At 33.8% G+C, this 72089-nt stretch overlaps 1 long non-coding RNA gene, 1 other non-coding gene and 1 pseudogene across 2 annotated transcripts; all 3 read left to right on the top strand.

Annotated features, from left to right (window-relative positions):
- The first annotated feature begins 1262 nt into the window (after positions 1–1262).
- On the top strand, positions 1263–1369 carry LOC121208391 (small nucleolar RNA R71). The gene has a single exon (XR_005903410.1). It is a non-coding gene; the product is annotated as a small nucleolar RNA R71 (small nucleolar RNA).
- An 8575-nt stretch (positions 1370–9944) lies between these two features.
- Positions 9945–31280, top strand: LOC107930637 (uncharacterized). The gene is made up of 5 exons (XR_005925600.1): positions 9945–10241; positions 10690–10807; positions 10908–11043; positions 30280–30397; positions 30927–31280. It is a non-coding gene; the product is annotated as an uncharacterized lncRNA (long non-coding RNA).
- Positions 31281–51090: 19810 nt separating this feature from the next.
- LOC107937212 (endoribonuclease Dicer homolog 2-like) lies at positions 51091–62000 on the top strand (annotated as a pseudogene).
- The last annotated feature ends 10089 nt before the right edge of the window (positions 62001–72089 follow it).

Raw genomic sequence — 72089 nt, forward strand, 5'->3', positions numbered from 1 at the left:
CAGCTAATTGAATACTTATCCTAGTGGGTTTAGGTTCCCCAAGACCAAGTTGTTTAAACATTTTATATGGCATCAAACTAATGCTGGCGCCTAAATCAGCTAGTGCTTTATCAACATTCAAACTACCAATTAAGTAGGGAATAGAAAAATTTCCTGGATCTTTCAATTTGGTTGGCAGTTTATTCTGGAGAATGGCTGAGCACTCTTCATTAAGTTCCACCGTAGATAAGTCTTCAAACTTCCTTTTGTTTGTCAGAAGCTCTTTTCAAAATTTTGCATATGTAGGCATCTGTGATATAGCTTCAACAAAAGGTAAGTTAATATGCAGTTGTTTAAAAAGTTCAAGAAATTTACCAAATTGTTCATCCATGCGGTCTTTCTTCAACTTTACTGGGTATGGGATTAGTGGTCTATATTCTTTTGGCCTTAGATTGTCATTGTTTTCTAGTTCGACCTCCTTTCTGTCAGCTTCTTGTGGTGGCTTTTATTCAAATTCAGCTAACACTTTCTCACTCTTTAGTGTAACTACTTTTACGTGCTCTTTTGGGTTGTGTTCAGTGTTACTCGGCAGGCTACCTTGTGGTCGTTTAGATATCAATTTAGCGAGCTGACCTATCTAAGTTTCAAGCTCTTGGATCGATGCTTATTGGTTCTTGAGGGCTGCCTCGGTATTCTGGAAACGAGTTTCTAACACTGAGATGAATTTTGTTAACATCTCCTGAAGGTTCGGCTTTTTTTCCTACTGGTAAGGTGGTTGTTAAAAACCCGAAGGATGTTGTGGCCTTTGATTTCCTTGACCGCCCCACAAGAAATTGGGATGGTTCCTCCAACCTGCATTATAAGTGTTACTATACAGGTTATTTTGGGGTCTAGAGTTATTGTTACCCATATATTGGACTTGTTCCTCCTCGATGCTAGAGTTGAAGGGTTGATATTCTGTGCATGCTCCTCCTCCATTCAAATCGCACCTCATCACTGGATGTACCTGAGTAGAACCACACAAACCGTCAATCTTTTTATTTAAGAGTTCTACTTGGTTAAATAGCATATTAACCGCGTCGAGGTTGAAAACACCGGCTGCTTACGTCGGTTTTGTTCTCATAACTTGGCACTGATAGTTATTTGGTGACATCTTCTCAAAAAATTCGTAAGCCGCCTCAAGTGTTTTATTATTGATAGTTTCACCAGCAGCTGCATCAATCATCTTCCGAGTCGAAGGGTTCAGGTCATTGTGAAACGTTTGGACCTGTAGCCAGGGTGGTAACCCAGGGTGAGGGCATCTTCGTAAAAGGTCCTTGTATCTCTCCCATGCATCGTAGAGTGTTTCTAAATCCCTCTGCACAAAAGAGGAGATATCATTACGTAAGTTGGCTATTTTAGCTGGCGAAAAATATTTTAATAAAAAATTTTCGGTCATCTGTTCCCAAGTAGTGATTGATCCTCGTGGCAATGAGTTCAACCACTGTTTAGCCTTATTCCTCAACGAAAAGGGAAACAACAAAAGGCAAATGACGTCATCAGAAACTCCATTGATTTTAAAAGTGTCGTAAAACTCTAAGAAATTTGTCAAGTGAGCGTTGGGATCCTCGTCCTGCAAACCATCAAACTGAACAAACTGTTGTATCATTTGAATTGTGTTAGGTTTCAGTTCAAAATTATTTACAGCAATAGCAGGCCCAACAATACTTGACTCAGTTCCTGTTAAATTAGGTTTAGCATAATCATACATACTGCATGGAGCAGGATTCTGATTTACTGGATCAGCAGCAATCGCAAGAGGTAGCGGATTTTCTTGGTTTTTAGCCATCTCCTCGGTTGTGGTTGAAGTGTCGTCCTCTTGCTCGTCCTCTGTGTATCTTAAGCTTCGCCTTATTTCTCTTTGATTTTTGCGAACTGTGCAGTCAATCTCACCGTAAAAAAGTAGTGGTCCTGACGGGTTTCTTCTGGTTATAAACTAGAAAAACCTGTCAGAAGAAAATAAATGAAGAATTAGAAAATAAAATAAAAATTTAAATTGTAATAAAAGTAAAATGGCTAAAGTAATAAAAATCAAGTGTTCCTAATATCCTAGTTCCCCGGCAACGGCGTCAAAAACTTGATGCGTGATATTCGTAATAGGTTTTAAAAATTTATAATATCCTAGTTCCCCGGCAACGGCGTCAAAAACTTGATGCGTGATATTCGTAATAGGTTTTAAAAAATTATAAATGAATCATTCTTGAGACTAACTTAGTATCACGATTAAGGCAAATGTACCTATCGAATAGTAGTATAGTTTAGCAAGACCGGATTGTTGAACCCAAAGGAACTATGAGTACTAGTATTTACTTCATTTTTATTATCTAGCCTAAAAATTAAGAGATTTTGTTATCTAAACTAATTACTAACTAAGAATGCACAGAAAGAAAATTTGGGAAAATACTTTTGGGAAAATTCAATTGATTAAAACAATACCTAAGGAAAAATCTACCTAGACTTCACTTGTTATTTGACACTGAATCAAACGATTTATTCATTTGACTTGATCCGTAGAAATCCCTAAGTTATATTATTATCTCTCTCGAGACTAATAACGTTTAACCCTAGGTTGAATAATTGAAATCTCTTTCTAATTAACACCCTAGAATTGTATTAACTCGATCTATGGATTCCCTTATTAGGTTTCACCCTAATCCTGTAAAATCTTATCACCCTATCTCTAGGAGTGCAATCAACTCCGCTTAATTATGATAAATTTACTGTTAGACAGGGTCTATTCCTCCTCTGAATAAGAGCTTAACTTGAATCAATATCCTGGAATATCAAAACAAGAATTAAGAACACATAATTAAGAACAAGTCAAATATTTATCATACAATTCAGATAATAATAACAAGATCCGTCTTAGGTTTCATTCCCCTTAGGTATTTAGGGGGTTTAGTTCATACTTATGAAAGAAAACATCTCAAAAGCATAAAGATAACAAAACATAGGAAAACCTCAAAACTCTTGAAGGAGCTTGAAGGGAGATCTTCAGTCTTGATGATGAATCCGGCTTTTGAGATGGATCAATCGACTTTCCTTGAGTAATTCCTTGCTTCCTACTCTGTGCCCCTCTTAAGTGCCTTCTCAGGTATTTAAATAGGCTTTAGAATGCCTAAGAGCCCCCAAAATTAGCCTTTTCTGAATAGGGTTATACTTGGGCTCGACAGGGACACGCCCGTGTGTGATTACTCCAGCTTGTGGTCAAGGCTGTTGAACAGGCACGGGCGTGTAGTATACCCGTGTAAGTCGTGCTTCAATATTGCCAAAGGGACACGCCCGTGTGACACGCCCGTGTGAGAAAGTCCAGGCCATGTTGATTTCCCACGTGGGTCTATTTTCTCTGTTTTCGGCCCGTTTTTCGCTCTTTTTACTCTCCTATGCTCTCCTAAGTATTAAACATGAAATTAAAGGATTAGAAGCATTGAATTCACCAATCTAAGGAGAAATCATCCATAAATGTGCTAAGCATAGGATAAAAATATGTATAATTTACGGTTTATCAATACGCCAACAACACGTTGTCAGTTATAAGCCTACCCGGCACAAAAGCACTTTGAGAGTCATCAATACAGACATCCTGTACCTCTTGTAAACGGTTAGCAACTAACTTGGCAATAATCTTATGGATAATCGTACAGAGGCTAATAGGACGAAAATTTTTCAAATTGAGGGGATTTGCAATTTTTGGAATTAAAGCCAACTGAGTTCTGTTGATTTCTTCTAAAGATTTGCAATTATTCAAAATATATAAATAGAAAGCACTAGCATCTTTACCAACAATATGCCTTACCAACAATATGCCAATACTTTTGGTAAAATACTTCCGGAAAACCATCTGGACCTGAAACTTTTGTAGGCCCCATTCCTTTTAACGCCTCAATAATTTCCTCCTCTATGTAAGTAGCCATCAAACTTTGATTCATGCTGTCAGAAATGCAACATGGTACCCCTATAGAATATGATCCAAATTGCCAATTCCTCTAGAAGTGAAAAGGTTCAAGAAATATTCACAAGCAATATTTCCAGTTTCGATACAATCAATAGCTAAAGAACCATCATTCCTTTTTAATCCTCGAATGCGATTAGTACGCTGTCTCTGAGAGGCAAACTTGTGAAAAAAATGAAGTGTTCTTATCACCCATTTCAACCAATTCACTCTGGCTCGTTACTCCCAATATCTTTTTTCCTTATCCATCTTCATATTCAAGTGTAATTTAACATCAACAAGTTCAGCCAAAATTTCTTCCGATCGCTCAGAACAATTTAATTCCTCCAATCTCCTTGTTAATCTTTTAACATCTTGACCTCGTTTATGTTTAATATTAACCGCCCAACATTTCAAGCCATTAGCAAGAGTTAAAATACGATTTTGAAAAGAACCTGAACTTCCCTCCCATAGTTTTTTTATCTCTTCCTCACAAGACTTCTCCAAAACCCACCACACTTCAAAGCGAAACCTTCTAGTTCTTTTACCCCTTTCTTCAACCTCCGTCTTAATAAGTAATGGACAGTGATCCAAGAAAGAATGAGGAATATGCCTCAATGAATAAGTTAGAAAAAGTTGAATCCATGCGTCAGTAGCAACACCTCTATCAATTCTTTCTCTTATATTATTTTCCAATATTCGACCCCTCTCCCAAGTAAACCATGTCCCAGAATACCCAATGTCCTCCAAATGACAATCCTCAAAAGTTATACGAAAAGCTTCCATTCTAGCCTCATCCCTTAAAATCCCTCCCTATTTTTCATTCACAAAGAGAATATCATTGAAGTCCCCACCAACCAGTCATGATAGTGAATTATTTCTCCCCAATTGTCAAAGCAAATCCCACGTCACGATTCTATCCCTTAAATTCGGGGCCCCATATAAACCCGTAAATCTCCAGCGTGGTTACCTTCCTCTTCTTGAATTTCAACATCAATGTGATTTTTAGAGAAACTATTCAAAGTAACTAAATGACCTCTATTCCACCCAATACTTAAGCCCCCTGTGTCCCACCCACAGGGACATCAACACCATTAAAAAAACCACACTGTCTCCTAACATTCTCCATTCGATTAGCATTCAATTTTGTCTTCATAAATAAGACAATTTGGGGATGATAAATTTTTAGCATATACTGAAGTCTTCGTACTGCTCGTAGACTCCCCAATGTAAGGACATTTCAGCAAAAAAATTTCATTTCTTCTGGTCAGCATACCCGATGGTAGCCGCCGATAATTGCTTAAGATGGACTAAATGCCCACCACTGATCTCTAACGAATCCTGAACAATGGAAACATTAGAAATCAAAGAATCAAACCTTTGTCATTTTTTACCGTTCTCATTAGCGATTGGATCTTCTTCTAACTCATAATCCATTCTCGACAAATCTAGCCATTAGCAGGGCCCACATCAGCTGGAGCCTTCCTTATTTCCACCCCATTCAAACTAATCTCCATCTGTTGACTTTTACAAGGCTCCAAATCTTTTCCAAAAATGTGACATGATTCTTGCCTCTGTACTATAACATTTGGAAATTTAGAACCTTTCAAATTAATTCCAAGAATAGGGTTAAAATCTGCCCATGATCCTCTCCCATAACTGTGCCTTGAATTTTGGCCAAATTACTACTCATTACATTTTTTCGCCTAATGCTTCTTACAGTGGTAACTTTCCTCGGCGAAGCCTTCAGTGTCAAATCCCAACACATTTCCATTTTCTGCATCCCACATTGTAACCTCATGGAGCAGAAACTATCACCATGCCCAAGGTAGCCACATAAAAAACAAAACAAAGTTAATTTTTCATATTTGAATTTTGCATAAGTAAAATTTGACTCAGAGATCATGATTTTTTTCGTCTTTTCAGAGGCTTTCGAACATCCATCTGAACATGAATGCACAGAAAATTTTTGTAACCATTGGATAACTGTTTCATAGGATATTCCAAATATTTTCCAATGAAATTACCAAATTGCACCTCCATTGACTCTCTAATAAGCCCCGGAGGCAAGTTAGGAATTTGAACCCACCAATTTGAGTATACCAAAGGAATAGGCATTGGATCTTCATTCTTCTGGATCTTATGGAAAATTAATAGATGATTATTGAAAGTCCAATGAGCTCCTGTAATAACCCGGTGAATATCCACTTCTTTAAAAAATTTGAATAGAAAACATTTTTCCCCCAAATCATAAATTTGCACACCCTCTAAGGGGTGCTAGATATTCGCCATTGTATTTCTCATGGCTGGGAAATGGATCACACTAGCAGCTAATAAGCATCCCACCAAACAGAAAATATATGCTGAACTCTGTACTTCAGCCTCAACCGGAATAGAAAAAGCCTCATCTTCACCGTCCTCCAAACTCAGATCTGCCAGGCCTCTTTCCATCACTTTCCTCACAAAGCGAAATACCTTTCTACTCAACAGAATACCAATACCAATAGCAAGGAATCATAAGGAAATAAAAAAAAAACCAGATAAAGAATTCAAAAAAACGTGCCAGTCGGCAGACAGAGACGTGTCACAAGAACAACCTTTCCCATGACATAAATTAGGTATATTTATTATATACTAATTTTTCATTTTATATTAAAATTTGAGTAATATTTTTATTTTGTATTTATAGTGTTTTTAATTAAATTTGTACTTATTATTTTATATGCAATTCAATAAAAATACTTTGTATATTATTATTATTTTTATTAGGGAAAAAATGCTGTAAATAAAAATAAAAATAAAATTTGTTTTTAATAATGAAAACGTATAAATTTTCCTATAATAAAAATTTGAGAAATAAAATAAAAAATTATGTATTTATATGATTCAGAAGGTAATAAGTTTGATATATTTATATGGATTCATATAAGTTAAAAATAAATTTTTTTATTTATATGTATTTAAACTAGCTCAATTCATTTAAAATTTTTTTTAAGAATAAAGTTAAAAAATCATTGTTTTTATTTTTTATTTTTAGTTTTAGAAAATATGTTTAGCGAAAACAATGCAAACAATTCATTATTGATTCTAATTTTCACATATTTTAATTTTTTTAAATAATATTTTTTTTAATATTTTCATTATGATCTTATTTCTTTAAGCTAAACTAAACATAGTATGTCACTTTAAAATTGTGTTTAATAAGTTTAAGTCTCGCTTAAATTTTTGTAAAGAAAAATATATAAATTTAAATATATTTAATTATAAAATTATTAAAATTGATAGGAAATATTATAATAGTTTATTTATAATTTTTGGTCCAGATTTATAAACAAAAGAATCTCAAAATCATCCCATTTTAAAATCTTCTTTTAACATTTCCACTCTGTTGGTCCAAGTTTCAAATTAAGTCAGCCAAGGTGGATCCTCTTGGGCGGAGCAATGGATTGGCAGCAGTCTATCAGGGCCCGAATCTACGGAAATATTTTTAAATCTAAAGAAATTTGTATTTTTATAATTTTTAATAATCTTTTAGTAAATTCTTTATAATTTTATGTAAATTTAATATTTATAGATTTTTAAAATTTTGCATTTAATGGGTGCTAATTTGATATTTAAAAATATATAAGAAATGGTATATTTTTTTCTTGCACATAAAGAGAACATTTTTCTTAAAAAATTCTAATATTATTTAAATAAAGCCTTAAACATATTGAAGAAGGAAATTCCTGATTTTTTTTTATGAAATTGATATTTTTTTATGAATTAGCAGGAAATAAATTTTTAGATGTTAGATATTTTTTAAATAAAAATATGTTATATAAAAGCTTAAAAATATGACTAGAAGCTCCAATTTATCTTTCTTTCTAGATAAACTTTATTTTATACTTTTTGAATTATGTTTGTATTATTCTTTCCTAGTAACTGTGTCAATTCTTCCCCTATTCTAGTAAGTCTTCTCCCACTACTGTATCTCTGACTTGCTCTTTGCCACCGTCTTCCTCACTCCATCTAGAAGCCTTCCTAACAAAGCAATTATATTTCCTTAATTCTATATATCCCCGTTTTTAACCACTCTCTAGAAGCCCAAACCATACATGTATATAAACGAATTTTGTCTTGCCAAACCTTTTCAAAACCATACCATCATTCATTCAAATTTCTCTTCTTCTTTTTTCCCTGTATTTCATTCTATAAAAAAACCCATTTTTTTTAACCTCAAAACCCTACAAAAATATGGATATAAAGGATAGTTATAAGATCAACCAAGAAGAGCTTGATGAAACTCTTTCCTTGTGTGATCTTTCACTTGAAAATTACTAAGACCTTGATGATACTTCTCATCACTCACCAAACTCTCCTTCTTATGGTCATCAATTTTTTGAGTTTCCCATCATTCCAAGTACTCCTTTAAACAACAACAAAGCAAATGACATTGTTTTTTGTGGTAAACTCATCAAAGAGCAAGGGTTTGTTCATGGTGATAATGGTGATCAAAGTAGGTATCTTTTCCATTTGTCTTCGACCAAGAAATTCAACAACAACAAAAAAGATTTGGGTTCTCTTTATTTAGTGAATCCTAAGCCAAATTCTACCAGAAGTTTTAGATCTCAAAGTAGTTCTTTTAGAAAATACAAGGTTTTAATAGGGATATCAAAGATAGAACCAAAGATGGAGCTAAATGATATGAAAAAAAGGTAAAGTAGAAGAAACCACCCATTACCCATGTTTCCTCCAGTGGCCCCTGGTGATATGGCGGTGGTGGAAGCCGGTGACTGTTGTGATGCCGGTGGGAAAAGAGGCCATCGTTGGAGCTTGTTGAGGCCTTTGAAATTTAGCGTATTGTCCAAGGTCTCCTTTACATGTATTCCACGCGTGTGAAGCTATTTTTTCATTGATTTTATGAACTTACATTTTATATAAGTTTTTCATTATTATTAGGTATAGTGGCTGATATATAAATATTATTATTCTTTTCTTCTTTTTTCTTTTTTTTTTTACTATTCATTTAAACGTCAATCTTAGCAATTTGGCACTCTGAGTTTGAATTTTTTCCCTCCAATTAACTGGTCCAATCCATAGTGTAACTAAAATAATAATGATTTAGAATTTATTTTAAAAATGAATTTTATTTTATCCATATTTGATGTAAAATAATACTAGTACATAGATTTGATAAAAATTATAATATTCATATATTATTGATCACAAAATCAATCTGTGGATTTTAGTTTCATTGTAAGCATGTATATATAATTTAAAAGGTTTAATTAAATTAGTGTTACGAAATAATTAATTAATTTAATTAAAAATTATTAATTTTTTTATATATTTATTATAACGGTGTTTTAATTTTATTTTTTTATATAGAATTTTTTTAAAAATATTTTAAATCCAAAATAAACTCACAAATGTTGCACAAAAATCCTGAATGCCATAATTTTGACCTTTAAACCAAAATATCGTTTATTTTTACATATTTTTATAATTATTTTTAATAATTATTTGATACATTGACAGTGAAAAAAAATTAATTCCACAAGCGAAGTTAAGTATTATGTGCTCTTAAATTGTATTTAAAAAAAGCGAGCATTTAGCAAACAGACAATTTTTTTTATTCAACAAATAAGTCTTAAAAATTTATCATGTGTCTTTTTTAGTGAATTTTTTTTGAGTTAATCGAGTTGACGACTCCTATTTTATCATACTAACTTAATTTGAATTTTTTTCGAATCGAGTCGAGAGAAATAAAATTTGAGTCGAGTCGAATCGAATCAAATCAATTGAAATTGTGCGAGTTAGATTAAAAAATTAAGGCTCCGTTTGTTTGCCATGAAATCATTTTCCGAAAAAACTTTTCAGCCTTTTCCAATGTTTGTTTGGCTGAAAAGAATTTCCTAACGTAAAATGAATTACCAAACATGGGAAATGAGGCCTTTAATTTGGGAAAATGTCTTACCGTTTTTATTTCGGTAAGACATTTTCAGGAAAAGAAGCCAAGAACTCTCAACACTTGATCTCCCTTTCCCTTCCCCTTCCCCTTCCCCTTCCCCTTCCCCCATCCTTGACACCTTGATCTTCTGCTTGCCGTCAACCAACAATGATTCTCAATATCAGACACCGGCGTTCATCTTTGATTTTCCTCATCTTCGCCTTTCGTTGTCAAAATGGTTACTGCACCACCAGTCGGCATATATACTTGGAGTCACCCTCCCCATTTGCATCCATCTTTTCCGTTTCACTGAAAATTGAACCTTAGAATTTTTATTTGAATTGCTTCGAGACAACTAAGGTGATAATCTTAAACTCATTTTAATCTTCTTCTTCTTTTTTGTTCTTTTTAACTTGTTTAGATTTGTTTCACTTCGAAAGGCTCACTTAATCTGTTTTAATTCTTCTTTGATTCTTTTTGTTGTTTTAATTTGCTGTGAATTTGATTCGGAATTGAAGCTGCGTTCCTTTTTTTTTAGTGTTTGTGTGGTTGTTATTATAGATTAAAAATTTGAGAAAAACTTTTTTGTTGTGGTTAGTACTACCTGATACAAGTTTGGATGAAGAAATTTCAGTTTAGGTCTTTTACTAATTGCAGTGTTTTGAAATTAGAATTGCTAGTTGCTTAAGACTTTGCATTTCTGTGAGAAGCAATGTTCAATGCTTGACTATCTCGTGGATGTTGATAACGGAAATTTATGGTTCAATAATTTGGAAACTAAGAGGCTTCTGTTATTGTGTGTTTTAAGTGGGGCAGATTGATGGCCTTGAGCTTATAGCCTTTAAGAATTTTACATCCCGTGCTGTGATGGAGGCAGTCGGGTCATGCCTCACAAACAAGTATTTCGAAGGACTACTTCGTAAAAGGTATATACTATGCATAATTGACCAAAGTGAAAAGAGATTTAATTTTGTTTTTGGTTTTGATTTAATTGATTGCAGCCAATGATCTTTTTGTTTATTGCAGATACTATGGTGGCAATGAGTACATTGATGAACTTAAAATGCTTTGCCAGAAGAGGGCTTTGGCAGCATTTCATTTGGATGAAAAGAAGTGGGGCATTAATGTTCAATCGTTGCCTGGTTCTCTGGCAAACTTTGAGGTTTATATCGCTATTCTTAATCCACATGATCGAATAATACTAACACTGTGTTTGGTTCGCCGTATTACCCAATCCATTACGCCCCGATTACGTGCGTATTACATTACGCCCCTATTCCGGCGTTTGGTTCGCTGTAATAGGTATTACGCGCGTAATCGGTTACGCCCCTAATCCCCAAATTCCCGTGTTTTCCAATCCCTTCCCAAATCGCTGTATTAGCTATTACTTCCGGCCTCCCTCCCCATCTCTCTGTTTTACCCTCCCTCCCTACCCGACCCTCTCCTCTTCCGTCCTAATCATTTTCTCCTCCCATTTCCCACTGCTTCCGTTGATTATTCTGTCGTCATCGTTTCTTCTCGTCTCGGCGTCTAATTTCCCTTCCCCATTTCCTCCCAACCCTATCTGCGCCGCACACCAAAACTCTCTCTTTTTCTCTTCAATATATTCACAAAATTGGAAATTCCTGATAGCTTAATCCATTGAAAAAAGAGTGAAGCGTTTTTCGGGTCATCACGTAGCATCCAATATCAGGTGAGTTTTAATTCTGACCTAAAATAATCTGCCAATTGTAGTACATGTATCTCAATGTTTTTCCCAATTGTAGATAACCCCTCTGCATGCTTTTCTCTTTACTTTTTTAAGCTTAATCGTCACCTTAAGTGTTACCTGTTTTAGTTCCTACAAGTTAATTTCTGCTGAAATTGCTATTTTATTTTATTCATTGTTGCTTATTTCATCGAGATTATTGTGTATATGGATGCACTGCTTTTAAAGCTGCTTTCATTGGAATTATTGTATAATTGCGCTTGTGGCTTTTTACTCTTCAGTAGTTTAATGCTGATTTCATGGTTATGAATCTTTTATTCTTCAGTAGTTTTAGTTATCGAACGAGGTTATATTAGAAAAAGAACGAAGCATAAAACGAATATTAGACCAAAGAAAGAAAAAAGATGGCAACTGAACATTTGTAATCTGCAATTTTCTCTTTTACTTCCATTGTTGCCTCTGCATAATTTTCAACTTTACTTAAAAGGAAAGAAGAATATATTCCAATAGGGATTCAATTAAAAGGGTAGACCAAAAATGGAAAGGCAGAGATATTGGTCTGGGATTTTCATTTTGTAAAGCTAATTGATGATTGCTCAACTTGTCCACTATCAACCCCTATTTTCTGTCACCAATTAAAAGAAAAAAAAAGAGTCAATGATTTCATCAAAAGATGTGGCTTTTCATTTGATATCATAGATGTTTGATCCTATTTTTATTAATAAAATTCATCAAAAGAACATTTTCCTTGTGCAAGAATTCTCCATTCAAGACTACCAGAATATATTCCATTTATATGGACAGTGACATAGCCATTAACAATGTCAACTAGAGTTTGCTTTTAAAAATATATAAATACCAAGAATTGTGTTCACCATTGGTGTGCATAAAAACTGAGAAGGAGAGAGGTCTTACATGATGAAAAGAGTCGTGTTTGGTAGCCAATGATGACTTGCCTGCATCTTTCAAAGAGGTTCAAAATCTCTATATCAACTATGGAAAAGAACCAGAAGCTCTTTGTGAGGGTGCCAGGCAGTCACCTTGGCTAATCTAACAGGTTCTTGTCCCTCATGTTAGACTTTCTCTGCTTTGTCAATTATCTATCTGAAATTATTTATTTTTTATAAAAAAAAGGGGTCATAGTCTGATATATGAACAAACTGGGAAGATTCTCAGGTACTCAAAACTTTGGTATAATATGAAATGACATGTATTTCTGAGTATTTGCATAATCCAAAATAATAGTAATACATTGAAGTGATTTTGATTGAAATGAAGTTTTTGTGTGTTCACTGATCAAAAAGTTATGATAATGAGGCCTTGGCATTGGATCATGATAAAAAGGTAACACTTGTATCATACTAATAAATTCTGCAAATTTACATCTTGTAGATGCCATCAAGTATTGGATGACTTTTTAAATATACAGTGAAATTCTGCTCATTATAAATCACTTTTGAAGTTAGTTTGAATCTTTTTGCTCGGTTGATGATACATATGCCTGCATTGTGTTGTTTGCTAATGGGGATGAATGTGGGGGAATTAGAGGCCAGTGGTTTGTTATGTATTAACTGAGTGCAACTTACTACATGTAGGATGTTAGGCACTGAATTTACTTAATATGGTTGGTTTTATGGTTGTGCCATGACTGCTTCCAGCATTCTTGAAAAACAAAAGAAAAATTATTATCTAGTCTTCTCATATTGTAATGAAAAGAGGACACTTGCTGGTTCGGCCTTTTATTAGGAAGAAAAGGGAGGTGAGAACTAATTACAAATAATGAGGGAAATGAGGAGGCAGTTCAGTGTAGGTTATTGAACTTGGAATTGGGTTTAATGGTTTGTCGCCTGGTATCATACAGAACAAAGAAAATCCAGTGAATCCTTTGAAAGCTATGCAATTGGACTTAATAGTTTCATAGTTCCCTCTTTTTGTGTTCCTACTTATCAGTATCTGCTATAAGCCTATAACCAGTGGCTAAATGTTTTATTTTTCTTATGTTTTTGCAGTAAGAGAGAGGTTAATAAGAAAGTTCTCAAAGTTCCTGGAATAGAGCAGAAGGTAAGACTACTCTAGAAAGTTAACGGTCCATTTAAGTACTTAAAAGGTGATTGTTGCATAATTGTAAGTATTGATGATTGGTAGGCAAGGGGATTTAATAAACTATCTAGATACTGTTTTGATCGATATCATATTTAAAATATGGCTCATGGATGATGATTGGTGTATGGTTGTTCTGTGCTTTGATATACTATATTTAGCTATAGCATAAATATTTTCCCCAAAAAAAAAAGGTTGATCCGAGCACTTTTCTCATTACAGGTAACATTTTTCCAACACTTCCACATCGCAGTCGTCCCAGATTTGAGCATTACAGGTTAGTATTGATGTAGCAGGTTCTGTTGTTTCCCAAATGAATATGGTTTTGTTTGTATGTTTGTAATGCTCATTAAAGCTTTTGTTTGTATGGTTATGGTTATTGTTGCATGACCATTGTTCTTTTTGAATTTATCAGCCAAGTTATATGTTTTTACTATTAGGTAACATTTTTTTTAAAGAGCATTATGCCTACAAATCTTTTATGAGATAAATTTGTACATGTAAATGAGATAAAAGTTATATATTTTTTATGAAATTATATTACCATTTAAAATGTTATTATCTAGTTTTAAAACTTCAATTTCATTATTAAACTAAATCTTCATTCTTCATTTTATTTATTTTGAAATTAGAAAACCTTAACTAAACTAATCATCAATAAAAAAAATTTTCAATGATCAAACTTTGAACATGCTTTAAGTAACTAATCAATATATTTATACGATATCATTTTAGGTCAATTAATTTGGGTGATTTTAATTAACTAATCAATATATTTAAATGTCCAAATTATAATGAGTTTAGTTATAATCTAACAAATACCAACCTTCAAATTTTACCTCAATTAATTTTACCTCAATTATACATAATATATTAAAATTTAATATAAGTTTTTGAAGAAATTAAATGCTCATGGATTATAATTAACCTTTTATGCACGCAATACATGTTATTTAAAACAAATGTTAATTGATTCAAACATTATTTTTCCCCTATAATGGAAATAATGTTATCTTAATTATAAAAATGGATAAATGGACTGAAATTTATTATTGTCTAATTCTATCTTAGATTTTAAGTCAATTACATTATACATAAAATATTCCTCATTCATAATATGATTTCCCTATAATACATAAATTATAATTGTGAAAGTGTAAGGAAGTTTTTAAAATTAACGTATATATAATATGATAAATAAAATTATACAAATTTTACTTAAAAAGTCAAATTTGGCTGTTAAATTAATAAATTCTATAGAATTCTGAAATTTTAATAATAATAATTTTTTGATGAAAAAATGCTAAACATGTATTTTAAACTTGATACTAGACAGATAAGTAACAATTCTTGTAAAAAATAAGTCCTCTTCAAAGTTATATATATTTTTACAAAATGAAATTACCATTTAAAATGTTATAAAAGTTATAAAACTTCAATTTCATTATTAAACCAAATTCTCATTCTTCATTTTACTTATTTTGAAATAAGAAAACCTTAATTAAACTAATCATCAGTAATTAAATATACTCTTTCATTATTATTTGGGTGATTGATAAAGAAATGAAATTAAAGTTGCAACGATATCATTTAGTAGATAATTTTTTGCTTCGTGTGTTCTAAATTTGTGCTGTTTATTTTTATTTGATAATGTGTAATTGCAACTTCAATTCTTTGATAGTGTGTTCTAATTTTAAAATGTTGCAGTAATGGCTCGTCTGCCTTTAATTGCACAAAGTGTGAGGCGTAAAAGAATTAGTATTGATGTGACAATATGGTTGGAAATCTGTAGAATCGCGATTTGGTTCTTATTTAGAATGGGTGCCAGCCTTAGCCTACATAGACCAAGGATTAGGTCCTATACCGTAGATTTTTATGCAAAACGGGATTATGTGAATAGGCTTGTATATGCTAGTGACGAGACCTGTATTGAACAAGTTAGGATGAATAGACCTGCCTTTTTTAAATTATGTGAGATGTTAGAATCGATAGGGGGATTGAAGTCGACAAGGTTCATGCTTGTTGACGAGCAAGTAGCAATGTTTTTACATATCATCTCCCATCACCTGAAAAATCGAGTTATCAAGCATCACTTTAGAAGGTCCGGGGAAACTGTTAACAGAGCATTTCATAGTGTTTTAAATGCTGTCATACGCTTGCAAGATGTGTTATTTAAAAACCCGGAGCCAATTACAGCCGATTCTTCTGACACAAGGTGGAAATGGTTTAAGGTATAGGACTAAGTTTTATATATAGCGTCAACAACATTTACTTGATTTAGATTTAAATTAGTATTCTAACTCAAGGTTTTATATCATGTGATATAGAATTGCTTAGGTGCTCTTGATGGAACCCACATCAAGATTAGGGTTCCAACAGTTGATAAACCTAGATATCAGACGCGAAAAGGTGACATAGCAACAAATATGCTAGGTGTTTGTACACCTGAGATGCAATTTGTTTATGTTCTTCCTGGTTGGGAAGGTTCAGTTGCTGATGGACGGGTTCTTCGAGATGCCATTAGTAGAAGACATGGATTAAAAGTTCCTCATGGTAAAGTGTATAGTTAGAGGACTTTGATTTATTCATTAAGATCACACTTTGTGTGCTGAATTAATCATTTTTTAATATGAAACTTATTTTATAGGTTGTTATTATCTAGTTGATGCTGGATACACAAATTGTGAGGGATTTCTTGCACCATTTAGAGGACAACGATATCATTTGAACGAGTGGCGTCAGGGTTATCAGCCAAGTTCTCCGCAAGAGTTTTTTAATATGAAACATGCCTCAGCACGTAATGTCATTGAAAGATGCTTTGGCTTATTAAAACTTAGATGGGGAATACTTAGGAGTCCATCGTTCTATCCTGTAAGGGTGCACAATAGAATTATTATTGCATGTTGTCTAACACCCCGAACCCGAAACCGACACCGGAGTCGAACACGAGGTGTTAACTGACTTTAACCCCTTATAAAATTTATTTTCCAGACACTGCCCAATCTGTGTACTAGTCGTTTTAAAAATCATATCTTGAGTTTCGTAACTCGAAAATCAGTTTCGTAATTTTTCCCAGAAACTAGACTCATGTGCCCATCTATGTATTTTTTTCTAGAATTTTTGGTCGGGCAAATTAGTACAGTTTATTAGTCAAAGTCTCCCATGTTACAGGGGTCGACTACACTGACCTTTGCCCATTACGACTTGGATATCTCCCCACACGGGGCTTCAATACTGATGCCGTTTGTTTCTATGAAAACTAGACTCAGAGAGGAATCTGTACATATATGGTACGACCCCTAATTATCTCTGGTTAATTTATAATGAATTTCCAAAGTCGGAGCAGGGAATCCAGAAACCGTTCTGGCCCTGTCCCACAAAAATCTGATTATCTCTTAATATACTGCCCATATGATCTTTTCGTTACTTCCTCATGAAAACAGACTCATCGAGCTTCGATTACATAATTTATTCGTCAATTAATTCCACTCCTACTATTTTTAGTGATTTTTCAATCTCATGACACTGCTGCTGCCAGCATCTGTTACGAAAGTAACTAGGTCCATTTCATGCCTACCCTTGATCCAACTCAATCGAACATTCGTGCCATTTTCGCATGGCTTAAAGTTTACATGCCAAAGTTCAAACACAACGTAATAGCTTATACATGCCAAAATGTTCTTCTAAGCCAACTAAGAAGAAAGTACCAAAACTTGCTATCCGGTGTGATGACTTCGATGACGGCCTGACCCCGCAAAAATAGATGAGTCCAAGCAACCTATAATGGGTGACAAGGAAACACCGAGTGAGTTTATAACTCAGTAAGTCATAAGCAATGCACTACCATCCATCAATAACATTATCACAAGAGGAAACAAAATGAAACGAGACAATTTACTCCATCCATACCGAACCATACCATAGTTCCTCCAACCTATCGATTCAGTTTCATATCAATTCATGCATTCACATTCCTTATACTCATCAATAGGACATTGAAGCATTTTCATAAATCAATTTATTTTCGTTACAATCAAACGACTAAACGGCCTTTCACCCATCCTACGATAAATTTTATGTACGTGACTTCAAGTATATTTGTCACATAGGTTCAAACTTACCGAGCTCAACACCAAGTATAAGCATAGCACCTATTAGCCATGTACTCAAGACACTTACCCGATCCGCTGTCCGCGATCGACTCAATAGTGTCGCACACATAGTGTCCATAATGATTCACGAATGTATATTGAGTCCGCACACTCAGTGCTATATAATCAACTCGCACACTTAGTGCTACGTAATCAAATCGCACACTTAGTGCTACATAGTCAATCTCGCACACTTAGTGCCGCATGGTCAATTCGCACACTTAGTGCATCATATTCATTTCGCACACTTAGTGCAACATAGTCAAATCGCACACTTAGTGCTGTACAATTTAATCTCGCGCACTTAGCGCCAATCTCATGGTCATAAATGGTTATACCCGCACGTTTAGTGCCGAGATCAACAACTCAGTACATCTTACCTCTTTTCTTTTCATTCAACAATTTCATCATCACATACGTACATGCATATATATATGTATATTTATTCATTCCATTCAGCATCAATACATAAACATTATGACCATTTGAAATAATACCAACTACATGCTTAATGACTTACCTTGTGTTGGGTAAGACGGTTCCAACTCGGCTACTCAGTGATCTTTTCTTTGCCTTTGCTTGATTCTCCTCCTTTAGCTCCTTGAGCTTAATCAATAATTCACTAGTTTAACCATCTTGTTAAACATTCATAATTCAATTACACATGCTTATGTATGTTTGTATATTCGGCAACCATCCTCACTAATTACTCATGTTGATGGCCGAATGGATGTATGTGTGTACAATGTCAACTATAACATCATGTAATTCCACATATGACTACATTTCTTATGTTCCACATCTTAATGCCCATTATACATAATCAAATTTAACATCATCTATATATTTACTCATATGGCCGAATATACATACCCCCATATAATATCATTTTCATTCCATTTAACACTTAATTTCCACCACATAAACACTTGGCCGATTTTGCTAGCACACAAGCCTATGACCGAATGTCCTTAACCTCTAGTCACCTAGATTTTTATTCTTTAAGCCTCATCCAACTCATATTTTTCATTGACAACCTCCTTAACTTCAATTTATTCTCATCTTTAATCATGCTACATTCGACCATTATTTAACAATAATTCATGCATCCTTTTTATTAAACACTCAAAATCAACCATCTTCATACCTCATCACCAAAGACATCAAAATACCAACCAAGAATGTAACATTCATGGCCGAATATCATCTCCATCAATTAACAAAATTTGAACCATGGCTAGGTAGATTTTCACTTACAACTTAAAATATACATGAATCTCAAAGAATAATATCAAACATACCTTAGTCTAGCAAACCACCATAGCCGATTTTCTCAAGCTTTTCCCCTTCCTTTCTTTCCTCTATTCGGCCAAGGATGTTCAAGAATGAACACTTTTTTTTTCGTTTTCTTTCTTCAATTCACGGCAACAAGGGGGTATGGATGAGACCATGTTATTTTTTTTTTCCATCACCCTTCCTTTCATTATTTAATCACCATGCTCATTATTTTATTTTTCTTAACATACATCACTAGCATAACATGTTGGAGACATGTTTCCACCCATAGCATGGCCGGCCACTATGCTTTAGTTTGGCTAATTTGACATGCAAGGACAACATTTTCCCACTTTAATACTATTTGGTCCTTACTTATTTACCTATCATAATTTTCCAAGTCTTTCAACTAGATCCTTTCAAGCAAAATTCACATTCCCAATATAAAATTAAAACATCAAATTTTTGTACAAGTACTATCATACATATAAGATATGCAACTAAAATTTTAACTAAATTTTATGACTCGGTTTTGTGGTCCCGAAACCACATTCCGACTAGGGTCGAATTAGGGCTGTCACAACTCTCCCCCACTTAAGAAATTTTCGTCCCCGAAAATCTTACCGGTAAATAGGTTTGGGTATCGTTCTTTCATCGAGCTCTCAGTTTCCCAAGTAGCTTCCTCGATCCCATGTTTGAGCCATAACACATTTACTAACGGAACCCTTTTGTTTCGCAACTCCTTCACTTCACGAGCTAGGATACGTATCGGTTCTTCTTCATAACTCATATCGGCTTGAATTTCAACCTCTGATGGGCTAATTATATGCGATGGATCAGATCGATAGCGTCGAAGCATCGAAACATGAAAGACATCGTGAATCTTTTCAAGCTCAGGGGGCAAAATTAATCTATACGCAACTGGCCCCACTCGTTCGGAGATTTCATACGACCCAATGAATCTCGGGCTCAACTTGCCCTTACGGCCAAACCTAAGTACCTTTTTCCAAGGCGAAACTTTAAGGAACACTTTATCTCCCACCTGATATTCAATGTCCTTCCGTTTCAGATCCGCATACGATTTCTGACGATCTGTGGCTGCCTTCAGACTTTCACGGATTACCTTTACTTTCTGTTCGGCATCTTTAATCAAATCAACTCCGAAAATTTTACTTTCACCGAGCTCGGTCCAAAACAATGGTGTACGGCATTTACGACCGTACAAAGCCTCATAAGGTGCCATCTTAATACTTGATTGAAAACTATTGTTGTAAGCGAATTCAATCAAAGGTACATACCGTTCCCATGAACCACTAAACTCAAGGATGCAGCATCTCAGCATATCCTCGAGTATCTGAATTATCCGCTCGGATTGACCATCGGTTTGGGGATGAAAAGCGGTGCTAAAATGCAGCTTGGTACCCAAAGCTTCTTGCAATTTATTCCAAAATAGCGAGGTGAATCTCGGATCTCTATCCGACACGATAGAAATAGGTACTCCATGTAATCTCACAATCTGAGAAACATACAATTCGGCTAGGTTATCCAATGAAAAATCCGTACGCACGGGGATAAAGTGAGCCGACTTAGTCAGCCTATCAACAACAACCCAAATCGCATCCTTCTTACTTGCGGACAATGGCAGTCCGGACACAAAGTCCATTGTGACTCGGTCCCATTTCCACTCGGGTATCATGATCGGCTGAAGTAACCCTGAAGGCACTTGATGTTCCGCTTTCACTTGTTGACATATTAAACATCTCGAAACAAAGTCGGAGATGTCTCGTTTCATACCACGCCACCAAAACCGACGTTTCAAGTCGTTGTACATTTTCGTGCTCCCCGGGTGAATTGACATTCGGCTACGATGGGCTTCGTTCAGAATCATCGGAATGAGTTCCGAATTCCTTGGAACACACAAACGACTTCGAAACCTCAAACAACCATCATCATCAATCTGAAACTCCGATTCCTTGTTCGGAACACACTCAGCTCGTTTTGCAACCAATTCATCATCGACTTTCTGAGCTTCACGAATTTGATGAGTCAATAATGGTTTGGCTTTTAATTCAGCTACTAACACATTGTCAGGTAGAACAGACAAGTGTACATTCATCGCTCGCAAAGCAAACAGTGATTTCTGGCTTAAGGCGTCCGCAACCACATTAGCCTTTCCCGGGTGGTAATCAATGACAAGCTCGTAATCTTTCAACAACTCAAGCCAACGTCTTTGTCGCAGATTCAAGTCTCGTTGAGTCATCAAATATTTGAGACTTTTGTGATCCGAAAACACATGGCACTTCTCACCAAACAAATAATGTCGCCATATTTTCAATGCAAACACAATGGCGGCTAGTTCGAGATCATGGGTCGGATAATTTCTCTCGTGTGGCTTCAATTGTCTCGACGCATAGGCCACAACTCGACCTTCTTGCATCAATACGCAACCCAACCCAAGTAGGGATGCGTCACTATAAATGACAAACTCTTTACCCGATTCGGGTTGCACCAAAATTGGAGCTTCAGTCAAATGAGTTTTCAGTTGATCGAAGCTTTTCTGACATTTCTCCGTCCATTCGAACTTAACATCCTTTTGAAGTAGCTTCGTCATTGGTGTGGCTATCATCGAGAAACCTTTGACAAATCGTCGGTAATAACCGGCGAGCCCTAGAAAGCTCCGGACTTCAGTAACATTTCTCGGAGGCTTCCAGTTAAGTATGGTTGAAATTTTGCTCGGGTCAACTCGAATACCCGATGCGGATACCACATGACCCAAGAAGCTAACCTCTCTTAACCAGAACTCACACTTACTGAACTTAGCATATAACTGCTTATCCCGCAATATTTGCAACACTAGCCTCAGATGTTGAGCATGTTCGGTCTCATCTCTCGAATAGACCAAGATGTCATCAATAAACACAACTACGAACCGATCCAAATACGGCCTGAAGATCCGATTCATCAAATCCATAAACACCGCAGGGGCATTAGTGAGCCCAAACGGCATCACTAAGAACTCGTAGTGACCGTACCTCGTTCTGAAAGCAGTTTTGGGTACGTCTGAATCTCGAATCCGTAACTGATAATAACCCGACCTCAAATCTATCTGTGAAAACACCGATGCTCCCTTTAATTGATCGAACAGATCATCAATACGCGGTAACGGATACTTATTCTTTATCGTCACTTTATTCAGTTGACGATAGTCAATGCACAACCTCATGGTTCCGTCCTTCTTTTTCACGAACAATACTGGTGCACCCCAAGGTGAGAAACTCGGTCGAGCGAAACCTCTATCCGTCAATTCTTGCAACTGAGCTTTCAACTCTTTTAACTCGGTTAGTGCCATACGATACGGAGCGATCAAAATTGGCGTAGTTCCAGGTACAAGCTCAATACCAAACTCTACCTCCCGAACAGGTGGCAAACCCGGTAACTCTTCAGGAAAAACATCCGGGTATTCACAAACCACCGGCACCGATTCGGGTTTCTTTTCTAACTCCTTGTCATCAAGTACATACGCGAGGTATGCTTCGCACCCTTTCCTTACATATTTCTGGGCCAACATTGCTGATATTACAGCTGGCAACCCCCTTAAGTCCGCAGACTCAACTCGGATTATTTCGTTATTTGAGCACCTCAAATCGATAGTCTTGCTTTTGCAATTCACAACCGCATCATGCGCGGTTAACCAATCCAAACCGAGAATAACATCAAACTCGTCGAACGGCAAAAGCATCAAATCGGCCGGAAAACAGGATTCTCGGATTATTAGAGGGCATCTCTTACACACTTTATCAACAAGTACGCATTGACCCAAAGGGTTTGACACTCGAATTACTAGCTCAGTAGACTCAACAGGTAGAGTCTTACTGGATGCTAAGGTTTCGCATACATATGAATGAGTAGAGCCAGGGTCAATCAATGCAATCACATTAGTATCAAAGAGAGTGAAGGTACCAGTGATGACGTCGGGGGAGGATGCCTCCTCTCGTGCGCGAATGGCATATGCTCTAGCAGGAGTACGGTTCTCGGCGCGATCGGCCGTATCAGAGGCCCCCCTCTGACTACCACCCCTGCCTCCTAAAATTCTCGGTGGTCTACCTCTAGATGTCACTCCACTAGGTTTTGCACCTTGAATCTTATTCTTCTCATCCAGCTCCGTGCAATCTCTAATGAAGTGGTCCTTCGAACCGCATCCGTAACAGGCCCTGCTAGTAGACTTGCCCCAACATTCACCTAGGTGTCGTCTTCCACATTGGGGACATTCAGGTTTCTCGTGACGATTATTGCCCACACTAGCTACCGAAGTAGCTCGGGAGCCCATCGATGGTCTTGCCCTGATGGAAATTCCCGCAGTCGCCCTCGACTTATTAATGTCCTCCCTGAACTTCTTTACAGCTGAGAACGGAGCTTTACCCGTCGATCTTTTACGATAATCTCTAGCTTCAAATTCAGCCTTCCTCTTCTCCTTTCCAAGTTCTTCCGCCTTGCAGGCTCGTTCGACTAGTGTTACGAATTCTTTTATTTCCAAAATACCCATTAGTAGCTTTAAATCTTCATTCAATCCTTCCTCGAATCTTTTGCACATAGCAACCTCATCAGCTACACACTCCCGGGCATACCTACTGAGTCTTACGAATTCATGTTCGTATTCAGATACAGTCATACGGCCTTGCTTGAGTTCCAAGAACTCCTTACGCTTCTGATCAATGAACCGTTGGCTAATAAATTTCTTTCGGAATTCCATTTGAAAGAAGTCCCAAGTTACTCGCTCGTTCGGGACTATGGAAATCAAGGTCCTCCACCAATAGTAGGCTGAGTCTCGCAACAAAGATACAGCACATTTTAGACATTCGTCGGGTGTGCATGACAATTCATCGAACACCCGAATGGTGTTATCAAGCCAGAACTCGGCCCTTTCGGCATCATCAGTTACTATGGCCTTGAACTCCTCAGCCCCACGCTTCCTAATCAAGTCTACAGGTGGCTTACTCAGCCTCACAGGATCAGCGACTGATGGCATTACAGGCTCTTGGGGTGGATTATTCAAATTTGGGAATTGTTGGACAGCCGGATTGGTTCGGGCATATTGCGCGACCCACTCATTCATCATGGTAAAGAAGGCTTGTTTAGCCCCCTCACCTTGATTATTCGCAGATGACTGAGGTTCAGCAGGCGGCGTCCCTTGTGCAGGAGCAGCCGCTACGCTCTCAACGTCATCCGCTAGGGTTCTTTCTTCACCGGGGTCCATTTACTAATCAAAACAAAAACATTTCAACCGTCAGAAGTCATCACACATTTAAACATTAACATTCGGCATGTATAGCTAGACTCATACGCGCTATGGTAGTCCTAGAATCGACTAAACCATAGCTCTGATACCAATGAAATGTAACACCCCGAACCCGAAACCGACACCGGAGTCGAACACGAGGTGTTAACTGACTTTAACCCCTTATAAAATTTATTTTCCAGACACTGCCCAATCTGTGTACTAGTCGTTTTAAAAATCATATCTTGAGTTTCGTAACTCGAAAATCAGTTTCGTAATTTTTCCCAGAAACTAGACTCATGTGCCCATCTATGTATTTTTTTCTAGAATTTTTGGTCGGTCCAATTAGTACAGTTTATTAGTCAAAGTCTCCCATGTTACAGGGGTCGACTACACTGACCTTTGCCCATTACGACTTGGATATCTCCCCGCACGGGGCTTCAATACTGATGCCGTTTATTTCTATGAAAACTAGACTCAGAGAGGAATCTGTACATATATGGTACGACCCCTAATTATCTCTGGTTAATTTATAATGAATTTCCAAAGTCGGAGCAGGGAATCCAGAAACCGTTCTGGCCCTGTCCCACAAAAATCTGATTATCTCTTAATATACTGCCCATATGATCTTTTCGTTACTTTTTCATGAAAACAGACTCATCGAGCTTCGATTACATAATTTATTCGTCAATTAATTCCACTCCTACTATTTTTAGTGATTTTTCAATCTCATGACACTGCTGCTGCCAGCATCTGTTACGAAAGTAACTAGGTCCATTTCATGCCTACCCTTGATCCAACTCAATCGAACATTCGTGTCATTTTCGCATGGCTTAAAGTTTACATGCCAAAGTTCAAACACAACGTAATAGCTTATACATGCCAAAATGTTCTTCTAAGCCAACTAAGAAGAAAGTACCAAAACTTGCTATCCGGTGTGATGACTTCGATGACGGCCTGACCCCGCAAAAATAGATGAGTCCAAGCAACCTATAATGGGTGACAAGGAAACACCGAGTGAGTTTATAACTCAGTAAGTCATAAGCAATGCACTACCATCCATCAATAACATTATCACAAGAGGAAACAAAATGAAACGAGACAATTTACTCCATCCATACCGAACCATACCATAGTTCCTCCAACCTATCGATTCAGTTTCATATCAATTCATGCATTCACATTCCTTATACTCATCAATAGGACATTGAAGCATTTTCATAAATCAATTTATTTTCGTTACAATCAAACGACTAAACGGCCTTTCACCCATCCTACGATAAATTTTATGTACGTGACTTCAAGTATATTTGTCACATAGGTTCAAACTTACCGAGCTCAACACCAAGTATAAGCATAGCACCTATTAGCCATGTACTCAAGACACTTACCCGATCCGCTGTCCGCGATCGACTCAATAGTGTCGCACACATAGTGTCCATAATGATTCACGAATGTATATTGAGTCCACACACTCAGTGCTATATAATCAACTCGCACACTTAGTGCTACGTAATCAAATCGCACACTTAGTGCTACATAGTCAATCTCGCACACTTAGTGCCGCATGGTCAATTCGCACACTTAGTGCATCATATTCATTTCGCACACTTAGTGCAACATAGTCAAATCGCACACTTAGTGCTGTACAATTTAATCCCGCGCACTTAGCGCCAATCTCATGGTCATAAATGGTTATACCCGCACGTTTAGTGCCGAGATCAACAACTCAGTACATCTTACCTCTTTTCTTTTCATTCAACAATTTCATCATCACATACGTACATGCATATATATATGTATATTTATTCATTCCATTCAGCATCAATACATAAACATTATGACCATTTGAAATAATACCAACTACATGCTTAATGACTTACCTTGTGTTGGGTAAGACGGTTCCAACTCGGCTACTCAGTGATCTTTTCTTTGCCTTTGCTTGATTCTCCTCCTTTAGCTCCTTGAGCTTAATCAATAATTCACTAGTTTAACCATCTTGTTAAACATTCATAATTCAATTACACATGCTTATGTATGTTTGTATATTCGGCAACCATCCTCACTAATTACTCATGTTGATGGCCGAATGGATGTATGTGTGTACAATGTCAACTATAACATCATGTAATTCCACATATGACTACATTTCTTATGTTCCACATCTTAATGCCCATTATACATAATCAAATTTAACATCATCTATATATTTACTCATATGGCCGAATATACATACCCCCATATAATATCATTTTCATTCCATTTAACACTTAATTTCCACCACATAAACACTTGGCCGATTTTGCTAGCACACAAGCCTATGACCGAATGTCCTTAACCTCTAGTCACCTAGATTTTTATTCTTTAAGCCTCATCCAACTCATATTTTTCATTGACAACCTCCTTAACTTCAATTTATTCACATCTTTAATCATGCTACATTCGACCATTATTTAACAATAATTCATGCATCCTTTTTATTAAACACTCAAAATCAACCATCTTCATACCTCATCACCAAAGACATCAAAATACCAACCAAGAATGTAACATTCATGGCCGAATATCATCTCCATCAATTAACAAAATTTGAACCATGGCTAGGTAGATTTTCACTTACAACTTAAAATATACATGAATCTCAAAGAATAATATCAAACATACCTTAGTCTAGCAAACCACCATAGCCGATTTTCTCAAGCTTTTCCCCTTCCTTTCTTTCCTCTATTCGGCCAAGGATGTTCAAGAATGAACACTTTTTTTTTCGTTTTCTTTCTTCAATTCACGGCAACAAGGGGGTATGGATGAGACCATGTTATTTTTTTTTCCATCACCCTTCCTTTCATTATTTAATCACCATGCTCATTATTTTATTTTTCTTAACATACATCACTAGCATAACATGTTGGAGACATGTTTCCACCCATAGCATGGCCGGCCACTATGCTTTAGTTTGGCTAATTTGACATGCAAGGACAACACTTTCCCACTTTAATACTATTTGGTCCTTACTTATTTACCTATCATAATTTTCCAAGTCTTTCAACTAGATCCTTTCAAGCAAAATTCACATTCCCAATATAAAATTAAAACATCAAATTTTTGTACAAGTACTATCATACATATAAGATATGCAACTAAAATTTTAACTAAATTTTATGACTCGGTTTTGTGGTCCCGAAACCACATTCCAACTAGGGTCGAATTAGGGCTGTCACATGTTGTTTGCTCCATAATTTTATTCGAACCCATATGAGTAGTGATCCCATTGAAGCGGAGGTGGGAGAAGGATTACCTACAATTAATGTGGTGGATGACGATGAACCGAATATCACAAATATTCATCCATCGGATGCTTGGGCTACTTGGAGGATGGAACTAGCCAACCAAATGTTCGATGAATGGCAAGCATCTAGAAATTAGTTTGTGAAACTTTTGTGAAACTTTTGTATTGATTTTTGTATTGTACTAAACTATAGAAATTATAATATAATTTCTTCTAATTCAGCATGTGTTATAATTTTAAATTTTTTGTGCTATGGAACTTTTGATTCATGATATTCAACTTAATTACTTAGATTTTATAAAGTGTTGACCTTTTGAATCATGATATTAAAATAGTAATTAATATAATTTATTTTTTTTTTGTTCTTAAGATCATTATGTCAGGTGTTCCAGAATCAAATGCTCAAGCTTCTCGAGGAAGCAAAAGAAAATGGGTTCCCGAGGAAGATGCAGCATTAGTTTCCAGCATGGTGGACCTGCACAATGTTGGAACATTTAATGCTGATACCGGGTTCAAAGCCGGTTATTTGAACGAGTTGGAAAGAATGCTACAAACGGTTTTACCAAATGCAATGTTGAAGGCGAAACCTAATATTGAATCAAGGATTAGGTTACTTAAAAGGGAGTGGTCAATCGTCTACGACATGCTTAATAGCCAAAACAATAGCAGTTTTGGTTGGGACGAGCATAGGCAGCTCGTTGTTGCTGAAGATGCGGTTTGGGAGTCCTATTTAAAGGTAAGATTATTTCAAGTCTTTATTATATTATTTTTACCAAACTTACGACTAATATGATTTCCTCATTTTTTTAGAGTCACAAAGAAGCCGCCCAATTCAGATTTCGTACTTTCCCTTACTATGACCAGCTTACTACCATATACGCAAGAGATCGAGCAACTGGGAGAGATGCTCAAACAGCTGCTGATGTTCTTGAAGAAATACATGCTGATGATGAACGTACTACAGATATGAATGAAGAGAGAAACACATTCTATGACTGCGAACCTGACGTCTCTTTAGATGACATGGATGTTTCTGGTACGGATCCGCGAGGAGATCGAGACCAAGGGGGTTCCTCATCTTCAAACAAGAGAAAGAAGAAATCTGATGCTCGTGATAATGTGTTTTCTTCATTTAATGAGGCTGCCACTTTGTTCGGGGAGAAAATCCAGGCCGTTGGCGATCAAATCAGTAGGAGTTTTGCCTCCGAGGTGGTAGTTCAGCAGAAGTCAGAACAACATATGGAAGAGAGAGCTTCAAATTTATATTCAGCCTTATGGTCAATTGAAGGTTTAACCGACGATCAGCGACATGATGCATTGAGTAAAATTCCCGACCATCCAACTCAAATGATCGTTTTCTTTAGTTTACCTTCAGTTGCCCGATTGGAATGGGTTAGGAGATTTCTTTCTTACCATTAAATATCAATGTTCAAACTTTTTGATGTTGTAAAACTATATAACATATGGATTTTAATGTACAATTTCATTTTCATCTAACCTTTTCTTAATATAAGTTAATTATGTTTATGCATAATATAATTCTCAAGTTATATATTGATTTTAGTAAATTCATATAAGAACATTTTATTATTAAGAATTTTATGAAATTATATATCACTATATAATTATATTTAATATTAATTATTTTAAATTGTATAAATTCATATAAGAAAATTTTTATTATCAAGAATTTTATGAAATTATATATTATTATTAAATTATATGTAATAATTATTATTTTAAATTATACAAATTCATAAACTATAATCATATTAGTTATAATAATTTTAAATTTTATTAAATCATATATTTAATTAAATCATATTTAATATTAATTATTTGAAATTTTCTTTTATAGTATCATATATTATGATTTGAGTAAATTCATAGAAGAATTTTATTTATTAAGAATTTTATTAAATTATATATTTTAATTATAATATATTTAATAATAATTATGTTAATTTATATTTTACAGTATCATATATTATGATTTGAGTAAATTCATATTAAATTATATATTTTAATTATAATATATTTAATAATAATTATGTTTAAATATGATTAAATTATTTATTATTGATATTAATCTTATTAAAATTTAAATAACAATAACAATAATAATTTACCAAAACAAATTTATGCTAATTATTAAGAATTTTATTAAATTATATATTTTAATTAAAATATATTTAATAATAATTATGTTTAAATATGATTAAATTATTTATTATTGATAATAATAATCTTATTAAAATTTAAATAACAATAACAATAATCATTTACCAAAACAAATTTCTGCTAAGGGTATTCTAGTCATTTTAGTTTTTTCATTATGCTATTACACCTCTATTACACTCAACCAAACACAGGATTACTATTACGCCTCTATTCCATTACATTCAACCAAACAGTTGATTTGCTATTACACAGCTTTTCCATTACACCTCTATTCCATTACACCTCTAATCCAATACACCTCTAATCCAATACAGCGAACCAAACGTGCTGTAATATTCTTCTGCCTGTTTTAGCTACCGTAAATTAGTGTTTTTTTGCTAGATGGTACTCAAATCAATGATTTCTTAATATAACTGGTATAGGATCTGGACTTACCTCATGGAGGACATTTGTCACATGGATTTATGACACCTAAAAGATGAGTATCTGACACATCAATCTATTTCGAGTCAATGCCTTATCGACTTGATGAATCCACAGGTTATTCCTCATTGTTTGACTTACTGAGTTTTAGTGGTTGGTATGTTTGCTTGGTGGTTGATTCAATCTGATAGAAATATGGAACAAGCCTTGTTGATTATGAAAAAGAAAAAGAAAATCTATTTTTACTACAAAATATGTGATGAGTTACCGATGCTTTGGTGGTTAATTTCTTTCACAGTGATTTCAATATCATTTCAGTGTCTTATGGAGCACTTTTTCTAGTTTATAGGAAAATTTTTATTTGACGAATGGTTTTGTTTCACCTTCATCTTACGTATGATTGTTACTTCTTTTTTCTCTGGTATGACATTGATTAACAGCATAATTTTTGATGATGTCATTGATGGTAATCCCCATTTCCTTAAAAGAAATAATCGATGCTAATTGTGCTGTAAATGCTACTGAACACAAATATAGTGATTCTATTTAAATTATGATCTAACTGGACATTGATTAATGCATTACTTCTGAAGTCCAAAACTATTGATTTGGTTCTTACACACAAGTAATAAATTTGCTCTTTCAGATTGCATATTCCACTGCTGAGGTTGACATAGTAAAAATTTGTCAGTGAAGAATTATTGGATTCGATGAACCCTTGGTTAGTATGTTTGGATTAATTGAAGGTCTTCCAGAAGCTGTTGCCCTTAGATGCCTAGCACGAGCTTCCTTCTACCTATATCCTAAGTTGGAGCTTGTTTCCCGTTCATGGAGAGCTGCCATTCGTGGCTCTGAGCTGTTCAAAACTCGGCAGGAGGTTGGCTCAGTAGAGGAACTTCTTTGTGTGTGTGCATACAATCCTTGTTTCTAGTATAATTTGGATAATATTATTAATTTCTAGTATTAATTATGGTTTGGAAACTAATTTATAATTATTTAATCCTTTTTTTTATAACACAATTAGAAATAATTTATTTGACTTTGGTTGTTTTCAATTTATGACGTTAATATTCTAGCTTAATAATTGAGAATTATTATATATTTAATTTGATTTATTTATTTTTAAATAAATCATTGCAATATATGTAAAAACAATCTAAAATATAAATTTTATTAATATATATATATAATAAACTCAATTAAACAACGAAAAATAATAAATTGTTAAATATATATTTATTTAATTTAAAACAACTTTTATGAAATATTTTCAGGAAATTTGTCAAACAACAAAAAATATTTTACATAGATCCATCCAAATACCAGAAAAGTAAATCATTTTCCATAAATTATTTTCCGGAAAATATTTTACTGGCAAACAAACAGAGCCTAAATATGTCAAATTAAAATCTTGTTACAATATAATTAATTCTATATTAGAGCTCATAAATTTGAAACCATATATATTTGAAAAAAATTTCAAAGCAAAATAAAAAAAAATACTTTAGTATGATAAACTTATTTAGGTCCCTTAAATTATTATTATAGAAAAAAATTAAATTTTTAACTTTCTTTATATATTTTTTTAGAAATTTTTTAGAAATTTTTATAATTTTTTTAAAAATATAAATTTTGGAATTTTTATAAATATTTTAAATTTTTGAATTTTTTGTTAAGAGAGAGATTAATTTGTTCAATTTCAAACTTGACAAGGACCAAAAAGGGTATTTACATCAATCTATTATTCAAGTTATTTGAATTGTAAAATTCAATTTAATTCGAACTTGAAACTCGAATTACTTATTCGAGTTTACCTAAATAATTCAAATAAGTTGAATAACTCAATTCGATTAACTCGAAATTCGATTTTTTTCTATTTTTTTGAATCGAATCGAGTTTTGCTCACCCCTAATATTTTTTTTAATATTTATTTTTAATATTTTACTATTTTCATATAAGACACTTGTCAACCTTGACCCCGCTTGTGAAGTCTAAAAACTTTACTAGTAGTGTATCAGATATTTTCCCTTTACAAAAATTAATAAATAGGACATGTGGTAAACTCTTAACTTTTATCGTGGAATTAGAATTTTCTATTGCATGTGCCAAATAATTATCCTTTTTTTCAACCACATATTAACCAATAAATCATGCTATCAATTGATATAATTTTATATTTATTTATTACATATATATTAAATTATAATTAATGTGTATAATTATATTAAATTAAAGCACCTTACACATCAAGTTAAAATTTATATGTAATTTTGAGATTTATTCAAAAGTTAAATATATAAATCAAATTAAAATTATATATATTAAAGGGAAGAGATCCACTCATACCGACGTAAAATTACACAATTTTTTAAATGTTAGATCGAAATAACTTAAAAGTTAAGATTAAATTAAAGCTCTCTCTTTCTTTTAACATTAAAACATGCCTTCAACAACAACAACAACAACAACAACAACAAAACATTAACACATTTCCTTTCCTATACTGATTACTTAAAAAAATTTCATGGTCTCTTTCCTCTTCTCTTTTTCTCGATTTTGCTACCCATTGCCTAATCAATCAAAGTTTAAAATATTCTTCTCCTATTGTTTCATCATAGAAGAGATTGTTGAAATTGAAATTAGCCACCATGATCAAATTCATAATCAATTTTGTTTTGGTGAAAGCTTATAAGATGTGGAGAGTGGAAATAAGCATTTATGCAAATGGATGAGAACCATGAAAACATCCTATGAGCGGAGAGTATTCAACATTAGCAAATATATTAATAAGGTGCCTTACCGGTCTTTAATGATCAGTGGAGAGTGATTTTTCCAAATAATGTAACCCCTAAAAACTTGTAGATTATATTTATTTTCCCTAGTGACTAAGAATATGAGCGCTTAAAAGAGATAAATACATAGAAATAATGAATCTGTTGCAACAAAAGCATTTGCAGAATCAGTTCCATTATATATTTATCATTTCAAATAGTGCATCCTTTGACTTTTTTTATTCTTTAAAACTTTCATAGTATGAGTGCACCATCCAATTTCCTTGGAATCCTACCTAATCACCATTCCTTTCAAGTTAAATACAACATTAAAACTTTCGGTTGTTCATACAGTGATATAATAAAAAGGAGGAGATATGAAAGAGAGTGGTAACTGTTACAGAGGTTGATTCACCCAGTTAAGGCAGAGAGTCGGAGGTTGCAAAGAGTAAAGGAAAATGTCAAAGCTAAGTGCTGAAGGTAAGTTGGCAGAATGTAGGCTAGTTATCTTTGGAGAGTAGATCCTTTATTCATCGTTCCTAGAGGTATTTATAGGTTGGGGTTCCTTGTAAGGTGGTGTTAACGTGTTGAACTTCCCATCTAGCCATCATTACAGAACACATAGGGCAGATTTCTTCGATAAGATGATGATGTCTACGATTGGACAGATCTTGTCATTCATTCTGACTTAATGATATAGAGCAGTTGGACCCACATGGTATTTGGTGACCAATGACATCACATTTCTTATGAAAGCGAGGGTCTGTGATCGAATGGAGTCTGCTTGTCTAGGTGGTTATGCCAAAAAGGTGGGTTCTTTTGGTTTCTTTCGATTGGTTTGCTACTTCGATGGCCTCCAAGCTCGCCATATGTCTCCATACGGATGGGGACACTCCCATTCAAGTCAAGGCGGGGGGTTCTAAAGTGGCCTTCCTCAAGGTAGCTTGTCTGTTGTTCCCTTTCATTTAACGACTTTTCTACGGATAATGGTCTTGTTTGACAATGACAGGTTGTGACAAACAATTTTGAGATTCTGTCATATTTGAGGACTGTATTTTTGGGAAATCATGATAATGATGAACAATAACCTTTTTAAATAGGTGGTGAGTCATCATTAAGTGTCGCTTATTTTTCGAAACGATGCATTTTAGGAGATAGGTTTATATATTCTCTGGTTTTCCTTTTTCGAGGTTATTTTGCCTATTTCATTTTTTAATTTTTGTAATTATTTTCATCGATTTTCTGGCTTTAGTTGATTTCTAAACCAATTTTTGCTTTTCAAGAGTGCTTATACTTCGATTCATCCTATAACTATAACACCCTTAATCCAGTCCGTTAGCTAGACCCGAGTTACAGGATGCTACATCAACCAACGGAACTTAATCGCATGCATATACGGTTTCAAATAAGAGCAGCATCTACTAAAATTAACATTTAAAGAAAAGTTCATGGCTAATTTAAACATTTAAACGACAATAGAAATAGTTTTAACCGTAATTAAGGTTCATTTTTAATAAATCTCAAAAAAAATCATGTAGGTATCGATATCGAATGAGCAAGTATCTATATTTTTATCACGAGTATCGATATTAATATACGGGTATCGAACCAAAGTTGGATTTTGTCAAATTTTGAAAATGTCCTAACTTCGAGGTATCGATACTCGTATCCCGAGTATTGATACATTTACCCAAAATATAAAAAATTCGCGAGTTAAAATGTTATCCATGCTCAAAACAATGTTCTACTCAACACACAATTATAGGCTAATTTAACTGAACTTATTAACATCCTTTAAACATTTATCATGCCACATCTATACATTTAAATAAGAATATCTAACATGTATAATCAACCTTAATCTCAAATGTCAATTTAGTCGCAAACGAAGTCCAAAACAACATCCATATTCTATCAATCCAATACCAAGATAGAATTAATAAAATGATGTTAATGATCAAAACTAAAACTCTAACCCATATTGCTTTTATTCAGTGAGATTAAAAGAATCGCAAAAACCACCTACTTAAAAATATTGCCTTACTTAAATCACTTCCTTTTCCACTCCACTCACACTGAAAAGAAACTACTTATCTGCAAATATGTTAATGTGGAGTGTGTGAGCTTAAACAAATTTAGTGAATGCCAAAATAACCACAAACCATACACAGCATCAAAGGTTAAGAAAGAGCATACTAAACACATTCACAACAATATTCTAATCGAGTCAGAATTACATGTTCATGCTTCATTAATTCATAAAAATAACATATACTCTCAGATACAATTACACACAATATGTCTAATATATAAGTCATTTAATGATAATTTGAAACCTTGAGATAATGAAACATAAAAGTGGGCTCTATCACTACACATTGGATAAATGGATCTCCATCACACCAATGACTCAAAGAGTCTAACATATCTTGGTGAATGGAGCATAGCTCAAAATTCCTTTATTTCTCAAATCTGTCCCAACCGCAATACCCAAGTCACAACACAAAAGTGAGTACTCACAATCCTATGGCATGCCAACTATCCAACGGTTTCAAGAGATCACAATGCAAAAATACCTGCAAATACACACATTTAGTTACTATTTTAATGCATATAATCTCTGTTCATAATCATCAATTCATATCATAAATTTGTACATAATGCAGCCTACCGGATTCACATTTATTTGCACTTTTAGTTCCACAACTATACTCATTAAGACATCACATATCCGTTCACACATGAATGCATTAAAATCCGATTATCACATACCACATACCACATTCCAGTATTCACTTACTTTACCTGTCACATCAGCATCACATTCCACAATTCAACATACATTATGCATATTTTTATAACAAGACAAAAAGTATAAGAAAGGCTTACACTCGAAACTTAGGATAGGGTTTTAGACTATTCCTAATCTCCCAATTAATGCTATGAATCACACATACCAACAGGGGCTCTAGAGACTTACCAATTACACTTCCGCTTACAAGTCGAAAGCTCAAACAAGCTTTTCCTTACCTTTAGACTTGCTTGTAGTGGCTCCCATTGATCTGAAACTTAATACACATAATAAACACATTCCAAACTCATCAAAAACAACCTTGAACACAACCAAACAATAAGAAATGTACAATTAAAGCCTCTCATTTTTTACTACCGAAAACTAGCTAGTTTTTCCAAAATTGAAGTTTTGACACCCTAACCTCGTTTCTAATCCCCCATTTCAAGTTCAAAAATATTAAATAACATTTAATTTCATAACTAAACCATTAATTCCACCTAAATTTGTGGTCTAAAAATTTTCAAAAAATTATAGCTTTCAAGAATATGAAAAAGGGGAAAACTCTTGATTATTAAAAATTCGATTATGAATTATAAAATTGAAGTGAAATACCTTCTAATTAAGTTAAAAATGAATCAAAAATAACTTTGAAAACACAAGTTTACTCAAGATTTCGAAATCTACCATTATTGAATCCAAACATACATTAAAACATCAAACCCAAATATACCCATTTAAAACTTGATTTGAATTAACAACACTCTTTATTTAACCATAAAAAGTCATAATATTATATTGATTTGATGAAAAATACGATCTACAACTCTAATTTGGGATTTGAACTTAAGAAGAGCAATGATATATTTGGGGAAGAAAACACGTTTTTCGTTTAAAATTGAGGGTTGTTTTGGTGTTTGGAAGGTTAATAAATCCAAAAGAATGAAACAATTTCGAAGAAACTCTCTGATTTTAGGTTTTAGAAAACTTTTGAATGATTTGGGGTTTTTGAAAAGAAAGGGAAGAAAGTGGATTTCTCCTTGTAGGAGACTAATTTCAAAAGTTAGGTAATTTGCTCTTTAGGTCACTCCTTATTCTTTCCTTGTTCAAAAAGGTCCTTGGGAGTGATTACTATGTATACAATTCTCAGACTTGAAATCATCATTATCCCAAAATCGTGAGTCATATATTTTGATACAGTCAAACGTCCACTATAACTGGTTGTTCTATAAAGGCTGATGTTGGATATACCACAATCTATGTAGTAGGATATGGTTGATTAATATAGGATTTGTCCCTCCTACATAAAGGGAATAATATCTTAGGCCACTTGATTTAGTGAGGCTAGAAATGCATGGCCATGCTTGAATAAGTTGATATGAGATATCATACTTATTTGTTTATCATAGTCTACTCAGGATATCAAGAAACATTAGGTGGACTATGTAAGTGTGACTATTTCATGACTTTTGTCAATTCTAGATATAAAGGACAAAAGGATTTAATACATGAAGGGTTAATCACAGAGAGGTTATGTCGAATCATGACTTCTTGTAGCTTAAGTAGCAATGATGCATTGCTAGATTCCACTTATTATTTGTAATATTAGAATCATTCTAGTATTACCGCTAACGTTACCAGAACCTACAAGGTCACACTCTATGGTTGAAACGAACAAAATCCAAACATAGTTGGTATTATTTTTAGCTATCACATGGATTAAATTTATTATAGAATAAATTAATTGGGTAGTTAAATATCGAACGAATTATATGTACAAGTATGTTGTAAACATAATGAGAACATGGTTAAATTAATATATATGAATTTGATTCATATAAAATTTAACTAAACATAATTTACCAAAATCCTTGTTATAATTATTGTAATTATAATTTAATATAGAATATTATTATAATTATTGTAATTGTAATTTTTCGGTCAAACCCTATTATAATTATGGTAATTATAATTATTATATTAGGTTAATTATTATAATTTTTTTTATTCATATTAAAATATCAATTATTCCCAAATTAGGAAATATAGGGTTTTTAAGAAAAACCTAATATACCTGAAATAAAGAGAGTGAGCTCTAGTAGCCGCTATATAGTGAATTCTCTTTGAAAAGTTTAAGAGAGTTCTTACCATTCGTTATCACACTGGGTGGATTACGTAGAGGCCAAAACTTTTCGTAATGGCTTGGAATCGACATAAAATTGTGTATTTAGTTTCAAAATAGTTATCTTTAGTTTTCTAGATGATTAAAGGTAATCTTTCATACCCTTCTCACCTTAATTCTTTCCTTGTACATGGATCCCTGGATGTGATCGCCAGATTTAATTTTTTTGCTACGCTATAGGGTTTATCTGTGTTCTTACAAACTGTTGCAACATAACCCACCAAAAATAGATCTTCCATGAGAGAATCCTTTGTTCGAGGACCACTCGAAAAAAATCACCTCCAACAGTACCAATAACACAAATCACCAACCTTTTGGAAAATCAAGAGAATACATTGTGTGACTAATTAATGCCTACTTTGGATGCTATGTGAGGCAACACTGATAGACCGACTATAAAAGCTAACAATTTCAAGATAAAATCGACAATTAATTCAGATGATACAGAGTAATCTGTAGTTTTGAGGCTTTATGACTGAGGACATGAACCAACACTTAAAACGCTTCCTTCAATTATGCGATACTTTTAAATTTAATGGAGTCACCGATGATGTTATTCATCTTTTGTTGTTCCCTTTTTTCTTATTCTATAACGCGTCTACTTGGTTAGATTCGTATGCTTCAAATACGCAATGCATGATAGCATATGTCTATGGAAATGGAATATGTGAAAAAGAAGACGAGGTTTTGAACAATTAAGAAATATAATGCTCCACATACTTGTGTTGTTGCAAGAACGTCACAGGATCACCCGAAATTGAATTCTAACCTAATCGTTTACATTTTCTTACTTATTTTTAAATACTCATGTTGTGGCAAGTATGTCACAGAATTATCTCGAATTGGATTCTAACATGATCTCTGACATTATCTTACCAATGGTGAAAGCGAGTCCTAGGCTTTCGGTACCAGTTTTGATTACTAATATTCGTAGTCAATAAAATTACACTGTGTCGTACTACAAGACATGAGTTAAAAAATAGAAGGCTATAGAAAAGATGCATAATAGGTGGGATAAATCATATAATGATATGTGGTAATGGTGTTAGGTACTGAATTTGTATATCCTAGGTACTGTCATAGATACAAATAGAACCTGTGTATTATGACAATCGAACGGTCCTAGGGAAAAAAGTTTTCCATTGTTTTTTTTAGACATTCAAGCAATGCATTGTAGCATTCTGGTACTGTAAGCCATTAGTCCAAATTGACTGCACATTCATGTATAGGAGATATGAGCATCGGTTCCTGTTTGTTGCTGTACGGGATGGTAATAAAAAAAGCCTACCAATAGCTTTTGCAATAACAGAAGGAAAATCCTCTGATGCTTGAGATTTCTTCTTGACTAATTTGAGAAGGCATATTGTGCCACAACCTGATATATGCATTATTTCTGATAAGGGACCCAACATATAGGCTACAATTGATTGACATGGAAGCCTCTAGGACTCTGCATGTCATAGGTATTGTATACGTCATATAGGGTCTAATTACATGGGTCGATATCATAAGGATGCTGAGTGATAACATGTTATTAACATGGGTATGTAGCATTCATTATTTTCTATATTATCTTTAACATATACATTGTTTGCATTCATAGATATACTCTTTATTTTCTTCAATTGGGTACGAGCTCGTCTAACATCGTTTTCATGAAATGTGGGAGAACTTGCAGGCTATAAACAAAGAAGGTGTGGAATACCTCGATCGAATACCTAAGGAAAACTGGATTCAATCATACGATGGAGGTCTACGATACGAGCACATGAAAACGAACCTTGCAGAATGCATAAATTCCATATTGAAGGGGCGTGTCATTTGTTGATAACCTCGGTAGTCAAAGAAACATATATCCATTTATTAGGTTTGTTTCCAAAGGGAGCGAAAAATATGTTGGATAGATAAAGGGCGGTTACATTTGGTGTGAGGAGGTAATGGATTATATTGGAGAAAATGCAGAAAGAGCGAACTTTATTTCAAGAGTGTTTCACTTGTCCAAATCAAATATTTTGGGTTACAGAGTTCCATAAACACCACAAAGGTATTATCGGGGGATTGTATCGTGTATACCTAGGACGAAGGACCTTTTATTGTAAGAGATTTCAAGCACTTTGTTTTCCACTTGCATATTATTGCATGTGCCTTGACATGTTTGGATTGCATGAGCTATGTTGATTAACTTTACAAACTAAAACACATATACAAAGTATGGAAATCTGAATTCCCATCGGTCTCAAGTGAAAGTATGTGGTTGTCTATCTAGAGCGCTTCATTCAAGTTGGTACTGGATATTACGTTGCGTTGCAAGTCAAAAGGACGACCGAATTCTACTTGGATACATGACAATATGGATATTTAGGTGGGGATAGACCAATCAATGTTATGCAGTTATTGTAGAATCTCGGGGCATAGTAAGCCAACTTGCCCATACTTAGGAGCAACATTGAAGAGAAGACCTAATTAAAACATTTATTCATTTTTTTGATAAACATAAAAAAAAACAATTTGTTCATTTTTTTCATTGTTTTTTATTTTTTTTTGTGAATTGTAAATAAGGATATCTTACGTACCTAATATTAAATTTCAAATCCTTACATAAATATTATATAATTGAAAAAATTCAAAAACTATCCACGACTTCTGATCGTTGATCTAACAATAACTAGATATCTTCGAGCTCGTCTGGTATACCCACATGATTCCCGTCATTTTTCCACCTATTCAAATAATATGTTATTTCAACAATAAAATAATGAAAAATTTTTATGATAACTATATTATTAAATGAATTTTACCTTATTGCGAGTGGGAATCCATAAGGGGCATTTACTCGGGGACGTAAAAATGGTAGTTGTTATCATGCCCATGACTGCAGAAAAAGTATGTAACTACTGATTTTAATTTTTTGTGTTTCCATTGCCCGACACATCTCTCAGTACAACGCCGCCAACATAGTTGATTCCCAATTGAGTTGACCTTGTAACAGCTCGTTTTAGCAAAATTGGAATAGTGGTTTTAGGACCCCAATTTCGACGAGTAAATTATTATTTTATAATTAATTTAGTGTCTATGAGATTTTCATATGGTCATATAAAAATTTCATTAAGAAATTTTGACGTTTGCATGCTTAATTTAATGAAAATGACTAAATCGTAAAAAGTACAAAACTAGAGTTCTATTTGTTAAAGGTATCAATTAGCTATGAAAATCTAAAGTGGATGAACTTATTTGGCAATTTGACCATTCAAAATGTTAGTGGACATTTATGGACACAATTTAAGTGATTTTTAAGTTATAAGCCAAGGTTAAATTAGTAAATTAACAAATTAACTTAAAATTAAAGTAAAGAAAAGATGTATCATCTTCTTCGTGCTTTGTTCTCACTGAAATTTTGAAGGAAATGAAGCCATTTTAGGTTTTAAAGGAATCCATTTTAGGTTTTATGCATTCGTTTAACTTCCTCTCTTGCATGTAAGTGTTTTCGAGCCATTTTTTAATGATTTTTATGTTTTTTAAGTTATTTTGACTTAATCTAACTAGCCCGGGGGTCAATTTGTAAAACTTCAAAAAGTTGAGAATTATACCACGAATGATTTTTGAATTTTTTTGATGTTTAGTGATAGATTATGAGTCCTTGTTGATAAATAAAAAAGTTTTGTAAAGTGATTTTTGATGAAAATTGTATTTAGGGATTTATTTGTAAAAATGATAAAAGTTCATGGTAAATTTGTGAAATGATGATTTTTATGGATTTTTTAGGTCCCTAGAGAATTCAGCTAACATGAAAAGAGGATTGAAATGTTTAAATCTCAACTTATGAGCTTAAGGGCTAAAATGTGAAAAGTTAAAATGTTAGGCGCAAAATAATAATTTTGGAACAATATGAAATGTGGACTAAATTGAATGCTAGGGATATTAAATGGATTAAATTTGTCTATTTAGAGCAAAATAGACCATATACGGATCTAGATTAGGGAAAAGCTAAAGCCTCAGATTAGTCGATCTTATTTCTACGCCCTAGTCATCAGGGTAAGTTCGTATGTACAGATTACTATGTTCATGTTGTTCAATTGTATGATATTATGTATTTATAATGTTCTTAATCGATGTATATCCAAAGAAATGCCATGACGGTTATCGACTCTCGGTTGAACCTTAGGAATTCGTAGGATACAAATGACATGTTATTAGGGATTTCATGTTTCGGGTACTGGTCTTTAATGTCCTACCGATGGTTGAGGTCCTACATTTGTTGGGAATACTTCACAGCTCGTGTGAGTAGCATCGTGTAGCTTACATTCCGATCCATAGCTCATGTGAGTAGCATCGTGTAGCTTACATTCTGATCCACAGCTCGTGTGAGTAGACCCATTTCACAGCTCTTGTCAGGAACGATGTAAAGGAAAGGTTATGGTTATATGTTTAAGCACACTTCGTACCCAAGTATTACATGATATTCTAAATGGTTCAAAGAGCAATGAAAAGGATTGAAAAGGTAAGTTCCCAAATGGAATTATGCACATGTTCATGAAAAGATGAATGAATCAAATGATGTATATTCTCATGGAAATGAATTACCATATGATTAGTTCAAATGAATTATGTATGAGTGTACTAAATTGTGTATTGATGATGGTGCTTAGGCTTGTGCCAAGTTTGTGTTTGGATTACATGATGCTTATACTAAATGTTATAACATGAAATGGTAAATTATGTTTCATGTTTTACGAACTTACTAAGCATTATTTGCTTACATAGTTTTCTTTCCTATATTTTATAGATTATTGAAAGCTCGATTGGTTTGGAGGCTCGTCAAAGATTTATCACACTATCCAGCATAAATTTTGGTAGTTTTTGATGTTTTGGCTAAAGTTATAATGGCATGTATAGATGGACTTGTATTGGTATTTAGTTGAATGTTAGTTGATGATTTTGGCATGCACAAGTTGTTTGGTTTTGGTATCTTTTGTTGCTTACCAAAATATGTTATTTTGGGTACTTATGATGCATGAATGGTATGGCTCAAATGATATGTTTGTGATGAAGTTTTAATGCTCATATTTGTGGTATAATTAGTTAGAAGTTGAATTATGTTTGATGATGGAAATTGAACAAATATGCATGTGTAGGTAAACTTTGATGTTTGCTTATGAGGTGCTTTGAAATGACATATTGGTTGATTGATTTAAGGTTGTTGAATTGGTCATCATATGTATGTTTTATTAAGGTTTTGATGCCTTATTTAGGTGCACAAGAGGCTTATAGGTACATGCATGTTGTGGTGTTGGAAATGACTTGATTTTAGGCAAATTCATGTCCACACGGCCTGAGACACAGGTGTGTGACTCAGCCATGTGCCCCCTATAGATTTTATTGCATAAAAGTCAAATAGTTACATAGCCTAACACATGGTCTGACACACAGACGTGTGGGGCTATTTCGAGAGTTACACAGCCGTGTTACCCTACTCAGTGCGTTACACGGGTGAGGACACAGGCTGGGACACGACCGTGTGTCCTTAGTTCAATTGTTACACGGCCTAAGACACATGAGTGTGTCTCAGCCGTGTGAAGCATACGGCCGTGTGAGCCCTGTAGTCAAATTTTTTTCTAACTTTTTCTTAAACTTTTCAAATGTTTCCAGTTTGGTCCCGAATCGTTTCTAAGGTATTTTTTGGGCCTCGAGGACTCGATTTAGGGGCAATATGTATGTGAATTATTGTTGTATGACATGTTTATGATTATGTATGAGATGTATGTTTAAATGTTTTGGTTGTACAGTAATGCTCTGTAACCCTAATCTGGCGACGGATACGGGTTAGGGGTGTTACAAACCTGCTTCTTTTAAGTCGGCTAATTGTAGTAGCGACCTTAAATATACTAGATCTTGAGATTTATTTGGCATTAGAGGACCCCTGATTAACCCTAGGATGAATGCTCGCACATATTATTGTCTTTCAAAGACATTGGTTGAGTTGTCAATATAATTGAAATTGTCTGCTAACCATTTCATCTCTATCCGAATACCACTAAACTTGTTTGACACCTTGCCTAATAGTTGCTTTCAAATTGTGCTCTAATCGCCAATGCTTGCAAATTGCACTCCAATTGCCAATGCCCACAACCTTGTAACGATTGCCCCATCAACTAGTAACTGAGTTGTAAAGCTATGTCTTCGAATGTAATTGTACACTCACCACAATGAAGATAGAATGTGTATGTCTTAGGTCTCTATTTTTCTACCAAAGCGTTGATAAGTGTGGGATCCAATTTAGTCCCCTCAGGTATACAAGACACGTGCAAAAATCCTGCCTCTTGCAAGTGTTGTTTAATAACACATGGTGCCCTTGCACTTAAATTGTGTGTGTACGTCTCGAGTACTCGATCTTTGGTCTAATTATATAAACATAAAAAATTATAAAATTAATAATGTTAACAATTTAATAATTAAATTAATTGAATTTAATAATATTTTCTTACCATTTGCAATTTGGCGCCGGAAATGTAATTGCCATTTTAGAAAATGTGCCCATATTATAGTAAGCATGTTACTATTTTCTATTTATTTGAACGATGAATAAATAAATAAAGTTAATTTCACATTTCACTATTATGTCTTTTGTATTTCTGTCTTTCATATTTTGCATGAATAGTGAAATTGTGATAAGCAAATTGTAATGGTCTAAATTCAAGGTTATCGGAATAGTGGTTTCGTAACCACAAATCCGATTTAAAGAGAAATTTATTTTAATATTTTTGCATGAAAATTGATATGATAGGAAAATCGTATGAAAATATTGATAGAAAAATTTTACCGATTTAGTGGTTAGTTAAAAAAAGAAATTATTGAAGAAATTGGGTAAAATAAGGTATCGGGACCTCTATCTCGTAAAACCGAGTCGAAAATAATTTTATAAATATTTATGAAATGTTAGTAATGTGGTATTAAAATTTCGTTAGGAAATTTTAATGTTTGGATAGTTAATTAAATAAAAAGAACTAAATTGTAAAAAGTATAAAAGTGGATGGGATGATTAAATAGCTTAAGTGTCTAATGAGAGAGGATTTAAAAGGCAATTAGACCCAAAATTTATATGGGCTGGACGGCAAGGGTATGAAATCAGCAGGAAAATTGATAAATTAAGGGCAAAATTGGAATATTGCAAAATTAACTAAATAAAACTAGGACTAAATAGGAAATATCTAGATTTCTCTTCATTTCTCTTCAATTCCAGCAGCTAAAAACACCATAGGAGGGTTCTCTAAGCTGGTATTCCATAATTTTTTCACCAACTGAGTTAATCCTTGCCTTTTTCTTGTAATTTTTGTGTTTCTAAGACTTTTACAACTAGGTCCTACTATTAAATTCATTAGTTTTTGATTTCATGGATGAAATTGAAAGTCACCATGGTTGAGTGCTGTAAGTTTATGATGAAATAGAATGAAATTAAAGCTTTAATTTGTTTATGAGATGATTTTATTAGGTAATTTCAATAGAAATTGATTTTTAGGACCTAATTGTGAAAATGTTTGGAATTAAAGTCTATTGCTGAAATTTTGATTCCTAAAGGTTGTAAACTAGTTTAAGGTGATAGAATAGTTTAAGGTGATAGAATAAAGTGTTAATTGAGAAAAATCAGCTCAATTGAGAGGCTAAATGAATAGGGACGAAATTGTTATTTATTAAAAGCTTAGGGGAAAAATGGTAATAAACAGCTTGCACTAAAACAATATTGGACAGCAGCAGTAGACTAACTTTGAAAAATCACCATAAATTGTAGGAATCGAATTAGAAGATGAACAAAATATGAAATTAAAGCTTATTGAGTCTAGTTTCTCATAGAAGAAATAGTGTAAGCAATGGATCTGTAAATCATGATATATAATGAATTTTGTGAGACAAGGTCAGAATGAATTCGAGTTCCCCTGTTTTGATTTTGAAAAATAATAAAAAATTGAATAAAAATAATTAAGTGCTTAAATTTATATGCCTAGAATCCTGAATTCAAGAGAAACAAACAGTAACATTATCCGAATTTTGTATGAAGAGATAATTAATTTTTAGTGAAGAAGGGCTGGAACTATCAGACAGCAGACCAGGGGTGACTTTAAAGAATAAACTGTACTTATTGGCTAAATAAAAAATTCTTAAAATTTTATGGTAAGAAGATATATGAGTCTATTTTCAGTGAAAATTAACGAATCTTAATTTAGAGTTCCGTAGCTCGATTTATAAATAATTTAGTGACTATAACTCAAATAGACAACTTTGAATAAACTATAAATAATAATAATGAAATTATAGAAATTGTTGCATATGAACATGAAATGTATTAAATTGATAATTAAATTTATTTATTTAGATCCAGAAGATTCAAATACGAAGCTAGATCGAGGAAAGGAAAAAGTTCAGGATTAGTAGATTTTTGTACACGAACAAGTATGAAGGTAAGTTCATGTAACTTGAATTATATTCTTAAATGCTTGAAATGTATGTTATTGATGTGAATACGATTTGAAAGTTCATTGTATGAAAATTTATGAAACATTGATATATTTGATAAAAAGGGGAAGAAATCCCGGTTGAATGAAAGGAAATTTCGATGGATCTCTGAAAAGTAATTGACGGTAAAAAGGATCTAGCCCGGACGAGTGATCCTATCCTGATATAGCCCTCCCGAAGAATATGTGGAAAATGGATTTAGCCCGGACGGGTAATCCGAATTAGGGTCTGAATTTAGCCTGGACTAGTAATTCAGATCCAAGCTCATTAGAGTAATTGTCGTTGCAGGGGATTTAGCCTGGACTGGTAATCCCGACAATACTCTATGAGTTTATATTACAGGGGATTTAGCCTGGACTAGTAATCCCGCTGTAAGGATGAGGTTCGTGGGAGTGTGCTCTCTGAAATGGAAATGTGCGCACATGAATATGAATTGACGGACTCGGAAATATACACTAAAAGTGTACCTCTGAAAATCCATCAAAATTTCGAGAAATTCAACCGGATAAATATGAAAAAAATAACAAGGAAATGGAAATCATGGTTTTGATGAGCTCATCAATCATAGTATATATTATTGGTACATGAAAATTATTGTACTAACTTGAATGTTGAGTTTGTTCATGTTAGGGTAATAATGCATTGAATGGATATAGGAATGTTTATTGTATTGTATTGAAAATATTAGGTAAGTATAATTCTTGTTACATGAGCTTACTAAGCACAAAATGCTTACCCTGTTTCATTTCCCCTATTTTGTAGTGTTAAGAGCTCGGAGGTCGAATTTGGTCGGAGACACATCACACTATCAACCTCAAGATTTAGGTATATAAAGAAACTTTATTTTGGAAATCAATGGCATGTATAAGCTAATAAAGTAAATGTTAACGTGAAATGAATGTAAAGTTAGCCATTAGTATGGTTAACAAACCTGGTTTTGGGTATGTGATGACATTATCTTATAAATATGCATGAATTTATCTTGAAAATATGTTGAATTGGTTTGGTTGATGTGGATTGGTCTCGATTTAATATTGCAAGGAAGGTTAGATATTTATAAAGGATCTATATTGAATATAAAAAAATCGTAAACTCCGATAATACCTCGTACCCTATTCCGGCAATGAATACGGGTAGGGGGTATTACACAAATATTAGCTTATTGATTGTCTAAGTTCAAACTGATGATAAGTGGCACTGTAAGAACATTTACATTGCTAGAAAGACAACTTAATTCAGTAGATAATTTTAACGAGTCCATAATCTCGTAAAAGAATCAAAGTGAGCATTTGCTTCAAATGTTGAGAAGGATTATTATGTTATTTACAATTCCAATTGAGGAGATAACTAGCCTTAGGTATTGGAGCAGTTGACTCCACGGGTAGAGACATAGATGTATTCATTGATTGAATTAATTCACTTGTGATATTCATGCTGTGATTTACCTAAATTTTTTTTTTAAATTAGTTCACTTGTGACATTCATAGTGTGATTTACTTAAATCCTGAGTTAGTCACTGACCATGCGTATGTAACTCATGTGTTTTGATATAAGTGGAGGCTTATGCTCTAAAGATGATCGAGTCGATAACCGATATGTTGGGTACATGACTTGTGTATGGTATGACTTTACTAGCGACAGTGGAATTCATTGCTCAATTAAAGAGTTAACGATATCATTTCATTCACATTGTGTGGATCGATAAATATAGAATGTGACAATTGGTTGCTTGTTCTTGAACGAGTAATTTGTCACAGTCATTTTTTGGCAATGATCACATTAATCATTAAGAAGACAAAATGATGACAATGAGATAAAATAGGATTGTATTGAGTGAATAGATTTAACTCAAAGGAATCAAGGATATCATATGAGGGTAACACACAGATGATGATGTCATTGGACAAAACAGTTGGATGAATTACTTCCGTAAAGGGTATAAAATAAGGAGTTTTCAATTATGATACTTCTTGTGAACTGAGTCCATGATTAAGTAATTGTGAATTATCAGAACAATATTTCTGGACATAATTGCAATTACTAGAGCCTAATTGTATATGTCCCGATTGGTCCCTCTGCTAGCTCAACAAAAGCCCGATCGGATTGTATTTGAATCAGAAGGAAATTCTATGACTTTGGAAATAATTTAATTGAGTCGATTTATTCGATGTGGAATTAAATTGGATGGTCGTAAGAATTGTTCAACTAGAGAATTTGATTAAAGAATTTTCTTGACAAATTAATTTGGAAAATCTAAGTGATTTTTGGGAAAATTAATTTTGATCAAGTACAATTAAATTAATCAAATTAATTAAAATGAATATGATATTTTTGGAAATTAATTTTCAAGTTAGACAATTGGCCCAATGGGTAATTAAACTTGAAAATTTGACCTGAATGGAGCCTAAGATCTAGACCAAGATCCAAAAACTAGTTGAATCGACCTGTCATGTGAAACCGAGCCTACACCAATTGATGGCTGGACCGGACCGGTCGGGCTATTACTAGCCCTGACCGAATTGACAGCAACCGAACCAGCTCGAGGTGCCAACAACGACATTTCGGTGGCCGACAAATGATCGGAGGCGGTGGGTCTTTAGTTGTTGAGCAATGGAAGAATTACACTCCTATTTGGATTTTACTAGAGAATTTGATTTCAAATTAATTATTCTAAAAATAATATTATTTTAATAGATTTAGTATTAAATTAAATTTAATACTTATCTTAATAGTATTTTATTAATTTAATTTTAAAATCATTATCTTAATATTAAATTTAATCTAATATTTATCTTGATAAGTACTATATTAATTTAATATTAAAGTGATTAACATTAATCATAGTTGAAACTTTCTAAACTCTCTTATATAAACAGAGCATTGTGTCATTATTTGACAACACACTTAAATTCAAGAGAAAGTTGTAAAGAGAAAATTATCTAAAGAAATTATTTTAGAAAATTTCTAAATATATTTTTCTTATTTACAATTTAGCCCAAAAGTTTAGAGAAATTATGAAATTACCTTAATTGTAATTTTTGTGAATTTTTTTATTCGAAGCGAGCCCACACTCGACAGACGTGAGCTTGAGGATAGTGGAGAAGACTACTCGGTCGAAGAGTTTATATTAGACCAACAAAAAAATACAAATTTGACTAAGTGTTTATTACTTTAGATATGATAACCAAGTTCTTGTTTTAGAATTTTTTTTTATAACTTTGGTTTTTCCCTAAATTTATTTTCCGCAGCGTTTTTCAAACCTAATTTTTCGACATTTCATTCAAAAAAATAAGCAACATTCGCATTTTTAAAATTATAAAAATCAAATAAAAAATTACTAAATATAAAATTAAAAAAACAAGAATTTGAGAGAAATTGAAAGAAAAATTGAGAACAAAATAGTTGAGAACAAAATAGTTGAGAGAATAGATGAATAGAACTGAGAGAATTGAAAGATATGAGAGAGTATGATTTGAATGCGAAAGAAAGAAAATGAATTGGGTTTATATAGCAAATAAACTAGCTATTAGAAAAAAAAATTTAGCCATTTGAAAAAAACGGTTAAAAAATTAATAGTTAGATTACTTGATTGTTGGGAAAAGTTACCATAGGACAAAACGCGTTCAGCAATACGCGTTATTAGTTGAGGTGTCAGAAAGCACACCTTATGCTTTTGCAGCTAAGGTAGCAACAGGTACATTGAAAATGTGTCTTACATGGCTCACATTTTGCCACCTCAACTGAAAACGCACCTTGGTGAAAGTAAACTACTTCGATTTTAATCCTATGGTATAAATTTATATATGAGAGGTATACATTTATATTAGTATAAAATAAAATATTTTTACATTTTCTTATAATTATTACAATTAATATTTTAATAATTTAAATTTTCATTTATATAAATTATATATGTTGGAATTAATTTTTTAATTATTTGTTTTATACAAGAGAATTTTTAATTGTTAAATATATTAATATATACGATATTTTAAATTAATATGATACAAATATTGCCTAGTCAAAATTAGATAATTATATTTTTACCCTTTAAAATATATAAAATTAATAAATGAGTAATGATAAAATTATACTTTAATCCTAAAAATGTTAAAATTTTAATTTACTCTTTGAAAAAATTATAAAAATATTAGCTAATACAATGGTGAAATTACATTTTAATTCTTATCAATGTTTATAACTTCCTATTCCCACAAAAAATTTTATAGTTCCGTCCCTAAAATATTAGATCGATTTAAAATTTTACATGTATAATAAATATAATTATACTAATAAATTCAATATCAATAATTAGAGTTTTAAAATATCATTGATAAAATTACCAAACGATATAAAAGCGTATTAAAATTAGCGAATGATATAAAATCGTATTAGTTTTACATATAAGTGATTATTTTCTATTTATTTATTTGTTTTTTACAATATTTATTTATTTTTATTCTACATCGTATACATAATACATTCTACGTATATATGTAAACATTATACAAGTCAAAGTATACTATATACACTCAAAACCTTCGTCACTAAGTTGTACTCCTTTCTCAGCACTGAACAACTTTGTTGTCTTTTTTGTTGCTATAAATTCAGATGTTCTACTCCCTTCCGTCTATCGTTACAAAAGCAGGAAAAAACCGAGCATCCTCCATTTACACTTTCAGTTTCTTATTGCCTTTTTCAAGTCCTTTACAAGTTGGCATTTTCAACATTGCTTCAATCTCGCGTATGTTCTTGATTCTTTGGCTCTCTTTTTGGGTTGTTCTTAGATTCTTTCTTTTTCTTTTTATCATCACATCGGTATTTGATTTAAGGAGAGGAAATATAAGTTGGGTTTTCTTGTGATAATAATTTTTGGGTTCTTGGCGGTGGGTTGCGAGAACTAGCCGGAGAAAGGGCCCGCGAGATCTCTCTATCATAGATTGCAGTCGAAGAAGTGTGGAGGTGGGACTCTGGACTTGTTCTGATATAAGTCACCCAGGTTTTATATTTATGTCAGCCAAAATATATATATTTTAAAAAAAAGGTAGTGTCAGAGAATAATAAAATACTAGAATGCTAAAGAATGTGATTTAGGATTTTGTGTTTTAACTTCAGACTTATCATGTTTAACCGAGAATGGTTGGGGTTGTATTTTTTTTTTATTGTCATATTGAATCGGCGGCTGAATCCTGTCTTATACTTCACTCAAGTGAATACTGGGCATAAGTTTGATTTCCTTTTGAACGTCATGTTGTTAGAGAAAAATAAGAAATGGGTTTTCTTGATCTTCTCTATATCACACATTGTTTTCACCTTTATCCGTGTTACAATTCTGAACATGTTTTTTCTTTGCATTGACGGACATGAGTGAATTCTTTGTTATGGTAATGTGTTTGCTTTTACAGGCAGAAAATATTAAATTGATAAATGGAGCCAGTTGGCATGGAGATGAACATTTCCCAACAACACTCTTCTGATCCTCTCCCATTTGCCAGAAGGTGTTTCCTTCTCATTTTCTTTTGATCAGATTAGCTAACGATATGGGATACATTTCTTTCTCTTTTTTATTTTATTTTATTTTCTTTTTATTTCTGTACTCAAGTCACCCTCTGTTTTGTCAAGAACTAATGTAAGAAGTCGTAATTTTTCCTTCATTTGTTTGTTTATGCAACAGCTATCAGCTTGAAGCACTAGAGAAAGCTATCAAGCAAAACACAATAGCTTACTTGGAAACTGGCTCTGGCAAGACACTGATTGCCATCATGCTTCTTCGCAGATATGCCTACCTTGTTCGCAAGCCTTCACCTTTTAATGCTGTCTTCTTGGTTCCCCAAGTTGTCCTGGTTGAACAAGTATGACAAATTACATATCGTTCTTTTTAATTCATGCTATTACTAGAAAAATCAGGAAATCAGGGTGGTTTTGTTGTTGAGACTTTTTGAATAGTACCTGTCCCACGTATATTTCTAGCACACAGGAAAATTCAAGTTCAGAGGGATTCCCATGGTCTAATTGCATTTTTATGTCTGCAATTAGTTAGAGAATCCTGAAATAAAGAATGAATTTGAGTGTGACAGTACAAAATAGTGCATTTCTTTCCATATAATGAGAATTGCATAACATCTATGAACTATTTGTGTATGGATTTTAATGGGGGGTTTTTATTTATTTACTTATAAACCTTTTGATTTGTTGTTTCACTTATTGTTTTACGTAATGATTAGCAAGCTGATGCTGTGGAAATGCATACGGACTTGAATGTGGGCAAGTATTGGGGAGATATGGAGGTTGACTTTTGGGATGATGCAAATGGAAGCAGGAAATTGATAAATATGAGGTATGTATATGTATTATTTAGTTGATATGGCAGTGATGCAGAGCAATTACTTCTTTTTCTCATCATTTAGATTATGTATGTTGTGCAATGTACTGGCTACTTCACTATCTTTTTTCTAATTATTATTTCAATTGTATAATGTTTTCCGTTTCTAAATTTATTTATCTGTTTCATTGATTGATTTTACATTTCAGTTTTCACAATTTCAAGTTTATAAAAGCTTTTCTTTGAACTATTAGTCTACAAATTGTGCAATAGCCTTAAACATCGGTAGATAGACTGCAGTTAGAGTTGTTATTGATTGACAGGTTATCAAAGTCAGTTTTTTAAGCTTAAAAGATACTTATTGGTCATTAGTCTGTACTGGTAATACTTTTAAAATGGAGCTTCTGGTTTTGCATGTATCTCTCCCTATTGATCACCAACACCAAGGTAGAGCCTGCAAAATAGTTTCTAGCATGTAGAAGTTTATGTTGTCACACTTCCTTTGTCTGTTCGGTCAAAAAGGGAGCCATAAGAAGTTTCCAAGCTCTCAGTTTACTCTCAGGTATATATTGGAATAGTTCAGGTAATTATACTTTTTAATGGTGATGGACAGTGAGGCTTGTGGTTTCAGAAGTAGCCTACATGTTATTGCAAAATTTGTGAAGTGCGAAGCATTATTAACTTTATCATAAAAAAAAAAAAAATGGTTTGCTCATTCACTGGCACAGGCTTCTTTTGTTGACTGGTACTATAGTTTCAAGTCAAATAACTGTGTTTCTTTCTTCCTTCTTAGATATGGTACATGAGTCTAGCAATAACATTTCTTTCTTACCAGGTGCTTGTGATGACACCTCAAATTTTACTTAATGGATTGAGGCATGGCTTCTTCAAGATAAACATGATTAAGGTTTTGATAATTGATGAATGCCATCATGCCCGAAGAAAGCACCCTTATGCTTCCATTATGACAGTGAGTTGTCTTTCTATTCTTCTTTTGTTAGATTTTAATTTTGTTTACTCTAATCATCATCACTATGCTTGATGCTTATCATATGGAATGGCAATCCGATTCACATTTAGTCAGAATTGCATCTTGGTAACTAGATGGGGGAAATGAATTTGGAGGACCATGAACTTTGAGGATTTGTTTGCATTACAGGAATTCTATCATCGGCAATTAGAAGCTGGTGTATCTGATCTTCCTAGGATTTTCGGGATGACTGCTTCCCCTATAAACACAAAAGGTGCTTCATTCAAGCTTTCAGTTTAGTTATTGGTTATTTGTGTTTCCTTTTTTACAATACTTGAACTTCCCCCCAACTCTATTATCCCAGGGGCAAACTCAGCTGATGGCTATTGGCAGAAGATCCATGAACTAGAGACGATTATGAATTCAAAGGTTGTTTTTTTTTTTCATTTCTGTTGCAAAGGGATTTTTCTAATTTAGTTTCCTTATTTTACAAGTTCATCTTGGATTGGAGTTATATAACTTCATTGAGGGTTTGTTTAAGTTAGGGGTGTTTGTTAATTGAAAAACGGAAAAGAAAGGAAAGTCTTGAATCAAAGTATTGATTGAAAGAAAATTGATGGGAAAGCTGTCCAAAATGTATAAAGTATAAACAAACTAAATTGCGTGTGACCTTGAGCTTTGGCTCAAATGGTCACATCCCTACTTCTGAGGTGGGGCTGAACCCCACACCCTGCTAAAACAAAGGTTTACACTCAATCATGAAATCCCAGAAAAAATTCCTTGAACCTTATTTCATTCTTTCATGCTTAGGTTTAGGGTTATTTTCTACTTTATCAACGGTTGATTGTCAATCATACAACTTTCTTTTTCAAGCTTGGTTTTATGGGGCCTCATCTATGGTATTTGGGAATGTTTGGATGTTTTTTCTTCTCTTCTATAGGACCTGGGAATGTTTAGATGGTTTTTCTTCTTTTCTATAAGACTTACACATATCACGTATTGACCTTCTCTTTTGTATCTTCAAGTAAACGAACTGATCTTCTGGGCAGACCATTTTAAATTTTTTATGTAATTGTCCCTTTGGGTCTTAATTGTGAACTTCAATATAAACTATCTATTTCCGATAAAAGTTCATGTAATTCTTGCTTCTTTCACATTTTTTCTTCTATATGGTTTTTCACATGATATTTTGATGCAGAGAAATTTATTATAAAATTTTGCATTTCTTGCCTCTGCTTATGATTTGTTTCTTTGAGACATAATTGTGTTGTTTAAGGAAGATGACATTATGATATTTAAATGGTACTTTTTTCCTCCATTGAAGGTGTATACATGTGTAACTGAATCAGTGCTTGCTCAGTTCGTTCCATTTTCGACTCCAAAGTTCAAGTTTTACCAAGACATGGAAATTCCATATGTTTTATATGCACGCATGGTACAGGAATTGAATGTTTTGAAAGTAAAGGTGCGTATTCTTTGTTGAAACTTTTTGCTCTGTTGCCAGCTTTTTTTATTAAAGAACAAATAGTTCTGATCATGTTCATATTGGAAGGTAACAACATGGAAAGAGGAGTGTAAAATAGTTAGAGAAGCAGAAAGAAAAATAATTACAATTTTCTTTTCAAGGAAAGTAGATTGTGGATATTCACTTAAATCATGGGCAGCTCAAAACCAGCCCAATCTCGTCTTGATGGCATCCCCTTTTCTTATGCTTTTGGTGTCTGACACCGATATAGGCTAGGCTAGGAAACCTTATTTGATACGATGGGACAGGTAAACAAAACAAGGCCTGGGTTGAGAGCCCATTTCATATTCTCCGTTTCCATTCCTGATCGAGTTAGCCAATTGATTAATCTTTCACCAGGGAGAAAGCAGCAGAAAGAGAAAAGAGTACTAGATAGATTCTGAAGGCTTTGCTTCTGATGCCACTTAGACTGGTGGCTACAGTACAGTCATCAGTGTGGCAATTTCTCTTAAAAGACAATATGCTTGTGATAATTTATCAGAACATTTTACATATATATTTATGCATACATGGTATGGGAGATGCATTAGATATATATGATGGTTCCATCTAGCTAGTTTAGGAATCCTAGTTACCTACCACATTCTTGGGCTAAGAGGAATGAAAAATCGTACTCATGGAATATTATTTATCCTTCCGGGTGTCTGTTGAAATTTGAAGGCATGAATGTGATTCTTTCTCATACTTGGATATGCATTTGTTTTTACTATTAGGATAATGACAATAGATGTACTGGTTTTCAGCATGAATGTTCGTTGGACAATTTGGATCTTGAAGCTTCTGCAGCAGAATCTACGAGAAGGAAAATATCAAAGATGCATTCAGCTTTAATACATTGTTTGGACGAGCTTGGTGTCTGGTTGGCTTTAAAGGTACCTTTTTAGACAATAATTTCTGCCAAAGTGCCATATATGTATATCATTGAGTTTGTTGCTGTTGTAATAGGCTGCAGAGTACTTGTCATGTTATGAAAGTGAGTTTCTTATGTGGGGCAAATTGGATGTCTTTGGCGAGAAAATTGTTAGGAGTTACACTGTGGATGCTTTCCATGCCATTAGAACATGCATACCATCTGGTACTTGTATATTCCTCTAATGGCGAGTTAGTAATATGTTGCTCTATCATTTTTCTTAAATACTCTTTCTCTCTCTTGTTTCATCATATAGATCCAGATTGGACCATCGTTAATGATGTTAAAGCCAGTGTGGATGCTGGGTTTCTTACCACAAAAGTTTTATGCCTTATTGAATCTCTTTCTGAATACAGGTAACAGAGTGTTTACTAAGTGGTAAGATAATATTGTCTCCCTCGAAAGTTATCCTTCTGCATTCCAATTATTTGAGGTTTATTTTGGGACGATAGTCTGATGCATTAATGTCTTGAATACAGAAACGATTTAAGGAATGGTTTGTTGTGTTTTTTTTTTACTGTGGTTATCAAAAACATTTCGCTTGGATTTTATTTACTTTAAAACATAAATAACTTAATTTAATGAGGTCAATAATATAAATGAATAAAGGGTTTTAAAAACTGAATTTGAAAAGACTGATCTACAGCCCCATTCATTCCATCTCCCTCATTTTTGCTCTGTTTTGCGATGTTTCTTCTTGTTTCATTCTGTTATGTGCTACAATGCAGGGTGTTGAAAGACATAAGGTGTATAATTTTTGTGGAGAGAATTATAACAGCAGTTGTGCTTCAATCACTATTCAGTGAATTGCTTCCGAAGTACGGTAACTGGAAGACTAAATACATTGCAGGAAATAACTCTGGATTGCAGAACCAGACTAGGAAAAAACAAAATGAAATTGTAGAAGAATTCCGAAAAGGCATTGTATGTTTTTTTTCATGTACAGTAGAAAATAATGTATTTGTCAGCAGCTGCATTTGAACAATGATATTCCATTCTTGCAGGTAAACGTAATTGTTGCAACTTCGATTCTTGAGGAAGGCTTGGATGTTCAAGCATGCAACTTAATTATCAGATTTGATCCTTCGCCGACAGTTTGTAGTTTTATACAGTCTCGAGGACGTGCTAGAATGCAGAATTCCGATTATCTATTAATGGTGAAGACGTAATAATCTATATTTCTATTCTTTCCCATATATTATTTCTCAAGTGTTAAAAATCTTTATTACCGGTTCTACCAAAGACGACTTTATTATTTGTTGTTTATATATAAGGTTACCACAATCACACTTGATAAAAAAATTGGAATACTATAAATTTACTTGATTTTCATACTTTTGAGAAAAGGATATCATGGATCTTATTATGTCCTTAACCATGCTTCTGGCTTGATTATTGTAGCGGGGATTTTTCTACTCATTCTCAACTGAAGAACTATCTTACTAGTGGAGATGTAATGAGAAAGGAATCTCTGTGCCATGCATCTGATCCTTGTTCTCCTCTAAGCAATGACTTATGTGATGAAGAGTTCTACCATGTTGCAAGTACAGGGGCATTTATGACTCCTAGTTCAAGTGTTGGTTTGATATACTTCTATTGCTCACGCCTCCCTACAGACAGGTTAGTGATTATTAGCATTGGTTATTGTACATTCTATTAAAATTTAATAACTTTTTTTTTATTTAGTTAGGGTTTTATTATCATTATGTCCATGGCTTAATGCTTTGCCTTCTTTCCAATGTTTGTTTGTTCTCTCTAGATATTTTAAACCTACTCTGAGGTGTATCATAGACAAGCAAAAGGGGATTTGCACCCTCCATCTACCCAAGAGTTCCCCTATACAAACTGTTTGTGTTAAGGGAAACTTCAAAAGCCTAAAGCAGAAGGCATGCTTTGAAGCATGCAAGCAACTCCATCAATTTGGTGCTTTGACAGATAATCTTGTGCCTGATATTGTTGTGGAAGAAAATGATGCTGAAGAAATTGGTAATAATAATGGATGACTTTACTTTCTTTATCTTCAATGATTTATGTATGTAATTTCAAGATATTTAAAGTTGTTAAAACAAGTATATGATTTTCGTCTATTTTATTTAATTATTTGATTTGTAGGAAAGGAATCCTATAATGATGATCAACCGATTTTTTTTCCTCCTGAACTGGTGAATCAAGATTCACAGGAGTCCATGACAAAATACTACTGCTACTTAATGGAGTTGAAGCAGAACTTTGGTTATGAGATTCCTGTTCATAACATCATACTCCTTGTCAGGAGTCAGCTTGAAATGGAAGCAAAAAGTATTGAGTTAGAAGTTGATAGGGGCACTCTGACAGTTAACTTGAAATATATTGGGCTGATACGTCTTAGTTCTGACCAGGTACTATATCTTATTTTTATTTTTAATTTTATTATTGCTCCTAAGGTGGTAAAAATTGAAAATATATTGTAATGCATTCATATTTTAACTTTTCACTCCTTGCGCTTTTTCATGTTGGTAGGTTATCTTGTGTAGAAGGTTTCAGATTGCTCTTTTTCGAGTTCTTATGGATCATAAAGCAGAAAAGTTGACAGAGTTGTTATCTGACCTTACGTCAGGGAACAATTCTGAAATCGATTATCTTCTTCTCCCATCAAATTACATGGGCCAACCCGTGATTGATTGGTTGTCAATTTCTTCCATCTTATTTTCTTATGAGAAGGTCTGGAAGAATCATGTGAACTGCAATGCTGGCATGATACAGACCAAAAGTGGTCTGGTGTGCACTTGCATGATAAAAAATTCGTTGGTCTCTACTCCTCATAATGGTCACACATATATTATTGACGGTCTTTTAAATAATATAAATGCAAATTCACTTTTGACACTGAGTGATGGAGGAGTAATGACCTACAAGGAATATTATGAACAACAGTAAGCATTTTTTTGGTAATTTTGCAAAGAACTAATGTGGAACATGTGATACTTATGTTTCTTGTTAGTAACCCAATTCTCATGTGACATTACAGACATGGTATCCATTTATGTTTTAGTCGAGTCTCTTTCCTTGCTGGGCGACACATTTTCCCTGTGCAAAATCACATTCAAAGGTGCAAAAAACAGAAAGAGAAAGGCATGTTTGTCTCTTATCATCTCGTCTTCTAGAGATTAGGAATGATAGCTTTAGATGATTTTTGTGAATGAATTCAACAATGAAGAACTAGTTTTCATATTGGAGTTTTTTTTTTTTTGTAGAGAAAGTAAGATAGTTCTTAATATTTGGGTGGTTTTGTCCTTCAAATGTTCACTTAGTGAAAGGGAATGCATGCACTTTTCATCTTTTTTCATTATCAAGTGTTAAGTTCAGTTCATTTTATTTTTACTTTGCTTTTATTTATTTTGCAGAATCCAGTAACGCATTTGTAGAATTGCCTCCTGAGCTTTGTGATGTAATAATGTCTCCCATATCGATTAGCACATTTTATTCTTTCACATTTCTTCCATCAATCATGCATCGACTCGAGTCTTTACTCCTTGCTACCAGCTTGAAAAAGATGCTTCTCGATCATTGTGTCCATAATGTTGCTATTCCAACCATGAAGGTGAGCTAGCATACTTTTGAATTCCTCTTTCTAGAACAGCCTATGCTTTACAGAAAATTGTTGTCTTCCTCTTTAGTTGACTTGGCTCAACTATTCTTGGTAGGTTTTGGAGGCAATTACCACAAAAAAGTGCCTGGAAAGTTTTCATTTGGAATCACTGGAGACTCTTGGTGATTCTTTTTTGAAGTATGCTGTTTGTCAACAGCTATTCAAAAAACATCAGAATCATCATGAGGGCCTTCTTAGTATTAGGAAGGACAAAATGATTTCAAATACAACCCTTTGCATGCTGGGATGTGACAAGAAACTTCCGGTAAATTTTCATTTAGACATTCATTTAATTTATCCAATCATGTTATCCTTAGGGTGGTTTTATGCCTTATCTGGTCAGTTCTCTCTTTAATATGCTTCCAATCACTGCAGGGATTTATCCGTGATGAGCCTTTCGATCCCAAAGGTTGGATGGTTCCTGGTTATAATTGTGGAAGATATACATTAGATGAGAAGACATTGAATACAAGAAAAATATATGTTAGTGGGAGAAGGAAGCTGAAGAGTAAGAAGGTTGCTGATGTTGTTGAGGCTCTTATCGGTGCATATCTTAGCATGGGAGGTGAAGCTGCTGCATTATTATTTTTGAATTGGATTGGTATAACTATTGATTTTAGAAATATACCGTACGAAAGACATTTCGAAGTGCAGGCTGAAAAGTTTGTTAATGTCCAACATTTAGAGTCTCTTCTTAACTATTCATTTCAAGACCCTTCTTTTTTAGTGGAAGCACTAACACATGGTTCTTACATGCTTGCTGAAATTCCAGGATGTTATCAGGTTAGTCCGGTGATAATCTGCTATGCAGATGACATATTAACAGTGCAATATATATTTTTTAATTAGTTGTATCTTAATATCTTCTTATTATTCTATGTCACAAGTTCCATTTTCTCTTTTGGTTTTAAATTGACCATATTTAAATTCTTTTCTGTGCAGCGGCTGGAATTTCTAGGAGACTCCGTTTTAGATTATCTCATCACTCGGCATTTATATAATAATTATCCTGGGATCTCACCAGGATTATTAACGGATCTGAGGTCAGCATCTGTTAACAACAATTGCTATGCATTATCAGCTGTTAAGGCTGGATTGCATAAGCACATTCTCCAAAGTTCACAGAAGCTTTACAAGCATATAAAAGAAACTGTTGAAAGTTTTCAGGAATTATCGTTGGATTGCACTTTCGGTTGGGAATCTGAAAAATCTTTCCCCAAGGTTTGTTATTAAAAGCTTTATTTTTGTCATTATTGCTCAGCACATAAATCATTTTCAATGTTCCTTAAATTATCCAAATATCATTGTTAATGCAGGTACTGGGTGATGTGATGGAGTCACTTGCTGGGGCTATATTTGTTGATTCAGGATACAACAAGGAAACTGTATTCCGGAGTATCAGGCCACTGTTGGAGCCCCTGATTACTCTAGAGACTATGACGGTCCACCCCGTGCAGGAGTTGAATGAACTTTGTCAAAAGAAGCATTATGAACAAAGAAAACCCATTGTTTCACATGACAATGGGGTTTCTTCTGTTACCATAGAGGTTGAAGCAAATGGCGAGGTATTAAAGCACACATCAACAGCTTCTGATAGGAAGATGGCCAAGAAACTGGCTTCCAAAGAAATTTTGAAGTCCCTAAAGGGAGCCAATTTTTGCTAGATTTTGCAGTTGACCTCAATGTTAGCTACTCAAAGAGCTTGGTTTAGACATTCAGCCTTCTTCTCAGTAGAAACTACTTGATCAGAAAAGAAAAGGAAAAATGCATCTTAATCATTTTTTCTGGCATCTGAAAAAGCTTGTTTTAGTGATGAGAACGGTGTCCATTAATGCATCTTACTCGTTGCTGCATGCAATGCTTCAAGAAGTTGAGAGCAGGTAATTTTTTGTTTAATGTTGTTGCTGGTTCATTTTTGGTACTAATTGATCTGCCATTTGGGTTGGAACACATCATAAGGTCTTTTGCTCATCTTTGTAAATCTTGTTCTTGCACTTTTAAACACTACTCCATCTTAATGGTTTTCTTACCATGATTCTTAAATTTACATACATATTAATTCTGGAAATTTGTGTACTCATCATTTCTATAATGCCAGGCCGGTGTTTGAGTTTTATTATTATTATTATCATTATTGTTGTTGTTGTGGTTAAACATAGAAAAAGAATGGAAATTGATTAATTTTTTTTCTTAGACTTAGAAATAGAATTACACTGAATCATTTGTTGATTGTTTTAGTAACTTACAAATTATAGTTGCTTATTACGCAATCCAAACCAAAATATGTTCAATAAAATTACAAATTAGAAAATCACGGTGGTATGTCTAATTTTTAGGGAATTAGGATTTTGTATAATATTAATCGAGTTCGGATTTAGTTTTTTTGAATAATATATTTTTATGGGTTTATTTTGGGTTTGGGTTTGAGTAATGTATTTTTTTTAAGGAAATTGGGCCATTTATTGATGAAGGCAATCAGGACAAACAAATGCTTGAACGGAGAAACAAAATCCAAAATAAAACCGTAGTCCGAGTAGCTCCCAAGCCAAACAAGAAATGCATGTCCAAACCTTAAAATGGAGCTAACTTCCAAAAACGCTTTGGTATTTAGCAACCAAAGTCAGGCCGAATGGCCTCGATTGACAATTAGAGTGGAGAGCAGGAACCGACAAACTCCAATAGCGTTCAGTCGTACAAAATCCACCACGCAACCCAGATTTGCAGATTCCTCAGAGGCCAAGCAAACATGTCCCTTTCTTGCAGTCGAACCAGTGGAGTTTACCCCCAGCCAAAGACCCATCCTGAAGAACTAGATCTGCATGAAACCGCCTTAGCCACCATGCTCGTTCACCCCTATAGCTTAACGATCCCGCTCTACCGCCAGTGAAGCATATTCGGGCATGACACTGCTCAAGTAAGAACAACCATTGTAACAGCCCATTTTAAGTCAAATTGAAACAGTAGTTTTGGAACCACAAATCTGAAGTTAAAATATTTATTTTATTATTATTTTAAGGTCTACAACATGAATATATGATTGTGTGAAAGTTTCGTTAAGAAATTTTATTGTTTGATTGGTAAATTTGATAAAAAAAGGACTAAATCGAGTAAAGTGCAAAAGTGCTATTCTAATAGTTGAAGGTATTAAATAGCTATAGAACCTTAAAGTTAAGGTCCTTAAGTGGTAATTAGACCATTAATATAATAGTAGATGATAGTGGCTTGGTAAATTTGAAATAATTAATGTTCATTAAGGTTATAATAGTAATTTGGAAATTGAGTGATAATTTAATAAAACAAATACACAAAATGTGTTTCATTCATCTTTCTTAACCGATTATAGCAAGGAAGAAAGCCATTTTTAGGGCTTGAAGCATTCGGTCCTCTCCTAGCTCAATTGTAAGTCAGTTTTTGTCCCATTTTTAATGATTTCTACGTTTTTGAGATCGTTGCAACTAGGCCTAGCTAGCCAAAGGACTAATTTGCAAAACTTTTAAAGGTTTAGGATGTTTCTATTGATGAATATGTATGAGTTTTGAAGTTTCTTGATAGATTATGAATGTTTGTTGTGAATAATACAAGTTTTGTTAAGTGATTTTTAGTAAAAATGCAAATTAGAGATTAAATTGTGAAATGTGAAAACTTTGTGGTTAAAATGTAAAATAAATGAAAAATATGGGTTGCTAGGGACCTAATTGAAATTCGGCTAGCATGGGTTGTGGTTAAATTGCATGAATTTTTGTTTTAAGGTAATAAGGACTAAATTGTAAAAGATGTAAAATATTAGGGGCAATTGTGTAAAAATGCCTTAAAGTGAATTTTGGACTAAATTGAATAGAGAGATAATTAAATAAGTTAATTTTGATTACATATAGATAAAAAAAAACGAAACTCGAATCTAGATCGAGGGAAAGAGAAAGTTCTCGACTAATTGATCAATTTAGCCGTTTTTACATCCGAGGTAAGTTCGTATGTAATAAGTTTCATTGTAAATATATTTTAAATGCTTTGATATTGTATAAACTACTAATACGAGACTACGAACATGTTCCACAATGATTCAATGACGATTCGATGTTAGAAATCCTAGTTAAACCTTAGGAATAGACTTGGATACTAGTGACATATCATTGGGAATATTGTGATTATGTGATCCAGGTGCTGGTCCTGTACGTCCTACTGGTGGCTGAGTATACTAGCATGTGTCGCGGATACTTGACAACTTGTGTGAGCAGGCCCGTTGATAGCTCTAGTGTGAGCAGTTTATGTGGATATGAGATTTAAATAGCTTCGGTTATATATGTGGCACTTCGGGTGTGAGTTTCCCATGTATCCGATAGTATTCCGAATGGTTCAACGGGTAAAAGAAAGACGTGGTTGTGTATGAGATTGATACGAGATTATACAAGTATGTACATGAACCGCATAAGTAAATCGAAGAAGTTGTGAAGTTTATATATGATATTATGATTGAAAATGTAAAAGGTTTGTTAGTTAAATGAACTACATGTTGATATGTTCAATTTGATGATTTTTATATTTATGTTAAGATTGAGTTTATTTTATACGAGCTCACTAAGCTATATTGCTTATTTTATCGTGTTTTATAGTGATTTCAAAGCTAGCTTGGAATCGGGGATCATCGGAGACTTCGTCACACTATCCGACTATCAATTTGGTACCTTTTGAGCTCATATTTTTAGTATATAGCTTGTATAAGGACTTTGGTCATTTTGGTATATTTGGTAATGTATTGTGCCATTTGAAATGGCTTGTAAATGTTTATATTTTGGTTTGTATATATAGCCATGAGTGATGGCTTATTTTGGGTTATTTTGGTATGTTTGAATATTGTATATATATGTGTGTGTATATGGCTTGTGTGATGTTTTGAAAGTTGGACATGTGATGCTAGTGGATAGTTAGTATAATAGATATCTAATAGCCAAGTTTTGATTGATTACATGCTTGAGAAAATAGATCAAATGATGCATAGTTGATAATGGTCATATTGATGAATTGAGGAAGTATATAATGTGCATGATTTACGTTTGAATTGGCTGGTTTAAATGCTTATTTATGCTATGTGTTGGTGCCAATTAATGTAGTGTAGGTACATGCAAGTTTGGGAGGCAAAATTGGCTTGGTAAATAGCCTATTTTTATCCACAAGGTTAGAGACACGGGCGTGTGTCTCAGCCGTGTGTGACACACGGTTATGTTATACGGTCGTGTGTCCCCTGGTATTGAAATTTAAATCAAGTCAGTATGCTCCACGTGGCCTCACACACGGGCGTATGACTTGGCCGTATGGCATAAGTCAGTATACCCTACAGGTTTGGCACGGCCTGACACACGAGATTGTATGGTCATTTTTAGGGCACACGAGCTAGCCACACGGGCGTGTGTGTTGGTTGTGTGACCCAAGTCAGAGAGTTACATGGAGTCAGACACGGGTTAGGGCACAGCAATGTGCTTCCATTTCGAATGTCCACATGGCCTGTGACACGGGCATGTCTATTGGCCGTGTAAAACACACAGCCGGGCCACACGGGCGTGTGTCCCCTGTTTTGAGAAAGTTTTTCTAAGTGTTCTATGAGTTTTCAAAGTTATCGATTTAGTTTCGAACCACTCCCAATGCATGTTTAAGGCTTCGTAGGCTCGTATTAAGGACAAAATGTTTGGCTGTGAATGGAATGTATATGATTTGATTAATTGTATGTGAAATATATGTTTAAATGTGATATAAGTCTGGTAATGCTCCGTAACCCTATTTTGGCGTTAAATACGGGTGAGGGGTGTTACAGCCTCCATATTGCAACCTCGTTGTAGCCAGGAGATAAGCCACAGTGTTACCATTATGAGAGGCATGAGCAAAAAAAATACTAGTGAAACAACAAAGCCATCGCTTTCACATCTTGGATGTAAACCCCAATAGATGATGCATCGTATAGAAGGGAACGAACTTTGCGAATAACAGAGTGCATCACCCTCAATAGTCACCTCTTGCAGATCGAGATCCAAATCCAAATGAACGGAGTAAGAACATGGCAAAGCTTTCGCTACAAAAGCTATAGGTATGTGTGTGGTGGGCACTGATTGTGATCCAAAAACTCTGCCCAAATTATCCCTAATTACTATTCCCACGCAGGACAACATGGAATTCGTATTGAAGGCAGTATCAAAATTCACCTTAACATAGTGCCTTCCGATGGCCTCCAGCGCTCAACCTAATAAGGCAACCAGGTAACCTCTCTTGCACCACATCCAATTCCATGATATAGGAGATGACCTTGTGAACAATATCCTAGACTCACAATAGCATTAGCATGTACCCGTTGATTTCTGGCATGGCATATATATCATAACACACACCGCTTACCTAGAAACAGTAATATTAGAAACAACTAAAACATAATAAAACCAGCCCTGGGATGATATTCTAGAGAAATCATTAGGCCATATGATTTGCAGGTCATCCCAAACCCTAGCAACCAAAGGACAATCACGGAAAATGTGCTCCAATGTTTCAATCGGTATTTTTTTCAATTATAGTTTTTAAAAAATTAAATCAATTTCTAAAAATAAGTTTTAAATACCTTTAATTTAAAAATAGGACTGGAAACACGAAAATATATACACTTTTTTATACCCTTTTTAACTCAAATTCATGCAAATTCGTATTAATTCTTGTCAAAAAATATAAATAATTATAAAATAAGTAAATTGTACTTAAATTATTAACATGTTGAATTTTAATTAATTTTATAATAAATTTTGATTAATTTTGATCATTTTCGACAGATTCACACAAAGGGCGAAAATTGACTCAGCACACACTGCTAGAAGCGCAAAATCGAGAAGCGATTTTTGAAGCATCAACGCGAATTAATTTTTCAGCCGAAGACGGTCCAAATTATGAATATTAATTCATAATATAATTAAGTTTAATTTTAATCCAAATTATTTTGGGTTAAATAAATTATTATCAATTAATTATGAAAAGAGGCCAAGTTGAGCTGAACTGAGAAATTTGATCCAGCCGAGCACTGGGTAGCCCAAAACCGTCCCACATGCTGATCCAATTATCTTGTTTGGATGATTATTTGGCTTGCAAAATAGCCCTTGAAGACTCCTTGAATTTGCATTCAAACCCCTCTACTACTCATGCCTTTCTAGATTTGCCCCTACCTTAAAATAGCAAGTTTGAAACCTTCAAATTTTCCACATGTGTGGCCGGGCATGGGGGGAATATATGGTTACTGATTTTTTCTATTTTTAGCTCAAACCTATAAAAACCCCCATTGGCTGCTCATGTAACAACCTATTTTTAGTGAAATCGGAATAGTAGTTTCGGGACCACAAATCTGATGTAGAAAAAATTAGTTTTTATATTATTATATGATCCACGGCATGATAGTGATATGGTATAAAAATTTCGTATGAAATTTTACTGTTTACATGTTCAATTTGATAAAAAGGACTAAATTGTGTAAAGTGCGAAAGTTATGTCCTATTAGCTAAAGGTATTAAATAGCTGTAGAACTTTAACGTGGAGGTCCTTATTGAGTAATTAAACCATTAATTGAGGTAGTGGATGTACATGGATTTCAATCATGAAATTTGACATATTAGGTTGGTATTAGGTGTGGTAAAAAATGAAATAATAATGAAAAAAAAGAACAAAAAGAAAGCTATCATCTTTTTCATGTTCTCCTTCCCCAGCTGCTTCTAGTAGAAGAAAATAGCCATGGAAGCTTGAAAATTTGAGCAACATAAAACCCTTTCATGTAAGGGATTCTTTGTCCCGTTTTTGTTGATTTTTATATTTTCGGGACCGTTGTAGCTTAAGCTAGCTAAATAGGGGACTAATTTGCAATATCATTGAAAGTCAAGGGTTTTGCCATTACAACATATTGGCTGTTTTTGAAGTTTAATGGAAGGAAACAAATCCTTGTTGTTGATTAAACAACTTTTGTTAAGTGATTTTTTAATGAAATTGTCAAATAGGGATTTAATTGAGAAATATGAAAAATGTGTTAAATATGTAAAATTGTGAAATTTATAGGCTGCTGTAGGCTTATAAGATTTCCAGCTAGGCTTGGGAGTGGGAAAATTTTCATTAATTTCACTTTCCGAGCCTAAGGACTAAATTGTAAAGAAATTAAAAGAATAGGGGCAAAATGGTACCAAAAATGTGTGTTGGACTAAATTGAATGTGTTTAGTATTGAATTGAGTTAAATTCATTTGTTTAGATCCGGTTAGACCTCATACGGAGTTAGATCGAGGCAAAGAGAAAATCTCAAATTAATCACCTTCGAATTTACGTAAACTCGTCGAGGTAAGTTTGTGAAATTAAATTAAATATTTATATGCTTTAATTGAAATATGTTTATGTGAATGGTATAACTATTATGTACAATTACCGAGTGTATAAACATTGATAAATGAGAAATACTGATTCCCGTGTGAACCTTAGGAATTTCGTAGGATACAAATGACATGTCATTAGGGTTACTGTTTTGGTTGAGGTCTAGCATTTGTTGCAGACTCACCATAGCTCGCATAAGCTTACCGATATTTAGCTCGGAAGAGCTTACTGATATTCAGCTCGGATGAGCTTATCGTTTACCGCTCGTATGAGCATACATGTATAAGAATTGACAGATTATCATACAGTACACTTCGTGTGTACTACCCGTATATCCTACGATATTTTAAGTGGTTCAACGGGCATAATGTTATTACGAGATTATACAAGTTTGATACGAACTAGTACATGTATTTACATGAAAATGGTATGTATATGATATACGGATACACGGTATAAATATGTTACATGTACATGGAACTTAATAATTGATAAAATCATACATAATTCTGTTACAAGTTTATATGAGATCAATACGAACTAGCACAGGTATTTACACAATTACATGTAAATGGTTTGTATATGATATATGAATATATGGCTAATTTGGTAAATGGTTCAACGGGCAAGGTTCTGATATGATATAACATTAGTTCGATACGAACTATTACATGTATAGATATGTATTACATAGAGAATAATATTATATGGTATATGGATATATGAAATAGATGATACATGTGTAAGGAATTTGAATAATGATTGAGTTTATCCGTGTTTTGGTTTATAAATGTTGTTTATATGACACTATATCGAAACTGAATAAGACCATAGTTGAAAGAAACTATGGTATCATACCGGAAATAAGTAAGACCATAATTGAAAGACGTTATGGCATCACGATTCTAACGAGTAAGACCTTAGCTGAAAGATGCTATGGCATCATGAATCTGACGAATAAGACCATTGTTGAAAGACACTATGACATCCTTTAACCAATTGTTATTCAGTGGGTGAGGTATGTATCATAAGATTAGTGCAGGTATTTACAGGAAATATATGGAACTTTAATTAATTTTTGAGTTCATCCATGATTGTTGATTCATACGTGAATTTACATGACTAACATAATTGGTATATATGTGCTTAGGCTTTGGCTAAGTTGTAGTTGGATTATACCACGTTAAACTTATAAGTTATGCATTGAAATGATAATTGCCTAAATGGAAATATACTTGTGATCATGAAAAGGGGATTTTCGGTTTTATATGAATACATGGCTATCTTGATTGATGATTATATGTTAGGATTTTGAGCCAAATTGACTTGTGGTATTTAACCTTGAAAGGTTATTGTTGTTTAGGTTCAGGCCAAGTCATGACGGATCAACTTAAATGGATTACACTTATAAATTGAAGCGGTGAACTTCAGTTATTTTTAGTTTGTGAACTTACTAAGCTAAATTGCTTACTCTGTTTATTTTTCTGTGGTTTATAGATATCGGAAGCTCGTTAGGGTTTGAAGTTGTCAGAGATTTCATCACATTATCTATCGGCTATTTTGGTACTTATGGTTTTATAAATTTGGTTATAATGGCATGTATAGGTTGTTTGGCTAATGTAGCCTATATGATTTGGTCAAGTATTTAGCCATTTGATTTGGCTTGTTTTGATACATGTTGTTATGTAAATATATACGTAAATGGTCTTGTCATATTGGTATACGTATCATGATGGTATGTGATATTATAATATGTTATAAGCTTGATATTGTTTGGCTTTGGATGCCTAATTATGCCAAGATTATATGAAAATTGTTGTATTTAGGTTGTTACCAATTTGGGTGAGAAATATGGCTTGGAAAATGACCTATTTATGTGCACACAGGCAGAGGCATGGGCGTGTGTCTCAGCCGTGTGTGACACACGGCCATGCGCACGGGCGTGTAGTTTGGGCGTGTAGTTTAGCCGTGTGTCCCTTGCATCTCTAAAATTTAGAAACAGGATGCTCGGAACAGTTCACAAGTGTAGAGACACGGGTGTGTGTCTCAGCCGTGTATGGCACACAGCCTAGCACATGGGGGTGTGGCTCGGCCGTGTAACCCAAGTCAGAGAGTTACACGGGTATGGACACGAGTTGGTACACGATCGTGTGCCTTACATCGAATGCCCATATGGCCTAGGACACGGACGTGTCACTTGGCCGTGTGAGCCACACGGCATGGACACACGGGCGTGTGACCCCTGCACCTTGAAAATTTTTCATGTTTTTTTGAAAATTTCTTAAGTACTTGGTTTAGTCTCGGTTCACTTCTAATGTGTATTTTGGGCCTTGAGGGCTCGTATTAGGGACTATATGAATGTATGTGAATGAATTTTGATTTGAATGATAATTAAACATGAAATATTTTGATTTATTGATTTATAAGTCCTGTGATGCTCCGTAACCCTGTTTTGATGTCGGATTCAGGCTAGGGGTGTTACAGCTCATTTGAAACACATCTCAAAAACCTTTCATCCTTTCACTTCTCTTTTACTTTCTCTCTTCAATCCCCTTCCGTTGTTCTTCATTTTCTTCCCCGTTCCCTTGTCGATTTCACCTCTTGAAAAGAGTCCTTCAACCACCATTTGGAGCAGCATTCATGCATTCGTGGAAGTCTCGGTTCAATAGGAACAAGCAGAGAAGGAGGAGCGGAGCAACTTAGTTAAGCTTCGGAGAAACACCGGATTTGATTCTTGTTCCTTATCCTTTTAATTTTATTGTTGTTGTTATGAACATGTCTATAAATACTAGTGATGTTGATATGTTTAATTTAATTAATATGACTGAAATTTAATTCGTGTTAGGTTGATTGCATTTTGTCCACTTAATTTATTAAAATATTTGTTTGTGTTGTTATGGGCCTTGATAAGATGTTTGATTAAGTAAAATCATACCTAAGTTATTCTTGCATTACAATTGTAAGGTAACTAATGAATTAATTACTTAAATGGATTAAAATTGTAATTAACTGATACAATTCTTAATAAGTGCATGTTTAATCATCTAAGGTAGCTGAGGGTTAAATTAGCAACGGTATCCAACGGTACATTAGCCTTGCATTACTTGCAAGATTATTGTGATTAAACTATTTCAAGGTACGAATACATTGTTACCTCATGTAATCTTTTATGTGCTTATGAGATTGAATTAATTGTTTGAATTGGCATAGAGATATGTACAAGAGATTATTTTTAATTTCATAAGTGTGTATGTGCATTAACACATTTTCTTATTAAAATTTGTTTAATCGGTTGAATTGACATAAAGATATAGTCAAGAGATAAATGGATTTTGGTAGGTGAGTATGTTCATAAGTTAGCAAATTACCAAGTTGCTGTGAATTTATTCATAACAACATGAACATGAGTTTAGTAGTTCTAAGTTAAGAAATGTAATTAATATAACACAATTATGTCATATTGATTAAAATCATCTCTTGAAATCGTGCATTGGAACTTTTATTTTCTCTTTATTTATTTTACTTAGTTAAAAATCTTAGTTTTTAAACACCTCTTCAAATCAAAATATTTTTCTTCAACAAAGTGTTTTTAATTGCATTCATAAATAATTCCTTTCATAGCCCCTATGGGTACGATAACTCGACATTTACTTGTCACTTTATTACTTGTTTCCATTGTGTACACTTTTACATTTCTGTCGTTCCAAGTTTTTGGCGCTGTCACCGGAGACTGTTTTAAAAATCATTATTTGTGAATTTATGAATTCTGCATTTTGGCTTATTTTTCTGTTCAGTTTTAATTGAATTAATTTTTTTCTATGTTGTTTTAGGTGC

This window comes from Gossypium hirsutum, chromosome A01 (assembly GCF_007990345.1).
Source record: "Gossypium hirsutum isolate 1008001.06 chromosome A01, Gossypium_hirsutum_v2.1, whole genome shotgun sequence".
Taxonomy (NCBI): Eukaryota; Viridiplantae; Streptophyta; class Magnoliopsida; order Malvales; family Malvaceae; genus Gossypium; species Gossypium hirsutum.